We start from the raw sequence: 65,868 nt of genomic DNA on the forward strand, positions 1-65,868 counted from the left end.
CAGGGGTGAAGGGGGGAGGGGGAGAGAGGTGGGAAGGAGATGGGGGGGGGAGGTGGGGGGGGAGGGAGGGGAGGGAGGGGGAGGGGCAGTCAGGAAGGACCGCACAGGCCCTGAAAGGGCCCTGGCTTTTTTTTTTCCTCTAATGTAATGTATTTATTTATTTGGCTGCATGGGGTCTTAGTTGCAGCGCACAGGATCATTAGTTGTGGCCATGTGGGATCTAGTTTCCTGGCCAGGGAATGAACCCAGGCCCCCTGTAATTAGCCACTAGACCGCCAAGGAAATCCCAGATCTCGGCTTTTAATCTAAGAGATGGGAGCCCTCGAAGGGATGTATGGAGGGGAGTGAGGTGATGAGATTTGTGTCTTGCAAGCTGGCTACCCTGTGAAAAACAAACATGCTAGAGGCCACCTCAGCAACCCAGGCAAGATGTGATGGTGGCTCGGGCCGGGAGAAAAAGTGATGAGACTCAGAGAGGGTGAGAAGTGGGGAGGTCCTTTGGTGGGCCGATGTAGGGTGGGAAAGACAGAGAAGTGTCACATGACCCCAAAGGCTTTGTCGTCAGCCAAGAGGTCTAGGGAGGAAGAGCAGGATCCCAGTTTGGATGCGAGAGTCTCAGATGTCTGTTAGACGGTGAGTGGAGATGCTGAAAATGCAGCTGGGGGGTTAAGCCTCGAGTCCTGGGAGAAGGTCTGACCACTCCCTTCAGATCCTTGAGCGGCTGCGCAGTGGAGTGACAGCTCTTCACTGAGGCTCCCCCAGGACTGAAAAGGGCCAATGAGGGGGAGAGAGTCAAAGTGAAGAAGGCTCTGATTCAACGCCAGGACTTCCGAACCAGGCTGTCGGAGACTGAATGAGCGGCCTCATCCAGGCTGTTTTACAATAATGGCTGAGATCAGGGCTGAGAGTTGGAAAACAGACTGACCCATGGGGAGAGAGGTTCTGTACTAACAGATAAAACACCACCACAGAATTCCCTTGGGCCAAGCAGCTTTGTAAAGAGGGGTCCGGTCTCCTAAGGATAAGGGCGCTCACTCACCACAGTCACTCCCTGTGGGCCATGACCTCCCCCCGGGCCCAGCCACTAGGAGCTGAACTGAAAGATGGGCAGACCCGAATATCTAAACATCCAGAAATTAACCCTGAATATTCACTGGAGGGACTGATGCTGAAATTGAAGCTCCAGTACTTTGGCCACCTAATACAAAGAGCTGACTTATTAGAAAAGACCTTGATGCTGGGAAAGATTAAAGGCAGGAGAAGGGGACGACAGAGGATGAGATGGTTGGATGGCATCACCAACTCAATGGACATGAGTTTGAGTAAGCTCCAGGAGATGGTGAAGGACAAGGAAGCCTGGCGTGCTGCAGTCCATGGGGTCACAAAGAGTCAGACACGACTGAGCAACTGAACAACACCTAGGCTTCCATCAGTACCAGGAAGCAGTCTTTTTCCTCTCTCTGTACCAAGAACTATTTAAGGCCTTAGCAGGACACACAAGACACACTCACACATATACACACTTACAGACATGTACAGTCACACACACCCTCAGAGCTGGTTAGGATTAAGTGTGCAATAGTAACAACATGAGCTTCCTGGGTGGCGCAGTGGTAAAGAATCTGCCTGCCAATTCAGGAGACTCAAGAGATGAAGGTTCGAACCCTGGGTCAGGAAGATCCCCTGGAGAAGGATATGGCAACCCACTCCAGTATTCTTGCCTGGAGAATCCTATGAACAGAGGAGCCTGGTGGGCTGCAGTCCATGGGGTCGCAAAGAGTCAGACATGACTGAGCATGTGTGCACAAGTAACAACATAGCTCATGTCTGTGCCTGCCGCTACTTACACGTGTAGATATTGCCTCACTGAATCCTCACAGGAAGTTGGTACTATTACTGTTCCTATTCTACAGAAGAGGAAACTTAAGTCACAGGAGAGGGAAGAACCTCAGTCAAAATCATACAGCTTGTAAGTGGCCAAGCTGGGATGTAACCCCAGGAAACTGAGCCCCAATCCCAACCTTCTCTTTCTCAAGGTGAGTTTTCAGTCTTGCTCGCCTTCCCCTTTCATTCTCACACAGACCTCTCCTCCCCTGATGGTCTAGAGCAGGCACCTCAGAAGCAATGCTGAAATACTGACCAGGGACTTGGCCAAGGCACAGAGCTGCACCCTCCTGCTGGGGCCAGGGGAGGGGTGGTGGTTGGACCCAGAGGGCATGGAACCTGGGGCGAGGGAGGTCAAGCCAGGGAACCCAGGCCCCTCGTGAGACCCTGCGGAGGGGCCAGAGGGCACTCAGGGTCACTGGGCAGGGCCGTCCTGTGCCCTGCGTGTCAGGAAGGAGGGGGCGCCTTCCTTCCCTTTGCGATGTGAAAGCAGGCAATGGTGGTGACAAAGGAGTGCCCTTGGTGCTGAGAAGCCAGAGGTCTAATGAGGTCCCTGGCTGCTTCCCTGAGGGCAGCGGAGGGGCCAGGAAGAGGCATGAGGGAAAGGCAGCTATGCTGGCCAAGCCGTCAGAGCAGGACCTTGTTGCTGTTGTTCATTCGCTCAGTTGTGTCCGACTCTTTGCCACCCCATGAACAGGCTTCCCTGTCCTTCACCATCTCCTGGAGTTTGCTCAAACTCATGTCCATTGAGTCAGTGATGCCATCCAACCATCACATCCTCTGTCACCCCCTTCTCCTCTTGCCCTCGATCAGAACCTTAGCTTTCCCGATCTTCACCCAGGGCATCGCAGAGGGCCTCAGGAAGTGGGCAGAGCCCAATCCTTATGGCACAGCTGGTTTCCTGCCCTATTGCAAGGCCGGCCCTCTGGCCACACTTGGTTTCCAAAGCATGATGCCTTTCAGCATGGCAGCTGGGCCACAGTCCCAGTGAGAGGGACAAAGAACAGCTCAGGAACAGCAGCCTCCTCCAACCATGGAAAGCAGAGGAGAGGCCTTGCTGACCCCGCAACCAGAACGCAGAGCCCTTCCTAGGTCACTCGTCTTCCTCTTTTCAGTCTAGTCATCCAATCAGCCCTGTCAAGACAGAGTGCTCTGTCTCATCTCCTTGTTTTAGTTACTTGTGTCTTCCTCTTTATTTAGAGTAAGAATATTTCAGGAATCCTGGCCTTCGCCCCTTAGAATGACAGATGAGATCCAAAGAAAACCTCACCATAGGGAATTCAGTTGGCCTCTGACTCACAGTGCGATGTGGAAGGGGTCACACAGATAGAAATTTACAAGACTGTGGTTCCATGTTGACCTCCAGCCTCAAGTGCTCCCCTCTTCACTAAATAAGCACATTCCTCAGTAAGGATCCTGGGCAAAGCACGTAGCACATTATTACAGCTTTTCTTTGATCATCCGTGCATCCATTCAGCAGGGATCACTGAGCAGCAACCACGTGCCCAAAACGCCATGCTGGGGGCAAGTGTGCAGCCGTGAACTGTGCAAACGCTGTACCCGCTGCCACCAAACAGCCTCCAGTTGAAGGCCCCACCCTCCACCTGCCAGAAAGAGCAAGCCAAGGAGGATAGTGTGAGAAAGAGTAGACCTCTCGGGAGCTTTTGTTTTCCTGCTTTTGATGGCAACGTGGCTCTATTTTCTGATAGAGACAGAGAACTAGGCTTTCCTACCAGAAAACAATAGGACACAGGCAATAATAAGCCTGCCTGGGAATCAAGGTAGCGACGTGGACAGAAGCAGAAAAGGAGACCGCCCCATTCAAAGAGGGCAGCCTCCACTCCACATCACTGTCTCCGCAAGGGGAAGCCAGCCCAGAGTCCCTGAGACACCTATTTCTAGGACAAGCCAGAACCCTTGTCTTTTGGTGAATTCTACCAATTCTAAATATCTGTTCTAACTGTTTAAAAAAAGTATTTAACTTGAATAAAGTAAGTCTGGCAGCCTCCGTTGATTGAGGCAACATTTTTGTAAAGCTGATCTAGGGAAGAATGAGCTATAATCGGCTGATTATAAGCAGCCCTTATAAAGCTGACCTTTTGTGTTGTGACCACAGAAATTAACCCTCAATAGCTCAGAAACCAGGGTCAAACTAAGTCAAGATCTAAATCCCAAGTCAAAACAGAGATGTCTGTCTCAGACACTGGATGTCTGGTTGCCATGACCGTCTATTTCTGCCCGACAGCTTTTCTTATAAATTTCTAGGAGAATTAAAGGGACAGTGTCGAGAATGCAGTTTCATTTCTAACCTCTGGAATGAGATTGCAGCTGACTGGAACATTTTTTACAAGGCCTGATGAGAAAACAGAGAGAGAAGACTCTTAACTGTGAGTGAGGGCGTGCTGTTGATAAACACCTTCTGGGCTGTCCAGGGGACTGGCTGATTTTGATCTTTTATCTTCAGCAGCTAAAATATATGAACGTCAGGAGGGTCTCCGAAGTGCAAGAAGGCCTTTGATGGAGTGGCTGGTGCCTGGGTGTGCGCCTTAACTGCTCCCAGGGCTCGGCTGGGACAGAACCCCCTCTTCATGGGCTCTCACGGTCCTCCCACTCCTTCCTGTCCCCGTGGCTTACAGGCCTCAGGAGCAAGCAGGGGTTCGACCTGGATAGCTAACCCTTAATGCAGCTTCTACATCATAACAGGTGATGCATTTAGGTTGTACATCAAAATAAGGCTGGAAAGGCTCCTTTAAAACAGAAGAGGCTCCCAGAGACAGAGATACAAACCCCAAAGCTTTCCCACAGCTCAGCCTTGGCCGCAAAGGCAACATCCTCCATGGTTACTGCCTCCAAAAAGCAGTTGAGATAGCCTACGTGAAAGAACGTGCAGACAGGCCTGTAAAGTGATGGAGAGAGCGCAAGTCAACTGTGGGGCGAGCTCCCAGGATCTCCTTCCTAACTGTCTGGCGAGTGGCCGCAAGAACCCTCCTGCACCAGAGTCACTTTAATCACACCGCCTTCCAGGTCACCACCCAACACAAGATGCTCAATATGGGTGTTGAAGCCCGCCACCCTGGCTCTGTCTTGACCTTTCCTGCCTTGTCACCCCTGCCAGGGCAGGTCCAGTTGGTTACTCCCCACCTTCCCAACCTTTAAACCATCAAGCGATCCACCAGGCCTTTCCCCTTCTCCTCGGATCTCACAATCAGTTCTTTTCCGGATTTACATTTTATGAAGCTGCCCGTCACAGGCTGGGTTCTCTGGAAATAGAGGGTAAGATGTAAACTGTTGAGAGGCAACCGGGCTGAGATGTGTCTTTGGGACCAACCCCTGAGAAAGGACCGGCAGGGATACAGGAGAGACTAAGGGGGACAGTGCCGTGGAGCAGGCTTGGCAACCCTGACCCAACTGGAGGAAGCGGGGTGGGGGGCAGAGGGGCCTATGATGTCTCAGAGGTGTCCTGCCTGGACTCGCTTGGACTTTTATACCCCCGCCTTGTTTCATCACCAGATGCAGGCAGCCCCAAGAAGAGAGTGGCTTCTGGAAGGTGGCCCCCAGCAGCTGAGGTAGACCTTAAAGGAGCTGGGGGCTGGGGGCTGGAGGGCTGGCTGCTGACCAGCTACTCCACAGCTGGGCAGCTAGTCCTTCTTGGAAAAGAGGTCTGGGCAGCACATCTCTATATGTTCCTCACCCCGCCCCCAGGTGAATCCTATGGGAACCCAGTAATCCAGGGGCTCTAGCAACCCTGGGGGTGCACAAATATGGCCCGTTATTGATATCAACCTGGGTTCTTGGGGTCTTTATTTTTTGATTTATTTACTATATTTGGTTGGTTGCCCTGGGTCTCCGGGGCTGCATGTGGGCTTTCCCGAGGTTTGGCAAGTGAGGGCTACTCTCCAGGTGCACTGCGAGAGCTGCTCCATGCGGTGGTTCCTCCTTTTGGGGAGCAGGCTCTGGAGCACAGACTCAGTAGTTGTGGCCCACAGGCTTAGCTGCCTCTCGGCATGCGGAATCTTTCCGGACCAGGGATGGAACCTGCGCCCCATGCATTGGCAGGCGATTCCTTAACCACTGGAAGTCTTGGATTCTTTAATCAATAGCAGTTGATGAGGCCAGACGAGAAATTCAGGCAAGGCTTTACTGGGACTTGTGCTGCAGCTAGTACTAGGGAGCCAAAGCAAGCAACAGGTGCCCTGGCAGCCCCCGAGACCGGGGCAGGTTGGTCCCTTAAATGGGGTGAGGGTGGGAGCCGATCAGTGGGACTGGTTGGAGGGGTGACTTGCATGGTCTGCCTACCCCCCTGGTCTGCCTACCCCGGCATCTCACAAGTGGAAGGTTTTAGCCTTCCGTTCTCTCACTGTTCATCGTTTGCCCCAACTGCACACGCTCGCAGTTATTTTTAGGCCCTTATGGTTTTTTTGGTATTCTGTATGAGGAGACGTTTTTCCAAGTACAAGCACTGCAGTAACAGGTCCCAGGTCCATTCCTGTCTCACTAGGAATGTCTTTGCATATCACACCCCTCATCTCAGGCATCATGTTGCACGTATGCTAGAGAGCTAGCCTCATGATCTCGGCTGGCTGGTTCCCTAGAAGAGAGCTTCCCAATCAGATATCTGGGGAAAGACAGGCAAAGAAATTTCTCTCTAAAGTCCTTAGAGCAGACAGGAAGATTTCAGGTCTGATACCTGCAGCTTATCCCATTGTGCAGAGTAATTACTAACATTTTTTAAATTTGGGGATGCCCTGCTCTAGAGACATCTATTCTTGGCCCTTCATTCAGTCGCCGGTCATTTACTTTGGGGACCTTTTATTATTCATCAGGCACTGAGCCAACTGTTGGAGAGAGAGTAGGGAACAGGCCACACAAGGTCACTGTCATTGAAACACTTAGGGTCTAGTGGAAAATAAAGGCTGAACAAGTAAATATGGAAACAGAACCACAAATAGAAATAGGGTAAGTGCTCTACGAGAGAATAACAGGGTGGGAGGGTCGGGAAGGAACAGTAAGAGAGGTCAGAGAGACTGGCCAGCCCTGGGAGCCCTGGAGCGGAAAGTGGACGTGAAGTCGCTCAGTCGTGTCTGACTCTCTGCAACCCCGTGGACTGTAGTCCACCAGGCTCCTCCGTCCAGGGGGTTCTGCAGGGAAGGATACTGGAGTGGGTTGCCATTTCCTTCTCCAAGGGATCTTCCCGACCCAGGGATTGAACCCGGCTCTCCCACATTGCAGGCAGATGCTCTACCCTCTGAGCCACCAGAAGGCTCTACCCTCAAAGCCCCCCTGGGGTGGGGTCCGTGTTTAATTCTCAGTGCAAGGGAAAGCAATCGGGGGACTGTGAAGCTGTGGATGTCCTGACGCGGTTTATATTTTCCCAAGAACACTCCTGGCAGAGAATGACTAGGGCAGCAGCACCAGTGACAGGAAAGCCGGTTGAGAGCGTGGAGCAATAACCAGACTCGCGGCGGCGCGGTTAGCTGCGAGCAGTCACGGCGGGTCGGAGGAGAGGAAGGATCCGAAATAGATTGGCAAACAAGAATCAGCCCTTCCTGGGGCTTCCCTGGGGGTCCAGTGGTTCAGACCCCGTGCTTCCAATGCAGGAGCTGGGGGTTCGATCCCTGGTTGGGAAACGAAGATCCTACATGCCATGTGGCTCAGCCAAAGATAAGAATAAAATTATTTTTTTAAAGAAATATTTTTTAAAAAGAACTAATCCTTCCCACCCTCAAGAAGTTTGCATTCTGTTGGCAAGACAGATGTAGAAACTGTTTAATGTAGCAAAATCATTACTTTCATGGAAATAGAGAAGGTATAGAGGAATATGGAGGTATATGGAGCCTAGGGTGGAACATGGAAGACCCCCTGGGCAGATGTAGGTGCTCGCAGTTGTTAAATCTGGGGAGTAAAAATAAGTGTTTGCTGAGTAAACTGATTTTGCCAAGGGGGTGGTGCTTCCAGCAGAGGCTGCAGCCTGGGGAACGTGCCTGGCAGATGTCCAACCATAGGGACCTTGGCAGACGTCCAGCCACGGACCAAGGCGCCACTCACAGTATCCAGACCACCCTGCCTGCACCTTTTCCACTGTGCTTGTCACTCTGTGTATGGAAATCTGTTTCTGACTGTCTGTTTTTCTCCCCAGTTTGAAACTCCTGGGAGACAAGTCTGTGTTCTGATTATTGTAGCAATAGTATTTCTTAATGAATAAGCAAGTCTTCCAATAATGGCGCCACTAAACACCAATCACTCCCTCACTTTGCAGCCCTCCTGGTTGACTTCGTGTCATTTCAAAGGTGATGCCTTCAGCTGTGGTCTCTCTCCAACCAGCTCCCAGAGGGTAAACCCTCTGTCTCCTCTCTCTGTGCCTTTTCATGGGCCACCAGGTACTGATCTACACTCTCCAAGGGCCATCCCAAGACCACTGAATGAAATGAGTGCACGATCTGCGGTAGGTCATCACTGACTAACGGGTTTTTATTCCTTCCTCAGTTGCCAGGATGATGCAGTACTGACTGCCTGCTGCAGAAGGCTCCATGTGCTAAATGCCTCCCAGCATGTCTGCTGAAAATCTTGAGCCATCAGGAACACCACCTCCTCACCCTTCCACAACTTTCCACCACGACACACAGACCTTCTCCTTGACGAAGAAGGTACTAAGGCAGATGAGCAGAATTTAACAGAAGGCCTTTTACTTCCTGAAGAGGATGAGACTCCAGAGAAAGAGCAGTACCTGGAGGAGGAGGCAAATTACCTGAAAGGAGACAATTATCAGTTTGAACAGGATTATCCGTTTGAACAGGATTATTGGGGCCATAAGGATCTGCCGAAGAAAGAGCTCCTGGAAGGGAAAATGTTTCTGTATAAGAAGTTTCTGGAAGCAGGTGAGTATCTGGGGAGGACATCCCATAGGTTGTGGTTCTAGCTCATCACAAGGCCCAGGAAAAAAAAGAACAGGCTTGAGTTAAAGCCAGAGCACAAATGATCAGTCCTACTCACCATGCTGACAGCCTCATGAGTCACTTTTGACCAACCTACTGCAGATTTCAGTAGCTGTGCCCCCAAGCCCTGAGCCTACCAAGCAGACAGGGAGACCTGATGACCCAACGAGAAGCCTCTGTTCCTAAAAAGCAAAACCAGAAAAACAGAACACACCCCCTGATTTGTATCTTTTCCTTTCCTGTTGCACAAGTAACACATGTGCATGGTGGACATTTGAGAAACTGTATACAAGTAAAAAGAAAAAAGCAAAAGCAAAAATCAGTATTATTCAGGGTCTTCCCCAGTGGTCCACTGGCTAAGATTCCACACCTCCACTGCAGGGGCCATGGGTTCAATCCCTGGTTGGAGACCTAAGAGGCCACATGCTGTGTAGCCAAAAAAAAAAAAAAATTCTTAGTTCCCTGACCAGGGGCTGAACCCACACCCCTGGCAGTGCAAGCACCAAATCCTGACCACTGGACCGCCAGGGACTTCCCCAAACCATATTTTTAATTGGTTTCCTATTACTAATCATTTATTGCTTTTGTTTTCTGTTACCTTTTAAAACAGCATGTTGATAAATATCCTTATAGCTAAATTTTATTAATGAGCTCTAATTACTTTCTAGAACACATTTCCATAATGTGTCACCAAGTCAGGAAAGACTAGGACGCTTCCCTGGGTGCCCACTCAGACCCTGGAAGGCATCACCTTATCCTGCTGGTGGGCATTTAACTTTGGAGTGATTTCTCTTATCCTAAGGCTCACATTTTCCCTGTACCGTTTCTGCAGTTGGCAGAAACTCTTCCTTAAAAAGCTGGCAGCTCTTCCTTAAGTTGGGTTTTATCATTTGGCAGTGGCCTCCTTGTGCTATTGCTCCAAGTGGGTAACATGCATTTATTCACAGGCCACGCAGTGTCTCCCTCCCCTTGATGTTATGACTGCATGGCCATATACAACCAGAAACAGAAAGTTGAAAATCCAGGTCATCTGCATCACTTAAATGCTGACCTAGAAACAGAACTATTTTCTGGAACAAGCAACCATCTCAGGCAGCTTGAATCTTTAAATCCCAATCTGACTGTGCACAACCCACATTCTAAAAGCTGGGTGGTTTCGGCAGCCACACAGGTGTTCCACCTTCACATCCTACCCATCAAATCATGACAGATGTATCATCCTATCAATACACTTGTACTGCCCTCAGCAGTTCGGTTAGTACATTGGAGAGGTCGTTCCTCTTGCGGGGAGATTTTCTCTTCTGTGTGTCTGCACCACTGAGCTCCCTCTCAGGATCCTAACAGCCCTGTTCTTCAAGTACCAAGGGTAATTCTAATACTGAAAAACAGCATTCAAGCCATTTCTTTTGCACAGTATGAATCAAGCATTCTTCACATGTCCCCGCTCTGTGTCGGACCTTCGTAAATATATTACCCACCAGAGTAGGACAAATAGAATGCTGTCGAGTGAATGGAACTGTGTGTAAAGCAAAAGCTTTGAAAATAAATGCCCTGCTAGCAAATATTGGCGAGGCACTGAAAAAAGAAACCAAAACTGTAGGAGAATACGACAATGCCTTTAAAGGCACATGCAAGCATATCTTAGTCTATGAAAACTCAGGGTACCGAGCCCGACTGTACAAACCAGATTAAATTAAAGGGGTTTACAAGAGGGTCTTTAATTTTCAAAAGAATTTACATCACGATTTCTTTATGCAGAATTTCTCCCCAAGACCTTAAAGATGTAACTGTTTATCCTTTGTTTTGAACCTCAGTGTCCAACAAGAGTGCTTTCCTGACCCATAACAGATGTTCAGTAAATGCAAACTGGATCAAGTTCAATTTCATTCATTTCACAAAGCCAGGTGTATATATAGACACACACATACACAAACACATTTTTTTCTTGCTTTTTTTGGTTTTCATTTTGACTTTTGATTTTTATGGTGGGGTATAGTTGATTTACAATGTTGTGTTAGTTTCAGGCGTACTGCAACATGGATCAGCTATACGTACACGTATGTTCACTCTTTTTTAGATTCTTTTCCATATAGGCCATTACAGAGTTTTGAGTTCACTGTGCTATCCAGTAGGTCCTTATTAATTAACTACTTTATATATAGTAGTTTGTATATGTCAATCCCAATCACTCATTTATTTTTAAAAACAGCATTGTGAATTCATCAGTGTCTATAAAATGAACCCACAATGGCAAATAGGCTTCCATATCACAGGCTAATGGATGAATTATTAGAGGTCAGAAGGAGAGAGTGCCATGAGCCACTAGTGATGTCTGCTGCAGCATCAGGAGAGGAGGAGGGAGCCTGATGCCATTTATTGATTTGCTGGCAGATGTGGACCTGTCACAAAGAGCACTTCTTTCTTCCTCTCTCAAGAGCTTGACTGCATAGGTGTGAACACCAGTTCTCTCCCATTTATCTCGCATGAGTTTGGGCAAGTCACTTAACTGCTCTTAGTTTTCTTAGCTGTAAATTAGGGATAACACTGAAAGTTGCTCAGTCGTGTCTGACTCTTTGTGAACCCACAGACTGTAGCCCACCAGGCTCCTCTGTCCATGGGATTCTCCAGGCAAGAATACTGGAGTAGGTAGCCTATCCCTTCTCCAGGGGATCTTCCCAACTCAGGCCTCCCGCATTGTAGATGGATTCTTTACCATCTGAGCTACCAGGAAAGCCCAAGAACACTGCAGTGGGTAGCCTATCCCTTCTCCAGGGGACCTTCGCGACCCAGGGATTCAACCAGGGTCTCCTGCATTGCAGGCAGATTCTTTACCAGCTGAGCTACCAGGAAGGCCCATAGGGATAACACTAGACCTACATTATGTGAAGATTAAAGGGGTTAAATTATGTAAAGCATTATGAGCTATGCCAGGCATATAGCATTTTAAGCATATGACCTAGGTAAGTATTAGCTACTATTATAATATATTATCATTCCCTTTACCACTGACTTGTGATGGGTAGGTAACATCCCCTGGCCACATTGCTCTCTTTTGTAAAACGGACATAACAGGAAGACAAGAGAAGACGCAATGAACTAGGGTGTGGGAGGAATCTGTCCCCACCCAACTACTCTGCAGGCAGGTCAGTTTCACAGACTCTCATTGCCCTGGACCAATCAGTGCAGTGTCAGACCAACGACCCCATCCCCTCTCTTCTTTAAAGGGATGATTTTCTCCATGGTTTGTGAGAAAATCCAATAAAACTGGATGAGCAAAACTGAATATCAACGCAGCATCAACTGTTGCTGAATAATCAATAGTCACGTGTGACGGATCTCCCCGGATTTGAACTGGGAGGCTCCAAATCATTTTTGTGAAGCATGGGTGTGAACCTGGGGGTGCCATAGTTAGAAGATCCAGCACAAGGGTGGGCCTTGGACCTTGGGCATGTCGATTAGCTCTTCCAGGTTTCACTTTTGCCATGTGAAAAAATACCCTGTGACTGTGGCAGTGTTCTTTCATTTTCACTCTGAAAATGCTTTGAAAGCACTCCCACACCACACAATCGTCAGGTGTAAAAAGGCATGTCTGATCTCACAAGGTGCAGGAAGGTTCTAGAAGGAAGAAATACAATCTACATTTCTGACATGCTGTCATAGAACAGGAAACCACCCCACAACATGGTCCCTTTTGTTTATTCAGAACCTAAGACCTTCCTATGATATTCTCCTCTGTCCACGGCATTCGCCAGGCCAGAATACTGGAGTGGTTTGCCACGCCCTCCCCCAGGGGATCTTCCCGACCCTGGGATGGACCCCGAGTGTCTCACATCTCCTGCATCAGCGGGCGGGTTCTTTACCACTAGCGCCACCGGGGAAGACCTTCCTAAAGATGAACTCTGCTCTGTGACAAATGCTGCTGTAGAGATGTCACAGTATATTGATTCATAATGTGTCTACTTAATGACATTTTGAGACACACAATCCACAGGATTTGATTTTCTTACCTCTTGCTAGCTCCTCTTGGGCGGCTCTGAATGCTGTTTGACTTAAATGCTATAATTTGGTTGCTGTTTCCAGGTGAGAGTTGGCATCCCAGGGACCATTTCTAAATGGGGAACCTAGCAATTCTGTGTATTTAAAAAGAAAGGCTTGAGATATACTGATAAGGCAGAGACAGGGGAGACAGACAACTTGTCAAGCAGCAAAGTTCACAAATAAGCCAGGGCTTCCCAATCCGGGTGCCTTGAGTCAGCCACTACTGGGGAGAGATGCTGGGTCCCCAGTTCTCCCAGCCTCCACGCTGCTCCCATACAAACAGCATCATTTTCTATGCCTGTCTTGTCCTGAAGGTTAGGAATACAGTCCAGTGACATAGGGTGTCTAGTGTACATTTCAGTCTTTATTTCCATCAAGTCTTCACTCTTTACCTCCCGCCTCTCTTTACAAATGAGGATCCTGGAGTCTGAGAGAGGGTATGTGACTTCTCCAAGGCCATGGAAAATAACTAAGAGTCGGGAGATGCTCCCAAGCCTTCTCTTTCTCTTCTAATCTCTTCTCTTCTTCTCCTTTCTCCCCTCCTTTCATCCTTTGTTTCTGCTTTTTCATAAATCATATGCATATTTTAATAGGAGAGGAGTAACATAAAATGAAGCAAAATCTACTTCTGTCCATTTTCTCGTGGAAAATGTGAAAAGTAGAAAGACATCCCCCCACCTACCAACATCCGAATATAAATAAGGCTGATTCACATTTTAGCAGTTTTATTCTGTCCCTGCTGCTCTCATTTCTCGCGTGCTTGCTGGTCGTGGTGGCCCTTGTTTTGTCTTGATTTTAACCATTTCAAATACGCTGTATATACAAGCCTGTGTTTTACTTTTGTTACTTAGTGCTGTGACCTTCACCTTTGGCCATATTGCTTAATGTTTGTAGCCATCATTTTATTTTTTAGTATTGATGTATTATTGTTATTTGTTTTGGCTGTGGCAGGTCTTGATTGCGTCACGTGGGATCTTCCACTGTGGCAGGCAGTCTTCTCCAGCTACGCGGGCGGGGTGGGATCTTAGCCTCCCAACCAGGGATCAAACTCACACCCCCTGCACCAGAAGGGGGCCTCTACCTGCTGGACCACCAGGGAAGTCCCTGTAGATATCATTCTAATAGCCAAGTAATATTCCTCGGTAGTAGTCTATCTCATGGGTGAGCTATGGATAAGTGTTGAACATTTAAGTTTCTCATTCAAATTTTCTGATTCTCGTTTCCTTACACTTCCACTGCGCCATCCTCTATTCCTAGAACCGATGCTCTATTTTATCCCAATTGTACCTGAAATGCTTGATGTCATATCATTCAAACCCAACAGTCAGGTGATTAAATGACACAAGTATAATTTGTAAAGTGAAATACCATTTTTTACATATTTATGTCCTCTGAACCTCAGCCCTCTTTCCTGCATAGAAAAAAATATCCTTCATCCTGTGGCAGAGGGGGGACTCTATGATAACCCAAAAGATTAACAAAGCAAACTTGAATGTCCCAAATCCACAATTCCATGAAAATTATCTTCTTGAGCTCTAATTTTATAAAAATTTTAACCTCGTAATTTCTAAAGGAAACAGAGAGAACAACAACAACAAAAAAAGCAAAAATAGAAAAATTCTGTAAATCAGGGCTTCTCCACCTCAAACCCAGCATCACATAATTAATGACAGGTTTTTTAACAGAAAGAAAGTTTCCTTTTTTTTCCCCTAACATTGTCTTTCTTTTATTTTTTCCAACAGACTTCAAGGCTCATTCTTCACAAACCCTGCCTGGTCTTAGAGCAAGGTAAAAGTTTTTTGGGGTTTTTTGGGGTTTTTTTCCCGATAAATCAGGGTGAAAATTCATGCTGAGGGCTGATGCTTCGTAGCCTTTGCAGTCCCAAAGACTGGGAGCAGGGGTGAGAATGGGTAGGGGTGCAGGGAGCAAGACCTCTGAGAAGGAGGGGTTTGGGGGTGGTCTCCTAGAAGTCACACACAAAGGACCTCCCAATACTATTCCCCTTTGCCATTCAAGCCACTCACAAGCTGAGAGATGAGCCCCAGGATCCAGAGCCCTGGGCACCCAGAACTATGGAAAGAGCAGGGCCAGCTGAGTCTAGAAAGGAGGTTAGCATGGGGAAAGACGGCCAAGGGCCCTGGGCATCACTTGTAGTGAAGAGGTATGTGAACGCTGCAAGGAAATTGCCATCTTCCTCGCTCAGGCATATTCCAAGCTCCAAATGATCAGGCAGTGAGTATTCGTGGAACTCCTGCCACAGGGCTTGACCCACGCTAGAGGTCACTGCAAGAGCCGTGGACAGAAGCCTCTGTGTGCTCTGCTCTGTAGACACCCCTGCGGGGCAGGGGACACACGAGCTCTGGTTCACAGTCTTTGTCCCCTACATCCGCCCCAAAGGATGACTGGGGGAAGGCGGTCACTGACTTCCAGCGGGGAAGTGGGTTGACACTAGATACAAAGAAAGCACAAGGCTGGCTGGGTTACACTGAGAAGCAGGAATGAAACCTGCTCTAGCGTGCAGGGAAGACATAGGCTATAACTACTTGAGGACCCGGGGCTCCGTACAGGGGCACCCCCTCCACCTGGTGAGGTCGGCTCCCCACTCCCATCCTCCCACCAGCCCCTCTGTATCATGCTTCATGCTTTCAGAGGCTCAGCATCTGCCAGGACCACCCCACTACGCCAATCCACAGAGGGAGTGCTTTCCGGAATCCCCTCCACTTCAGTCACTGACACTCACAGAAGCAAGCAACTTGACGCTGAAGGGGCCTGACAGTGAAGTGACCGGTCAGGCTGTGATGGAGAACAGGACCCCAGAGCCAGGCTACCTGGGCGTGAATCTCAGCTGCTCCACCCAGCCAGCTGTGTGTTGCAGGGCAGCGCTTTATCTTCTGCCTTGGTGTTCCCATCTGTAAAATGGGGACAGAAAGAGTTTCTGCTTCCCCAGGGCTGTGTGTATCTGTGTGTGTGTGTGTGTGTGTGCACGCACACACTCAGTTGTGTCCAAATCTTTGTGACCTCACAGACTGCAGCATGCCAGGGATCCTTTGTCCAGGGGAATTTCCTAGGCAAGAATACTAGAGTGGGTTGCCATTTCCTCCTCCAGGGGATCTTCCCCACCCAAGGATCGAACCTGAGTCCCTTGGGTCTACCTGCATTGGTAGGCAGATTCTTTACCATTGTGCAACCAGGGGTGGGGCTGTGGTGAGGACTAAACAAATACTACAACATTCAGAAAACTAAGATCATCGCATCCGGTCCCATCACTTCATGGCAAATAGATGGAGAAGCAGAGTCAGACTTTATTCTTCTGGGCTCCAAAATCACTGCAGATGGTGAATGCAGCCTTGAAATTAAAAGATGCTTACTCCTTGGAAGGAAAGTTATGACCAACCTAGACAGCATATTGAAAAGCAGAGACATTACTTTGCCAACAAAGGTCCTTCTAGTCAAGGCTATGGTTTTTCCAGTGGTCATGTATGGATGAGAGAGTTGGACTGTGAAGAAAGCTGAGCGCCGAAGAATTGATGCTTTTGAACTGCGCTATTGGAGAAGACTCTTGAGAGTCCCTTGGACTGCAAGGAGATCCAACCAGTCCATCCTAAAGGAGATCAGTCCTGAACATTCATTGGAAGGACTGATGCTGTAGCTGACACTCCAATACTTTGACCACCTGATGCGAAGAGCTGACTCATTGGAAAAGACCCTGATGCTGGGAAAGATTGAAGGCAGGAAGAGAAGGGGACGACAGAGGATGAGATGGCTGGATGGCATCACCAACTCAATGGACATGGGTTTGGGGGGAATCCGGGAGTTGGTGATGGACAGGGAGGCCTGGTGTGCTGCAGTTCATGGGGTCTCAAAGAGTCGGACACGACTGAGCAACGGCACTGAACTGAACTCATGAGGGTGCAGTGGAGCCGGGGTTACCACCCGGGGTATGTGCAGTAAGGGCTCTGGGTCACTGTTAGCCTTCATTCTGCTCCCCAAGAGCTGCCACGTAGAAAACTTAACACATGTAGAACGAGGAGCAAGATGCCCAATCAGCTTTGTTCCCAACACAGGCACCCGTCCAGTCTTTCAGCCGTATTGCTGCTGAGTGTGCTTCTGTCCCCGGGCCCGGCGGGGAGCCCCAGGCCTCCCCTGGGTCTGCCCCCAGGCAGTTCAGTTTGGCTCCCCAGGGTCCAAGGCTGAGCCTGGGGTGCTCAGAGAGGCCCCGGATTTTCCTCACCCAAGGCTGCTGAGAGACTGAAATCTCCACAAATCCTTTTGGGCAAGAAGTGTCCCACGGGTATGTGTTTGCTAAGGTCAGCGGGGAGGGGGCACAGACTCAGGTCAAGTGTTTCCTGGGTTCCTCGTGAGCAGGAAAGCACCCGTCCCTAGCCCACGCACTTCTGCACACCTGCCGTGAAGGTGCCCGGGCACACACCAGGGCCCGTCCCCGCTTGTGAGGCAGCTGCAGGAACAGACATGGAATCTAGGACCAGGGGCCCCGTCCTGCATCCCTGCATTGCTGATAAAGCAGGGCGCTGGTGTTTGGCAACGCAGTCTAGTTTCCCAGGTGCTGAGGTCATAGCAGAGCCCTGGCAGGCACCCCAGGGGACCCTGCATCGTCCCAGCCCTGGGCAGGCGTGGCAGGGAGGGCAAGTGTACATGAGAATGAGCATGACCAGAGCGGCCCTCTGTGACCTCAAGCACAATCCTGGCGCCTGTCAGCCGGCCGCTTTGACTTCTCAAGGTCTGTCCACAGGGACTTGTATTATCTTCTTGAATCCCAGCAACATCCCACCAGCAGGATAAGACACTGAGCTCAGAGGAGTCCCCTGATGCGGCCTCGAGGCCCGGAGCAGGGCAAGACTTGACATCTGCCAGAAAAGCTCGCCCTTCTCCACTAGTTCTTGACCCTTGTGGTCACTTGACTGAAATCCACGCATCTTGCCACTTGCCCCGGGGCCCCTGCCCAGTAGCGCACCCTGAGAACACAGCCACTCTGCCCGGGCCCGCCGGCCAGCACAGACCCACCCCCAGGCCCTGGGAGGTGGCACAAATCTGCCCGTAATGCCCACAGACGCTGAAGGGAGAACGGCGTTCCCGTGGAGCGTTCCTGCATCAGGGAACTCTGAGCCCCACAGGGAACCAGCCCATCTCCTGAAGGGCCGTTGAACTTCTTACTTGGCCTCTAAAAACAACATTGCCTCTAAGAGCCAGCACTGCCCACTCCCATTTTGTCCTCACCTATGGAGGTGTGGTGCAGGGGGGAAGTATGATTATCTAATAGGTGTGGAACATTGGGATATGGGCGTCTTTTTGAATTACGGTTTTCACCATTTGGTTACCATGCGGAAAGCTGCTCTGTAACACAAGGAGCCCAGCCTGGCACTCTGTGACAGTCTAGCGGGAGGGGTTGGGTGGGGTTGGGGGGTAGTTCAAGAGGGAGGTGATATATGTATACTTCTGGCTGAGTCACGATGTTGGACAGCAGAAACCAACAGAGCATAGTAAAGCAATTATCCTCCAATTTATAAAAAAAAATGGTGTGGAAACCAAGGCATGGAGAATTCAAGGGGCTTACCCAAGGTTACTCCACTCTACTCAAAAGAGCCAAGACGCCAACTCGGACCAGCCGACTCCAAAGTCTACTTCCTTCCTACTGTCCATAGTCACTGCCCGCCTTATCAGCTGGGCATTTCCCTCATGCCTGCCTCTGCCAACGGGGCCAGTCGACCTGACATGACAGCAGGGTCAAAAGCCCCTCTCATCCCTCTGACGTGGTTTCCTGCCTACTTAACAGAGATTCCTGAGGAAGGGCACAGTGCAGGGCAAGGTGCTGGGGCCCCTTTTCGATCCCGAGCTCCCAGGTAGCAGGGTCTGCGCCTCACACCCGAGGGCCTGTCCTCGGGCCCTGCAAAACCTTCCCTGAAAATGGTGCTGTGTGCAGTGGGTGACTGGCAGGCACAGACCCCAGTGCTTGACTTGAAGCGCTGTTCTGCTCTGCCTGAGGCAGCAAGGGCGACTGGAATGAGCAGGGTGGTGAGCCGGCAGGGGCAGAGAATGTTCTGGAAGGCTGGACTGTCCATTACGGAAGCCTGGCCCACTGGCCTTTGAAGGCGTCTGCAGATCCTTTCCCTCTAAGTGAGGCAGGAGCTGGCACCCAGAATGGCCCACGGGGCTATTTTCCATTCCCCTGTGATGGTCCTGGGATGGGCGGAAGTCTGCGCGGGCCGGGGAGCAGCTGCCACCACCCCAACCTCCCTGCAGGCAGCAGCCGTGGGGCTTCTAACCCGGCCCCTGCCTGGAGGTGGACCGTCTGTGGCTGGCATCCCTCGGGTAACCATCTTCTTCACTGTCCCTCCTCCCACCCCCTTAACCTGCCAGCAGCAGGCCTCTTCTCGAGGACACAATGCCATCCTCATCGTTTGTGACGCATGAGGGAGAGTTTCTGACCTCCCAGGACCAGAGTACGCAGACGGAGTGGATTTATGAAAGCAAGATGGGTATGGGACCCCACTCCCCACATCCACCTCGAGGCCAGTCTCCAGGGGTGCTGGGGAGACATGGCCTCGCGGGTGTCCCATGGAGGTGGAGCATCGAGGCTAGAGCATTGCCCGTCAGACTGATGATGCATACAGCTTCCTGGGCCATCCTGTCCCTGTGACCCCCTCTTCCCTTCATCCTAGACCCCCCTCAGAGAAAGAGCATCAGCAGAGTGCTATATACCTTCTCCCATCTCCCCCTGTCCCTTCATTAGTTTTCCTGTTCTTGTTCCACATGAACACAGGCCCTATTTCCCGTGGGGACACAGGCCATTTCCTTCCCAGATTACAGGCCGGTGCCCTGGGGACAGAGCCCATCTCTAAATAATCACGTGGTGAGAGGACTGGGACCCACCCCAGAATCTCTATCTGAGCGTGCGGTCAAAGCCAGCCCTGGTTCAGAACGAGCCAAGACCATCCATAGCGGGAATTTGTGTGGCCACAGTTAGGAGACACTCAAGAGATTTTGGCGAGATTGCACTGAGGATCCTAATTCTCAGCCCAGTTAAGCCCAAAGGCCCTTTGCCCTAGGATCCTGGGAATGCACCCCGGAACGGCATCTTCTCTCACCAGGATTAATAATGTAAACCCAACCTTAGTGAGACTGACCCATCACAGGTTCACACATTAGTTTCACACCTGTAGTCATGGCAGCAGTGAGTTGGATTCCCCACCGGCACCTCACTTCCCCGCCCCCACCCGTGCCTGCTCGATTTTGTAGCTCAGATGTGGCTTACATGAAATTAGGAGCCAGAAACCCTATGAGGGAGAAGGGGCAGCGGAGGCAAGCCCACACGAGCCAGGAGTTCCAGGGTGCTGGCTGCCAGCACACGATGGGGAGGACTTTACAGGCTAAGTTGGTGCATGTGGGGGTTGTGTCAGGGGGTTTGTGCTCCGATGGAGCCCCGAAAACTGGAACCATTTCAGAGTCAGTAAGCGTGATGGCTGGGGAAAAAAATCTGAGCACTTATCTAAATATTCATAAGCAGGATTCTGGAAGTCATTTCCTGGGTAATCGCCTGTAAAGTGCCAACGCTAAGCCTGAAAGGAGGTGGGATAGGGAAAGGAGACAGAGGGAGGCTGAGGCGGGGGAGGGGCACCAGGGCCTGTTCACTCCACGGGGCACCTTCCTTCAGAGAGGGGCCCTCTGGAAATCAGTGTCTCATTTGCCACGTTCATTCACGATCCTTTTGGTCTCCAGGCTTAATTATAGAGCCAGTCACGTCTGGATCTAATTTAGGTTTTAAGTGCTCTGTGCATTTGGACTGTAGGGGCATGTTTTCCAGCCAAGTCTCTTTCCACTACTGAGTTCCTTTTTGATGACACCGTATGACGTGTGGGATCTTAGTTTCCCCAACCAGGGATGGAACTGGGGTGCCCCCTGCAGTGAAGTGTGGCGTCTTAACCACTGGACCACCAGGAAAGTCCCCAACGTGTGTTCAGTGTTTAGCACAAGTCTGGCCACCCACAGCAATACCTACTGATCAGATCCTGTGATGCTGGTGGCTTGGACCGAAGGCGTGGAGTGTTGAGCCTCTAAGCCAGGGTCAAGGTCACACCCCAGGCTCCTGCAGAGACATGGGGGTGGTGGCTACAGCCGAGATTGGAACACAAAGAAAAGTCAGCAATTTCCTAAAATGTATGAAGGTTTTTCTTCTCCCTTCTGCCCATGGTTTACAATCAGTCTTTTGGAGAGTGTTAAAATAATAACTGGACAGATTTTACTGGCAATAGCTACATGATTGTGTCTGGCCAGTGGAATGGAGCAAAGAGACTCATTAAGAGACTTCTCTGGAAGAGTGAAGAGTGAAAAGGAAGTGATGGGGAGTGGGGTGCAAGGGGAACCCCAGAAGTATGGAGCTCCAAACAGGAGGTCAGATCTAGTTAGGAGAAGGCGGAGGAAAGTGACACAGGGAAGATGCTCCGTGTGTGATGGGGACGTGCCCCTGCCATGAAGAAAAGCCAGGCCCCCTGCAGCTGGAGGACAGGATACTAAGGGTTCCTGAGCATGGCAGATGCAAAAAAGAATCTGATTGGCCGAGGGCAAAAGCCGCCCATCCACTAGTAGGAGAAACACAACTGAGGCTAAAGCAACTCAAAGTGCTGGTTTTGTGGGAGGCAGAGGGTCCCCAGGGGTGAGCGGAGGTGAGTGTTGGTGGTGATGGTGCTCAGGGTCCAGGACTGGGCATCCCCAGCACCCGCTGCCTGTAAAGATGCAGATTCCCAGGCTTTCTTAACACAATCCCTGCCTGCATCCTTAACAAGATCCCCAGAGGATTCTCAGCACAAGAGTGCTGGAGAACCAGCAAAGCTCTAGGGTAGAATGGATTTCATCAGTGATAGATTCCTATTTTTAAAGCCTCTTTTTTTATTATGGGACTAAGCCATGAAATTAAAAGACGCTTACTCTTTGGAAGAAAAGTTATGACCAACCTAGATAGTATATTCAAAAGCAGAGACATTACTTTGCCGACTAAGGTCCGTCTAGTCAAAGCTATGGTTTTTCCAGTGGTCATGTATGGATGTGAGAGTTGGACTGTGAAGAAGGCTGAGCGCGAAGAATTGATGTGTTTGAACTGTGGTGTTGGAGAAGACTCTTGAGAGTCCCTTGGACTGCAAGGAGATCCAATCAGTCCATTCTGAAGGAGATCAGCCCTGGGATTTCTTTGGAAGGAATGATGCTAAAGCTGAAACTCCAGTACTTTGGCCACCTCATGTGAAGAGTTGACTCATTGGAAAAGACTTTGATGCTGGGAGGGATTAGGGGCAGGAGGAGAAGGGGACGACCGAGGATGAGATGGCTGGATGGCATCACTGACTTGATGAACGCGAGTCTGAGTGAACTCCGTGAGTTGGTGATGGACAGGGAGGCCTGGTGTGCTGCGATTCATGGGGTCGCAAAGAGTCGGACACAACTGAGCGACTCAACTGAACTGAACTGATTGAACCCCATACTCTCCATGGAGTTGAAACTCACCATTCAAAAAACTAAGGTCATGGCATCCAGTCCCATCACTTCATGGCAAATAGATGGGGAGACAATGGAAATAGTGTCAGATTTTATTTTCTTGGGCTCCAAAATCACTGCAGACAGTGACTACAGCCTGAAATTAAAAGACACTTGCTCCTTGGAAGGAAAGCTGTGACAAACCTAGACAGCATATTAAAAAGCAGAGACATCATTTTCCCAACATAGGTCTGTATAGTCAAAGCTATGGTTTTTCCAGTAGTCATGTATGGACGTGAGATCTGGACCATAAAGAAGGCTGAGCACTGAAGAACTGATGCTTTCAAATTGTGGTGTTGGAGAAGACTCTTGAGAATCCGCTGGACAGCAAGAAGATCAAACCAGTCAATCCTATAGGAAACCAACCCTGGATATTCTTGGGAAGGACTGATGCTGAAGCTGAAGCTCCAGTCCTTTGGCCAACTCATGAGAAGAGCTGACTCATTGGAAAAGACTTTGATGCTGGGAAAGACTCAAGAAGGAGAAGGGGGCAGCAGAGGATGAGATCGTTGGATGGCATCACTGACTCAGTGGACATGAATCTGAGCAACCTCTGGGAGATAGTGGAGGACAGAGGAGCCTGGCAATGCTACAGTCCCAGGGTTGCAGAGTCGGATAGGACTTAGTGACTGAACAACAAATTCAACCCCAGGCACCAGAAACACCTTTTTACACGGACTCTATAAACAGCACTTTGAAACAAACATGGAGGTATAACACCCAGATAAATAAATCCTTGAAACCTGTTACTACAGAGAGTGGCAGGTCTGACACTCAAGGAATGCTAAAGGCACCAGAAATGCCTCGTGGCTTGGGCGACGAAGCAGGCTGGAGGAGGGCCGGAACGACTATTTATGGCCCCAGGCGTCTACACCACCAAGCACAGAGCAGGGTCATAAACAAAGTATACCAGAAATTCTAACACAGAGCATTATATCCCCGCTGGTAGAAATCCTCAAAACTTGCTGCCCACACACACACACACAATAAGCACCTATAAATATTTGTTACATGCTTGTGAAACTGCTGTTGAGTCCTCATCAGACTCCCGATCAGATATGATGATGAGAGGGTGCACCCTTTCCTCAAGAGACAGTCTTGGTAGGCAAGGAGCCGTATGCAGACATTCGTACACGTGGAGAACAGTCTATGATCAAGGTGGGCCAAATACTGAGAGCAAAATGACCAGGAGGAGCCAGCGCAGGATCAGTAAGAACCGATCAAGGACTTCCCTGGAGGTCCAGTGGTTACTAATCTGCCTGCCAATGCAGGGGACACAGGTTCCATCCCTGGTCGGAAGACAGCACATGCTGAGGAGCAATGAAGTCCGTGAGCCACAGCTACTGAAGCCTGCCCGCCCAGAGCCCGTGCTCTGCAACAAGAGAAGCCACCGCCACGAGCAGCCCACACGCGGCCCACGCCAGCTGAGACTAGAGCAAAGCCGTGCAGCAACAAAGACGCCGTGAGGCCACAAATAAACAAATACTTTATGAAAAAAAACAGATCGAGTGATGCTGGCTCTTATGTCACTTTGTGACAAGGTCATTAAGTCAGGGGCTGTGGTAAAGCAGGAGGCCTGAGTTCCAAAACATGTTTCATTTTCAGAGCCTTCCTGATGTTCCTATAGACAAGATAGACAAACACGAGGTGGGAGCATCATGATCACGACGGCATGGCCGCTGTGGAATAAGCATCCGAAGAATCTGTTTAAGGATCGAGTCCACCCGTTTTCCAGTTGGGGGCCACGGTGCTCCGTCCAGCACACTATTTTATCATAGACTCATAGATGTAGGGGGAATACTGATACCTGCACACGACTGGAAGCGGTTGAGTCATGATGATAATGTGATCAGATTCTGAAAGGTCTTGACAGCCAGAAACCCTGGATCAGGACTGGCTAAATAAAATAGAATGCTCATTTAGATTAGGCCCTGCTTGTAGGCCCACAAATACAGAAAGGAGGACAAGGGGGGAAAGCCCTGTCTGCTCTAGATGACTTACTCAACCACAGGCTCCATAAGTCAACAGCATGACTGATGTGACGGCCAGAAGCTTCATATAAGCAGAAACAACTACAAGGGTTTGGAGAGGGAGATGAGCCCTGCTGCAGCCTGCACCCCAAGAGCAGCCCAGGGCAGTGTTCACTTAGAAGGATTCCACCCTCCATGGGGACCAGAAGTGGACTAGCTGACACTCAGAGGAGAAGCTGGCATGAGGCCGGCCTGGAGGTAACATCGCCACGGACAACTGCTGAAGCAAACGAGGCCATTAAGTCTGGAAGACACGTGAGTCTGAGACAGAATAAGTGCCTTCGAATATCTGATGAGCTGCCACACAAAACGAGAAAACGAGACCTGGCCTCCCCATCTGCACAGAAGGGCTGGAACAAGGCAGCTTGAGGAAAATTGGTTAAGAAAAGGAAACGGGTCCCAACGGCCGGAGCCATGCACGGTAGAATGTGTGTTCTTAGTAATCAGAGAACTACTTCCCTGGTGGCTCAGAGGTTAAAGCGTCTGCCTACAATGCGGGAGACCCGGGTTCAATCCCTGGGTCGGGAAGATCCTCTGGAGAAGGAAATGGCAACCCACTCCAGTATTCTTGGAGAATCCCCTGGACGGAGGAGCCTGGTGGGCTACAGTCCATGGGGTCTCAGAGAGTCAGACACAACTGAGCGATTTCACTTTTCAGTAGTCAGAGAGCTCTCTGTCTACGGAGCGCTCAGTCTTAGCTGCCGGGCTGGCAGCATGGATCCTGCCCTCGTCAGGGAGGCTTTGCATCCATAGATAAGATCCATGTCCACAGACAGGGCTCAAATCCTAATGCTCCCATGAGCAGGGAAGCAGAGATGGGTGCAGCTCGCCTCTGCTTTCCTATCATGGGCCTGCTCCTCCCTGCTATTAGGAATGGAATGTAGTGTGTGTGTGTGTGCATATGCAGAGGAGGAAGAAGGGCAGGTAGGGGTCAGGGGAGCAAAAAGGAGCAGGGATCACAAAATTCTAGAAAACATTGGCTCAGATGGTAATGAATCCGCCTGCAATGCAGGAGACCTGGGTTCAATCCCTGGGTCAGGAAGATCCCCTGGAGAAGGGAATGGCAACCCGCTCCAGAATTCTTGCCTGGGAAATCCCATGGACAGAGGAGCCTAGCAGGCTACAGTTCATGGGATTGCAGAGTCAGATATGACCGAGCAACTAACACTTTCACTTTCAACCAAGAACTTTAGGAAAGTTCTCAAAAACTATAGTAGCCTCTCGTGGCATAACTCATCTGTACTAGCCAGGCCCCAGGGCCTCCCCACTGGCCCTCATTCTGCTCCTCTCTGGGAGCTCTTGATCACAGAACACAAGAGACACCCACTTCCTACAGTGACACCGTTATAAGGTGTACCCCGTTATAAGCCCACACGGCCTGGAAGCCACTTGGCTCTGTGGTTCCTATAGAAGGAGGAATACCCTTCAGGTCTCCCCAGCCATCCCCTCTGTCCTGGGGACCCTAACTGACCAGACAAGAAGAGGGCCTGCATTTCCCAGCCACTGTTTACTGCAGCCCCAGAGTTAAGTCAGCAAAGCTAAGAGGAAGATATGGGCAGAGGAAGCACCCAGTATATACCAGCAGTGGCCTCCAACCCAAGTTTTCTCCTCCGTGGATCAACTTTGGGTGCTAAGAAAGAACCTCAGACCCTAACTGTCCAATATGAACCCACTGAAAAGTATAAGGTTAAAACTGTCAATGGCCATCATCTTCTGCCATTTAACAGTGCTTTCAAAATCAAGAGCGCCACGAGAGGAAGAATCAACAATGACGCTGGCCACCTTCAAGTCTGAGTCACAAGGTATCATTTCAACTTTATAATTTTACAATGATTTTAAATGACTCATGGAAGCTTCAGGTCCATCTGTGAGATGGTGAGAAGCACGGAATTAGCATGCCTCAGGCCAAAGAGAGTCCTCATGTAATCATTTTAGACTAGGGCAGCCTTCATTAAGGTCAGTGGGCCAAAGCCTTATTTCTAGAACTTGAAGTCAAGGCTCAGGGAAGAAACTTCACCAAAGGGTAAAATGCTTTTAATTGTGAGTTAAAATTGAGTTTTGAAAGGGGAGGGAATACTATTCACCACTAGAGTTAGGAAGATAATGGATTACCCATTTTCAATGTGTTCCACAACAACTACTGTGTATGAAATTATATTTATTGTACACCTACCGTGTTCTCAGCAGTGGTACGTCCATCTTCATATGGACAAAGCTATCCTACCCTCTCAGAACGTAAACTCGAGTGGAAAAGACGAACCGTGAGCCAAAGGAGGGGACTGGACGTGTGCTGAGCATAAGCTACCGCTCCACCTGCTGGAGATCACGGGAGCCTCTTATCCTACCAAACGCAGTCTCCGCCCCGGTCTCTCCAGACTCTTAAGGGTGAAGAGTTCACCATTCCACCTCCTATTAATCATTTTTCCTATTTGCTTTCAGCCTTTGTTCCCAGTGAAGAACCCCAAATGGCAGAAAATGGTGAGTCCCACATAACCTAACCAAAGATCCCTGCTCCCTGCACAGTGTCTGGGAATGGTGCCTCCCAAGTGGGCGGGTGCCTTGCTGGTCTGGCCAGTGCTGAGTCCTAGAGAGAATCGAGGGAAGTGCTGGGCACACAGTCCACGAGCCCGGAGGTGCTTCCCTGTCCTTAACTGAAGAGGGGAGACAGAAACAGAAAGAGGGTCTTGGGAGTGAGAAAGAATGGCCTGGGAACAGCCCAGAAGTCCATCTCTCTACTCAAGGTCTGTACAGGGACACCCGCATTTCAAGAGGGGCCAGGCAGTCAATGACTAGCTTCTCTGAAGTCTGGGCAGCAGGGCTTAACTGGGATGCATGGGTCCCTCCAGACAGACTCATTCCATGGCACCTTGGCAGGGAATGAATAAGAGCCCCTCAGATGGTACCCTTAGAGCGTGATTCAGTTTTTACTAAAGGAGGGGACAGCTGAATCCTCTGAGGGAGAAGGACAGGGGAGGAGGTTGGGTTTTGGTGGCAGAATCCCAACTTGTACACATCGCTCCACCAAAATCCTACAACTAACCAGACCTAGTCTATGGTTTGGAGGCAGGTGTGGCAACCCACTCCAGTGTTCCAGCCTGGAGAATCCCATGGACAGAGGAGCCTGGCGGGCTACAGTCCATGCGATTGCAGAGTGGGACACAACTGAAGCAACTTAGCACACACACATCCTTTTATTGAATAAAAACAACGGAGGGAGGGTGAACTGCTGGGATGGGGGCAGGGAGGCGCAGGGTTACCCGCACAGGAGGCTTATCAAACAAACTCTTTCTCACTCTAGAATCTTCTCGATCTTATTCCATTTCCAGAGAGGAGAGCCAGGGCAGGCTAGTGCTGCTCAGACTTTCCTGTGCGGAGCATTCACCCAGGCCTTGTGTTAAAACACAGACCCTGAGTCCAGGGGCCCGAGGGTCCGCGTTTCTCACGAGCTCCCGGCAGCAGCTCCTACAGGCAGGGTGGCGGAGCGGGCAACAGGCCCGAGTTTCACCCCTGTGCCCACTTCTCCAAGCCGGCCTGGGGGCAGTCGCCTACTGCTTCTCTCCTCCGTGTCCTGGTTTAGAACGCGGGGATCTGCCCTATGCGGCAAACACACAGGACTCCAACATCCACCCCAAATTCAGAAGGCGTCCTTCTGTCAGGAGAAAACAGCTGCTAGAGGAGAGCCATTGGCTGGGAGGAGAGGAGTTAAGACCTGCTGGTAATCAGTCCGGGAGAGACGTCCCACTCCAGGGAGTGCTATGTGCCCGGCTTCGTCGCGTTGGCGCTGGTCCCCTGAGCCGCCCTGAAGATGAGCTCCATGGTCCCCGCTACACGGACGAGGGGCCCAGGGTGCAAAGGGCTGAGTGACCCACTGGGAAGGCCCTGGGTTACAGGGCCACCACTCGGGAACCTGGCCTGACACCTCCCCCGCCTCCCCAGTCCTCCCATAGGAGAGGGAAGATAATCCCACTAGAACAAAGGTAGACTTAGACAGAAATCCCCAAAGGGAAAGTTAATTAGGACTAAAGCTCTTCCTTCTCCTCCTGCCACAGTTAAAGCTGCGTTACTGAGGATTTACTAGGCTTGTCTTGACACGTAGACCGGCCGGTTGATGCTAATAAGGTTAATGATTTCAAGGAAACAAATGCCTCTGAACACGGCTGCTCCCAACTCTGGCCTGCCAAGTCCCCTTCCTCCCTTGACAAACACCTACTTCTGTTCCCCCCCCCCTCAAATTAAGTGTCTATTATTCAATAAAGCCTATTAAAAGACGGCACTGACAAATCACAGGGAGCTGCTGAGCTAGCAGGGTCAGAGGCAGGCTCCTCTCCTCCATGGCTGGCAGGCACATCCTCAGAGAACCTTGCTCAGGGGCTCTGCACCTGGCCTCCCCAGACTCGCGCTCTGCCAGCTCCACTACTCCTGAGGGCTTGCCTGAGTTCCCGTGGGTTCTCAGCAGGTTTTCTCAACAAGAAGAAACTTCTCCAGGCCACAGCCCAGGAGGACAGTCTGGGGACACAGTGTTCTGGAAGGGAGCCGAAAGGGCCCCTGCCTTTGCCAGTTGTGAGCCCCTCAGTGCAGAGGGTGTGTGCTTGGAAGGACTTGGCGGGAAAGAACTACCAGTGTGGGGGCGAGGGGGCACTCTGGCCACACAGGGACCCCTGCAATGAGGCAGGTTTCCACAAGGAAGAAGCCGAGGCTGGGGTGGGAGGTCTGCAAGCAGAGAGGCCCCGGGCCTGATGTCAGGACACGCAGATCCAGCTGGGTGGAGCTCACCATCCCTCCAGGGGCCCAGAGGAGTCAGCGTTTCCATTACTGAACCAAAGTCCAGAGGCAGTGCAGAGATATCATGTATGGAGATGACAAAGAACGCCCCTCTCCACCCCCAGAGACCCATGAGACAGACTCAGTCAGCCCAGCATCACCCCCGGTAGATGTGCAGGGCTTTCTGAATGGCCCAGAGAGGAGGGGCTGGTGTCATCCTGGAGCCGAGACAGAGGCCACCATAATTTCCCCGGGGTTCCAATCATCACGTACGAGCCCTGTCCCCCCGGCTCCAGCTCAGGATCCACACCTTTCCCGGAGCAGGGAATCTAGGCCCAAGTTGTAATTATCCGTTCCTCCCTTCAATTCGCACCCCATCCACACTGGAGGTCTCCAGCCCCTCTCCTGGCCCATCGTCACCAGGCTGTGGTTGACCTTGAGAACAAAGGCATCTGCCATCTCCCAGAGACTTGTTTTCTGTTTTTTTTTAAGCTCACTGGCTTGGGGATTCATCTCTTAACGCTTTAATTAGCAATTACGAACCATCTGCAATTCTGGAAATGGGCAATTTTTGACAAAACTGACAGGAGATAGGAATATTTCTCAGGATTTCCAAGAGAAAATCACACTCCGTCAGAATAAATCTCTCTGGGAATAAGATCTAAATTCCTCTCCAGGGCCTACTAGGTCCTCCGAGAGCTGGCCTTGGCCCTCCCAGCTCACCTCACTCTCACTCCCCTCCACACATACTGCGCCTCCTGCAGTTTGTCAGATACCTCAACAGGCTCCCACTGCCTCCCACCTTAGGGGCTTTGCACCTCCTCTGCCCGCCCCGCGCCCCCCCCGCCAGGGATGGTCCTCCCCAGCCATCTGCCTGCTCACTCCCTTGCTTCGTGCAGGACTCACTCAAATGTCACTTTGTCAGATGCACCTTCCCTGACCACCAGAAACACACACTTTCCTAAATCTGCCACTGAGGTGCCCTTTCATTCCTGTTTTACTAATGTCTCCAAGTCAAATTTTAAGTGGTTTGATGAATGTGAAGTCTTATTGATGACCTATGCATTTGTAGTTAGAAGGTCAAGTGTAAATGCTGTAAATCTGTCTCTCTTTTCCTTTCTGTTTGTTTGTCGTTTCGGCTCCTCTTCCAAATGCCTCTCCTTTGGCTGTGCCTTCCACCACTGAAAGCCATGGAGTCTGATAACAAAGAGAGCTTTTGGGATCGTGTATTAAAAGACCCCATCGGCACACTGGAAGGGGATGAGGTCTTCGAGGATGAAGTAAGTTGGTTAAAAACTGGGAACGCTGGCTCTGAATGTTGAGGTAGGGTGGCCTGGGGGCCAGCTGGACACTGCGTCTTGAGCCCTGGGAGTCACAGCATTGCTCTGCTGTTATCACAGCCCAAGAAAGCTTCTCTTAAAACAGGCTGAAGTGTAAATGACACGCGTTAATCCAAAGAGGGTCAAAAGAAAGCCAAGGATGACACCACAAGGCCCTGCATTCAGTAACATGAATAAAACCCCCTCAAGATTGCTTTTGAAGGCAGCAAAGTTAAAAACAAAACACACAAGCTACCCAGATACTTATTAATAGATCAGAGCAAATCGCTCTTTGTGGAAACCTTGGGTAAAAATGAAGTTAGATCCTGGCAACATGGACTAGATGTAATTTTCCCACTAAGCAATGGTGGCTCAGACGGTAAAGAATCTGCCGACAATTCGGGAGACCTGGGTCCGATCCCTGGGTCAGGAAGATCCCCCGGAGAAGAGAATGGCAACCTGCTCCAGTATTGTTGCCTGGAGAATTCCATGGACAGAGGAGCCTGGTGGGCTACAGTCTATGAGATTGCAAAGAGTCAGACACGACCGACCAACTTACACACATATACACAGCACTTAAAATTCTAGGCATTATATATAAAGCAAACACAAGGAGCTTTTAAAAGACAGAGAAAAGAAGGCAGACTGTCAGGGGACCATGAGATCCAAGGAACAACATGGTGGTGAGTTTCTGAGTTTTCTGTTTGCTTCACATCCTCCTGAAAAGACCATAGTCAGAAACCCCAACAAGCATAGACCAAAGCCCCCCAAAAAGCCTACCATCTCCAACTGAAGGACCAGGCATGGAGCAGCCCAGAAGATGGAAACTTCAGACAACAGCGTCCTCAGTGCAAACCCCGCAACAAAGAGCAATGGAGCATATCCCACAAATCTGAGTCCTGCTCCCACACTTTTCAAAGCAGCACAGAACCAGCCCTGGAAGTTTAATGGCGGTCCTTTCCCAGCTGTATCCAATAACTAGAGACACCATGCTGCTGCTGCTGCTGCTGCTGCTGCTGCTAAGTCGCTTCAGTCATGTTCAACTCTGTGCAACCCCATAGATGGCAGCCCACCAGGCTCCCCCGTCCTTGGGATTCTCCAGGCAAGAACACTGGAGTGGGTTGCCAATTCCTTCTCCAGTGCATGAAAGTGAACGTGAAGTTGTGTCTGATTCTTTGCAACCCCATGGACTGCAGCCTACCAGGCTCCTCTGTCCATGGGATTTTCCAGGCAAGAGTACTGGAATGGGGTGCAATTGCCTTCTCCAAGAGACACCATGAGAAGTTCCAAAAACTTGAATAAGTCTTACATCTACAGAAAGTTTTGTACTGTCTTTACTGCACAAATGTTTTGTCTGCCAGTGCAGCTTGCTGGCTATAATTTCCTGTGTCAACTTACCTCCAAGGCTTCCAACACCTGTTTACTCAGGTTATATATCCTTTCCACTACAGCTGAGAAATTTTCTCAGGATTGTAGGTACTAGCTACAATCACAAAAGTGAGAGCTTGTGTCTCTGAAACTCAAAATTAAGCAGATACATTTTCCTGAACTTAAAAAGGGGGGCGGAAATAACCGAGGCATTTAGTTTTTGCTCGTATTTTAAATTGAAAAACATTCTCTGATTTCAGTTCTTATTTAGCCCTAAATTCCTTATTTTCCAGACATGCTCCTATACACTTATATTAATAAGAAGCAAAAGTGGTTTTGCTCAGCCATGCCTGACTCTTTGCAACCCCATGGACTATAGCCCACCAGGCTCCTCTGTCCATGGGGATTCTCCAGGCAAGAATACTGGAGGGGGCTGCCATGCCCTCCTCCAGGGGATCTTCCCGATCCAGGAATTGAACCCAGGTGTCCCACATTATAGCAGATTCTTTACCAGCTGAGCCGCCAGGGAAGCCCGTATTAATAAGAAAAAACCTACTGGATTTTCAAATACTGAACTACCATGTCAGACGGTGGAGAAGGGATTACGTGAACTTAGATTCACGGCACTGAATATACTAAGATAGGAAAGTAAACTCAGGCATTTTAGAGAGATTTTTTTTTAGCAAGAATTGAAATAGAAAGGAATTGTTTTAATTAGAAACAAATTTTTCAAAAACCTTCAGTGCACCTGTCAACTGAGGTTCTGTGTGTCTGGTGTGGCTGCAGCCGTAAGCCAGGGGACACCTCCCATGGAGCCATGTGAGGTTCTGGATGAGATAGGATGCTGGGAGGATTCTGGGTGACATGCAGCCTGTGTACGTGAGCCCCAGTCACAAACATCTTGCCTTGCCATCTCAGGGACTTGGCTCAGGTGACAAAGTATGGCACGGGTGGAGGGGGTGGGGGCACGACCCCCTGCTGTCTATACCACCTGGCCTCCAAAGATCAGTCACTTAGGTGAGTGATGGGGCAGCACTTGTGGCCCACCTACAGTATAACCTGAAAAGCACCAGTTCTCCAAGAAATCCCATAGGCGGCAGATGTGCCCAAGCACAGAGCAGGACAGGAGGAATGGAGTCAATGGCACACGAGACCTGCGGCTGAAAGACTTGTCTGTGTGGACTTCCAAGGCCTTTGGGAGGCGGGGCACCGGAAACCACTGAGGTACCCACGGGAGAGACGTAGCTGAGGTCCTTTGACTTGGAGGCACCCATCAACCTAGAGCGTGGTTATTCTGACGGTGGCAACTGACAGATCTCACATGCCTCGGGGCAACCCAGCCCAAGCGCCACAACTACCGAGCTGCAACAGTTGAGCCCACGCTCTACAAGAAAAGCCACCACATTGAGAAGCCTGCACACAGCAATTAGGGAGTAGCCCCTGCTCGCAGAAACTAGAGAAAGCCCTCAGGCAGCAACAAAGACCCAGCACAGCCGAAAATAAAACACAAATTTTTTAAAAAAAAGGACTCGTGAAAGACCGGCCTGGACAACTGGGTCATTGCTCCAGCTCAAGGGAGGAATGGTCCACAATAAAGAATTTAGAGGCAGAAATTTTGGGACCACAAGCCTTCACCTCAATCTGCCCTGAAGCACTGATACATTCTGGTGTGAAAAGATAAACTGAGGCCTATTAAAAATCTGAAGAGTTTATTTGAGCCTGTATGTGGCTCAGACAGTAAAGAGTCTGTCTAAAATGCGGGAAACCCGAGTTCGATCCCTGGGTCGGGAAGATCCCCTGGAGAAGGAAATGGCAATCCCCTCCAGTACTATTGCCTGGAAAATCCCACGGACAGAGGAGCCTGGTAGGCTACAGTCCATGGGGTCGCAAAGAGTCGGACTTGACTGAGCAACTTCACTTTCACTTTCATGATTAAAATCAGGCAGTACCACCAGACCGGAAGTGGCTAAGAGCCCTCAGCCAACAGGAGCTGAAGAGAGACAGAAAAGGCAGAAGCAGAGCAAGGAAATTATTGACTGACTGGCTTAGAGCTTAAAGCTGCTTGTGAGTGGTTGTCCTTGGATTTTGATCTCTTAGGCTTGAGGCATTTACAGCCTTAGGTTTTTGTTTGCTTACTCGGGGCACCATGGCCTCAGAGCATCCTCAGTCTGATGGCCTCTGTGTTTAATTAATTGAACACCAGCAATGAGAAGAGGTGCAGCTGGGAATCAAGCAAGTCAGTCCTGAGACACCCCAGCTTTTCCCCAACCTGGAAAAACCAGCCAGCTGCAAGCTCCAATCTTGTATCTGCCCCAGGCCACATGCGACTTTGGATATGTGGGTCGCCCGCTTCCTTTTGTTGTTGTTTAGTTGCTAAGCCATGTCTGCCTCTTTTGCAACCCCATGAACTGTAGACCGCCACGGTCCTCTGTCCATGGAATTTTCCAGGCAAGAATGCTGGAGTGGGTTGCCACTTCCTTCTCCAGGGGAACTTCCCAACCCAGGGGTCGAACTCACATCTCCTGCATTGGCAGGTGGATTCTTTACCACTGAGCCACTAGGGAAGCTGCCCCTCTGCCCCCATTGCTTACTTTAAGAGGCTTATAAGTGAATGGCAGACTGTACATTATCAGATGCAGAACAACCTCCATAACAACCTCAACCTGTAGTGAGCAGGGTGATGAGACAACCTGCAGTTCTTCTGGACAGCAAGTCACACTTCACCTTCTACCAAAAGGGAGCTGAAAAAAGAAACTCTTATGAAGACCAGCTTATGGGTCAGTCCTGCTTAACCTCACAGACTTGAGATAGAATGAACAAATCTACAAAATTAATTGAAAGGTAGCTTTCAGTGTCATTACTTCGGAAGAATTCTTAAAGACTGATATCATCTACTACAAGAACGTGCTAGGTACTACCCTGGTTTCCTGAAGACTCGTATCCTTCACAGTTATTTGAAAGTGAAGTGAAAGTGAAGTCGCTCAGTCGTGTCCAACTCTTCGCGACCCGTGGACTATAGCCCACCAAGCTCCTCCGTCCATGGGATTCTCCAGGCAAGAATACTGGAGTGGGTTGCCATTTCCTTCTCCAGGGGATGTTCCCGACCCAGGGATCGAACCCAGGTCTCCCACATTGCAGGCAGACGCTTTAACCTCTGCACCACCAGGGAAGCCCTTACGATAAATAACCAACCACTGAGAGCTTGGTCATTCCAGGAACTAAAAAAGCCTTATGTTCTCAAGCCATGGATGCAATTTTATGTTCTAGAGCCTTCTCTACATATGGAAGAAGGAGGTAATTTTATGCTCTCAAAAGATTTCTTGGTATGCTACTATTAAAAACAAATTCTTAAGGGAACTGGGGAAAGAGAAGAGGGTGTGACCATTCTGGAGACAATCTTCAGAACAACTCTTGCTAGGCATCCTACTGTTCCCAGTCTTTTTCCAATAACACAGTGAAACCTCATCTGGCACATTAGGGAATCAGATCTCAGGCTATTTCATTCTGTTGTCCCCTTGCAGGTTTCCTCTTGGATTGATCTCCTGATCATTATGTAGTGTCCTTCCTTATCTCTTGTAATCTTTATTTTAAGGTCTATTTTGTCTGATCTGAGGGTTGCTACTGCAGCTTTAGTTTCCCATTTGCATGGAATATATTTTTCCATCCTCTCACTTTCAGTCTATATGTGTCTTTAGGTCTGAAGTGGGTTTCTTGTAGACAGCATATATATGGGTCTTGTTTTTGTATCCATTCAGCCAGTCTGTCAGAGAAGGCAATGGCAACCCACTCCAGTACTCTTGCCTGGAAAATCCCATGGACGGAGGAGCCTGGTAGGCTGCAGTCCACAGGGTCACTAGGAGTCGGACACGACTGAGTGACTTCACTTTCACTTTTCACTTTCATGCACTGGAGAAGGAAATGGCAACCCACTCCAGTGTTCTTGCCTGGAGAATCCCAGGGACGGGGGAGCCCCGTGGGCTGCCATCTACGGGGTCGCATAGAGTCGGACATGATTGAAGCAACTTAACAGCAGCAGCAGCCAGTCTGTGTCTTTTGGTTGGAGCATTTAATCCATTTACATTTAAAGTAATTATTGATATATATGTTCCTATTGCCATTTTCTTAATTGTTTGGGGTTGATTTTGGGGGGGTCCAAAGTCACTGCAGATGGTGACTGCAGCCATGAAACTAAAAGACGCTTACTCCTTGGAAGGAAAGTTATGACCAACCTAGACAGCATATTGAAAAGCAGAGACATTACTTTGCCAACAAAGGTCCATCTAGTCAAGGCTATGGTTTTTCCAGTAGTTATGTATGGATGTGAGAGTTGGACTATAAAGAGGGCTGAGTGCCAAAGAATTGATGCTTTTGAACTGTGGTATTGGAGAAGACTCTTGAGAGTCCCTTGGACTGCAAGGAGATCCAACCAGTCCATCCTAAAGGAGATCAGTCCTGGGTGTTCATTGGAAGGACTGATGCTGAGGCTGAAACTCCAGTACTTTGACCACCTGATGCAGAGCTGACTCATTTGAAAAGACCCTGATGCTGGGAAAGATTGGGGGCAGGAGGAGAAGGGGATGACGGAGGATGAGATGGCTGGATGGCATCACTGACTCGATGGACATGAGTTCGGGTGGACTCCAGGAGTTAGTGATGGACAGGGAGGCCTGGTGTGCTGTGGTTCATAGGGTCGCAAAGAGTCAGACACGACTGAGCGACTGAACTGATTTTGTACATCTTTTTCCTTCTCTTGTATTTCTCAACTATATAAGTCCCTTTAACAATTGTTGTAAAGCTGGTTTAGAGATACTGAATTCTCTTAACTTTCGCTTGTCTGAAATGCTTTTTATTTCTCCATCAGTTCTGAATGAGATCCTTGTCAGGTACAATAATCTTGGTTGTAGATGTTTCCCTTTCAGTACTTTAAATATATTCTGCCATTCCCTTCTGGCCTGCAGTTTCTGCTGAGAGATAACGTATGGGGTTTCCCTTGTATGTTACTTGTTGCTTTTCCCTTGCTGCTTTTAATATTCTTTCTTTGTGTTTAGTCTTTGTTAGTTCACTTGGTATGTGTCCTGGCGTGTTTCTCCTTGGGTTTATCCTGTATGGGACTCTTTGTGGCTCTTGGACTTGTTTGACTATTTCCTTTTCCATGTTGGGGGAATTTTCAACTATAATCTCTTCAAAAATGTTCTCATACCCTTTCTTTTTCTCTTCTTCTTCTGGGACCCCTATAAGTTGAATGTTGGTGCATTTGATATTGTCCAAGAGGTCTCTGAGACTATCCCCAGTTCTTTTCATTCTTTTTCTTTATTCTGCTCTTCAGAAGTTATTTCCACCATTTTATCTTCCAGCTCACTGATTCATTCTTCTGCTTCAGATATTCTGTTATTGATTCCTTCCAAAATATTTTTAATTTCAGTGTTGTTTGTCTCTGTATGTTTATTCTTTAACTCTTCTAGGTCTTTGATAATTGATTCTTGCATTTTCTCCATTTTGTTTTCAAGGTTCTTTTTTTACCATCTTTACTATCATTATTCTGAATTCTTTTTCAGGTAGTTTTCCTATTTCCTCTTCATTTATTTGGACTTCTGTGTTTCTAATTTGTTCCTTCATTTGTGTAGTATTTCTCTGCCTTTTCATTATTTTTTTTTTAACTTATTGTGCTTGAGGTCTCCTTTTCCCAGACTTCAAGGTTGTTTCCTTTGTGTGAGTTCTCACTATTTGATAGGGTTAGTTCTCCCCACTCCAGTGTTCTTGCCTGGAGAATCCCAGGGATGGTGGAGCCTGGCGGGCTGCCGTCTATGGGGTCGCACAGAGTCGGACACGACTGAAGCGACTTAGCAGCAGCAGCGGGCTTAGTTCTCTGGTGGTCTGGGGTCTTGGAGTCAGGGCTCCCACCCCAAAGGCTCAGGGCTTGATCTCTGGCCAGGAACGAAGATTCCACAAGTGGTTTGTTATGGCGTTAATACCCTAAACCAAGAAACCAAAGATGAACCCCAGACAAATGGCAGTCACAAAATCAGGCAAATAATAATTAAAATAATGGAATATACACACATATATATACATCCATGAGCAAAGTCAAAGCAGTCCAACAAAAATAAAATACAGTAGATTGACCCGGCGAACAAAGGAAATCAAAAATTATATTTACTAGTTAAAAACAAAACTAACTAAAGCACAGACTGGAAAACAAAACAAAAGCAAGGTGCCAAGTGGGGAATAAAGCAATGAAAACAAAACTAACAAGTATTTTGAGAGGAAAAGAAAGCAAGAATAGATATGCAACGTTAAATAGCGATAGCGGTGGATGAAGATTTATATACATTAAAGATTAACTCTTTTGCAGGATTCAGCCCCCTCCTATCAGTCAGTGTTCAGGACCGTGCTCAAAGAAATGGCTGTTCGCGACGAACTGGAGGAGGATATTACCATTCCCCTGACTGGTCATCTGGAGGGTGAAACCAGAAGGAAACTGGGAATTCTGTAAGTGACAAGAGGGATGGAACTGGTGGTCACTGGGAAGATACTGGTCACTGGGTGGAGGCAGACCAAAGCTAGCGGCAGAGAAATGTATTAACTGGGCCAAGAGAGCACGAGGAAGACCAGGGTCCAGAAGCTCCCTTGTGTCAAAGAGCTGGCACAAGCCAGACACAGGACAAGGGTAAGATTAGGGGCCAGGGGACAGGATGATCCAGCGGCCAAAACTCAAAGGCAAAGAAATCTAAGAACAGGGGATGTGCAAGATAGCATCAAAGGTGAGCAGGGACACAGGCTGGAAATCCCAGGCAAGAAAAAGTCTTGAAGGGACTGTGAACTTGTGCAGAAGTCTGGGAGGCAAGGCTCAGACCCCTGAGCCTTTGACGAGAGGGACAGTGGAGGGATCAAGCTCATGGGCATCTCCCCAAGAAATTCCTTAGCTTCATCCTAGGCTAGCCATTGCTTCTCCATACTCCTCGAGGGGGATAAGCCCGAAGCGTCACTGACCTGGGATTCATGGCAGGGGCTTGGGGAGCGATAAAGTTATTGCAGATGGCTGCTGGCACCAAATCTTTCTAGTTGGCATGACCCCAGTCACAAAATGTTCCAGAACCCCATCTCTACATCCAGCCTGTGGCACAAGGAAGCCAGGATTTTCACTTATCCAGCTGTCAGAAGCCTTGTTGAACAAGGTACATGGTCAGGCATCTGAGACACTCTCTGGCAGCGGCTCCGAGGAACAGGCTGTGGGGCATGGGGTACCATGCATAACCTCCTTGCTGAAAGAAGACTCCCAAAAATCAGGGGGAGACTGACTGTCAGCAACTTCTGCTTTGGTCTCAATAGAGTCCGGGGGCCAGAGACCCCTAAGGCTTCTCTAGGAAAAGGGAAGGCTAAATACACAATGCAAAATACAAAGAACACCCAAGTTTTCAGATCCTCATAAAATAAGAAAAAAAAAAAATCCCAAATAACACCGTTGCAGGTTATCCTACATTCTAGGTTACATTTTCTCCCCTTCTTTCTCGTTTAAGCCCATAACTAAGGCTCATTCTAACCTAACTACACCCAGTGAATGCACCTACTGTGTGCTGGTCTATACTAGCTTTGCTGGTCTTACTAGCCTTGCTAGTAAGGATTCCATTAGCTTGCAAAGCCGAGCAAAGAACCAAGGAAAGAACCTTCCCCAAAGGGCACTGGGTGCCTCTGGAGGGATCCCCTCACTGGAATCTAACTCTTGCATGAACTTGGCATGCTGCTGTCGGCCTGGACAGGCTTCACCCCACCCTCTTCCTCCTTGTTCTTTCACAAGTGATGGCAGGCGAGGTAACTGCTTCAATTCCATTCACAGTGCTTGCAAATAAAACAAGGAACCCTTGGCATCGTGAGGAGCTCATTCTCAACTTGCAAATAGCTTCTAAAGTACAGACACTAAACCTCCTTTCCACCAGGCAAAACAGTCCAGCCCTTTCCAGCAGACGGTATTTGCTTCCTGAGGTTGCTCAGGGTTAAATTATTATACTCTCTTCGAGGACTCTGAAGCAAGAACTTAAAATCTGCCGTGTCAAAGGCCCTCTGCTCAGAGCCAATTAAGCCTTGGAAGCTCCCTCCTTCCGGCAGATTCCCTTTCCAAAGGTCTCTGATCTGAGGACCAGGAAAGGCTGCTGTCTCCGGAGACCACCCTTATTTGGCAGGAAAACAGTCCCAGCCACTGAAATGCCAGGATGACTCGCTTTGTATATTGACATGAAAGGAGGGTTGAAGGCTTGATCATTTTGAAGAGCTGTGCCTTAATGTGGCTTTCATGGTGAGTCATTTTTGAGTGAGTTTATTTGAAATTTTCCTACTCAGTGCAAAGGAGTTTCAGGTGGCTGTGTCCCGTTCACAAATAATACTGTTTCTCTAAGCTATTTCCGAATAAGACTTTACTGAAATGTGCTCAAGCCACAGAACAAACAGCCTGCATGAGCTGAACTCATAGAGTCAGCTTTGGCTGGCTTTGGATCTCCCAACCCTGGCTTCATTCCCAAGAGGAACCCCACTGAATTCATTTGGAAAGATCTGGGGTCAGCCCCCAGGTGCCCAGGTTGAAGGACAGGAGGGACACACAGCACCAAGTGCTGGTCCTTTATTCCTGAGTACAGACTGGAAGAAAGCCGGTTGCAAAGGCAGAGCCATCCAGCCAAGTCTCCACCTAGGAAACGATGGAGCCGGCCCGAGCTCTGTCTGTCCCGTAGCATGACATGTAAACGCGAATTCGGTCTCAGCTTTTAAAGACGATCCACCTTCCTTTCAGGTTGAAGAAAAATTTTGAAAAATACAAGGAGACGATCCTCTGGATTATGAGGAAACGTGAAAGTAAGAGCTCCTCTCCCCATTTTCCATCCGATCACCTGGATCCCCTGGGTGCTTCTCCTTCCACCATCCCCTGTGTCGCCCCAGGAGGCAGAAATGCTTGTTCCCTCACTTGAGCATCCATTGGGCCAGTGAAGTCTCTGCTGCCTGGGATTAAAATACTGAGCAAGCCAAACACGGTCTGGGACTCGGGGCTTATCCTTTGATTGTGATGAGGGTGGCAGGGAGGGCAGGAGGCGAAGATAAACAGGAAAGCAGGGAATTTGCATATAAAATAGTTAATGCTTTGGCACGAAGGGGATACTATGGGACCACACAAGAAGGCATCTAACCTGTATTGGGGGAGGTTCTAAGTCATTAACAGAAAGTTTAAGAAAGAAATAGCCCCTTACCAGATACTAGAGGCATCCTAAAGGAAATCAGTCCTGAAGATTTATTGGAAGGACTGATGCTGAAGCTGACACTCCAATACTTTGGCCACCTGATGCGAAGAGCTGACTCATCTGAAAACACCCGGATGCTGGGAAAGATTGAAGGCACCCACAGAGGATGAGATGGTTGGATGGCATCACCAACTTAATGGACATGGGTTTGAGTAAACTCTGGGAGTTGGTGATGGACAGGGAGGCCTGGCGTGCTGTGGTCCATGGGGGTCACAAAGAGTCGGACGCAACTGAACTGAACCAAAAGGCATTGGAGTTCCAGCTGTTAAGACTTGCCAATCATGGACTTTGCCAGCTTTGAGGGTCTAATCAAAAAGTCTGAGCCAAGAGCCTAAGCTACCAGGCTACTTAATTCAGAAACTCCAAACCACCAGCTGGAACATCTTTCAGATGACCAGATCCCACTGACATAGAACTGGCAATGACAGCCACAGCTGACACGCCTCATCCATCACGGTGCTCTTTCTTGCTGAGCCAGGACAAAGCCCCAGGTTCCCTCTCAAGAAGTGCTCCCATCCCCATACCAGTAAGTATATGCCCCTGACCTAAGTCCTATAGAGTGACTGCTGTGGGCAGCCCCTTGTCTCTGAACCCTCCGATTTCCAAGCCAAGGATAGCTTCGCAGGCATGTGAGCTGTGCAGGTACACAGGCCCCCACACTTAGGACCCTGTGCTTGCTTTTAATGCTCGGCGGCCACTGTCTTGAAATCCTTCCTTAGTTTATTTTGGTTGACTAACATGCAGGGTTCTAGCTCCCCGACCAGGGATCAAAACCATGCACCCTGCACTGGGGGGGCAGCGTCTTAACCACTGGACCACCAGGGAAGTCCCTGAGATCTTGAATAATTTTGAAACAAGGATACCTGCATTTTGAAATTACATAGCCTCTCCTGTGGGTGAAAAGAAGTGGGAGATACTACACAGCTCACGTCATGAGCCACCAGACCCCAAAGCTCCCCGCGTGAAGGACACAGGTCTGCGACCCGTCTCCGGGCAGCAGCCTCCAAGCAGCATCACTTCAGAGGAACCTGACGGGTCTCTGCAGCCAGCCTAACCCCACTTTAAGGAAACTGAGGCTCAGAAAGGCAGCCTAACACCTCCCCCTATTAAAGACAGAGCTGGTTATACAGCACAAACCAGAAAACCCGTGATTCTAGCCTTCTGACAGGGGAAAAGAGTGCGCACATCCGTGTCCCTTGTTACCGTGACCATTTCAGGCGTGCTCTCTGTCCCTTTCTGGCTGACCCTCACGAAGAGCAGCCGGGCTCACATCCGCCTCCCACGGACAAATCGCCTCCACTCTGGAAGGAAGATCTGGAGGAGGGCTCCTCCGAGGGAGACTGAGGCCCGCGTCCAAACCTCTCACAAAGCACTTTCATCGATCATCGACTCTGCCCCCGCCCACCTCTCTCCTCATCTCCCTGAGGACAAGCTCCTCTCTGAGCTCTAAGTAGCAGCCTCCTCCCGTTCCTCAGGGGCACACAGCCATGTTCTCCTCTCCCCAAGCCCCACCCCACACCTCTCCAACGTCACCAACACCAACCTTAGACACCTTCATTGCCCCAGTGTCCCTGACTCCCATCCTCTCCTTTCTCAGTCCTTTCTTCACATTCTTTCCAGCAAAATCTTTTCAAAACACTTCCATGGCCCTCCACTACCTCCAGGAAAATTCCACATTTTCCCCACGTGGCTTCAAAGGCCCTTGCTCTTGTCCATTCCAGACACACTGGCTTTTCTGTTATTCATCACATGAGCAGGCCTCCCTGCCACAGGGCCTTTGAACGTGCGGTCCTCTAGCTACAGCACTCTGCACACCAATATCCTTGTGACTTGCTCCCTCACTTTATTCAGGTCTCTGCTTAAAAGTCACCTTCTCAGAAACTGTTTCTTTGGCTACCCTTTACAAACCAGTGTGCACACACATGCACAATCATTTTCCATTCTTCTCATCTGCTTGCTGTTTCTTCGGGGCACATCTAGCCACCAGCAGGTGAAGTTTTCACCTGTTCACTTGGGTAGCGTCCATCTCCCCTATGAGTACGAGCAGCAGGCACCGTGCCAGCCCCGGTACCTGGGACAGCTTTTGGCACAGGTGAACACAATGGATATTTCCTGAGTGAGTGAGTAAAGGAATGACCTAGCCCTGCCTATCTCTCCAGAGTGACCCGTTATTACTAAGCTAGTCTTCAACCACGCAGCGTTTATGCTAGGAATTCCACCTGGCAAACTAGAGACAATTTCCACCCTGTGCACAACCTCCAGGCCTGGACAGGGTCCCTGTGAGCTCTGATGGCACCTTGCCCTCTGTGTTGGCAACCTCAGAGTTCCTGGGGTGAAATTCTAAATCAGCTGCTGTAAGATAGCATCACCGACTCCACGGACACGAGTCTGAGTAAACTCCGGGAGACAGTGAAGGACAGGGCGTGCTGCAGTCCATGAGGTCGCAAAGAGTTGGACACGACTGAGCAACTGAACAACAACAAGAAGCAGAGGGCAAGGAAAGACCTGAGAGGCAGTCGCCTCCACACTGTAGGCGGCAGGTTTAAAAAGCAAGAGAACTACTTGCAAGAGAACTTACACCCGACGTGCGCCTGGCTCCGGCGGCGCAAGACTTGTAGATTTCCACCTCCACCGGCCAGACTCTTACAGTTTAAATGGAGGCCTTACCTGGCTTCAGGGATGCATCCATCCAGGTGGGCTCAACAACATAGTGCCCACGAGGCTACATCCTTGCAAAGGGTTCCCAGTGTGGGAACCGTGGGCAGGAGGTACATTACAAGGACCAGGAAGGGGTTGGGGAGACTTCCATGCCCCGTCCAGCTCCCGGGTCAACAAGCTGTCACGTCGTCTCCGACACCTCCTCCAACGCTGTGCTGGCCCCAGTGGTGGGACAGCCAAGCTCTCTAACTGACCTCCCCCAAATCTAGTTGCGGAGGGAGCGGCCCCCTTGCGGGGAAGAGCATCCTGGCTGATAGCGACTGCGCGCCTCCCACTGCGGCGCCCCCTGGTGACCAACCCCTGGGAAGAGTCCTTGCTGCTGCTGCTGCTGCTAAGTCACTTCAGTCGTGTCCGACTCTGTGCGACCCCATAGACGGCAGCCCACCAGGCTCCCCCGTCCCTGGGATTCTCCAGGCAAGAACACTGGAGTGGGTTGCCATTTCCTTCTCCAGTGCATGAAAATGAAAAGTGAAAGTGAAGTCGCTCAGTCACGTCCGACTCTTCGCGACCCCATGGACTGCAGCCCACCAGGCTTCTCCACCCGTGGGACTCTCCAGGCAAGAGTACTGGAGTGGGGGGTGGGGGGCACCATTGCTAGTAGCTTACTCCAAAATTCAATAGTTATAAAAATGAACCGGAATGAAGATGAAAAAGAAACTGGCTAGTGCTGTGAAAACTAAGTGGAATGCTTTTGAGAAGACTCAATAAGAAAGTAGCTTTACAAATACTGCTTAGAACTAGGCATGCACCAAACACACAAAAGGCTGGGGGATATACATTTTTTTTTTCAAGTCCAATCCTGCACTCAGACTATGTAGAAATTGCCAGAGTTGAAAGTGATAGATAATAAATTATGAATGGGGTTTGAGCAAACGTGATCACAGAGCCCTGCACTTAAAATTGGTATGTTAGCTACCATGTACAAAATAGCTAGCTAGTGGGAGCCTGCTGATACAGCACAGCAAGCTCAGCTCAGGGCTCTGTGATGACCTAGAGTGGTGGGATGGTGGTGTGGGAGGGAGGCTCAACAGGGAGGGGATATATGTATGTGTATAGCTGAGTCACTTTGTTGTACAGCAGAAACTAACACAACATTGGAAAGCAATGTCCTCCAATTAAAAATAAAAATTTTAAAATACTGTTAGTATACATTTGTGTTTTAAGTTAAAATAGCATGCTTAAGGTATGTTTCCTTTTTATTTTAATGACTTCCACTTTAGCCTGTTTTTTGAAATTACCAGACTCAGCAGCCTCACTTGTTCCTGGCACGTGGCTGGTGCGTCACCCCTCGCATCCCCAAGTCTGGACTGGATGGTGTTCACCGTGGGGTCGGGCATCTGACACTGAGCTGGCACCTCACAGGCCCTTAATAATTGTGTGTGGGATGAAAGAATGAATGGGAAAAAATGAGAGAGCTTGGGGAATTATGGCAGATATCCCAACTTCTCAAACTCTCTTTGGGTTCCTTCAGAGAAATAGATCTAAGTTTTCTTTCTCTTTTCTACCAAAGCCATAGTTAGCCAAAGGACGGCAGAGAGCGTGTTCACATTTCACTTCTGTAATATACCACCACAAGATGAGGAGGAGGAGGTGGAGCCAGAGAAAGAAGTCAAAAAAGCTCGTCGTGTTGTTCGCCGTACGAAGACGTTGGAACTAGATACAGACTGGATCAACAGCAAGATTAAGGTAATTGTGGCAGTGCCCTGGTGTTTGCTTTTTGTCCAGGGGTTTTTTTGTTTGTTTGGCGGTGGGGGTGGGGATTTACTGGATTTAGAAAAGGCAGAGGAACCAGAGATCAAATTGCCAACATCCACTGGATCATCAAAAAAGCAAAAGAGTTCCAGAAAAACATCTACTTCTGCTTTATTGACTATGCCACAGGCTTTGACTGTGTGGATCACAATAAACTGTGGAAAATTCTGAAAGAGATGGGAATACCAGACCACCTTACCTGCCTCCTGAGAAATCTGTATGCAGGTCAAGAAGCAACAGTTAGAATCAGACATAGAACAACAGACTGGTGCCAAATTGGGAAAGGAGTATGTCAAAGATGTATATTGTCACTCTGCTTATTTAACTTATATGCAGAGTACATCATGCGAAATGCCGGGCTTGATGAAACACAAGCTGGAGTCAAGATTGCCGGGAGAAACATCAATAACCTCAGATATGCAGATGACACCACCCTTATGGCAGAAAGTGAAGAACTAAAGAGCCTCTTGATGAAAGTGAAAGAGGAGAGCGAGAAAGTTGGCTTAAAGCTCAACATTCAGAAAACGAAGATCATGGCATCCGGTCCCATCACTTCATGGCAAATAGATGGGAAAACGGTGAAAACAGTGACAGACTTTATTTTCTTGGGCTCCAAAATCTGCATAGATGGTGACTGCAGCCATGAGATTAAAAGATGCTTGCTCCTTGGAAGAAAAGTTATGACCAACCTAGACAGCATATTAAAAAGCAGAGACATTACTTTACTGACAAAGGTCCATCTAGTCAAAGCTATGGTTTTCCCAGTGGTCATGTATGGATGTGAGAGTTGGACTATAAAGAGGGCTGAGTGCCAAAGAATTGATGCTTTTGAACTGTGGTATTGGAGAAGACTCTTGAGAGTCCCTTGGACTGCGAGGAGATCCAACCAGTCCATCCTAAAGGAGATCAGTCCTGAATATTCATTGGAAGAACTGATGCTGAAGCTGAAACTCCAATACTTTGACCACCTGATGAGAAGAAATGACTCATTTGAAAAGACCCTGATACTGGGAAAGATTAAAGGCAGGAAGAGAAGGGGATGACAGAGAATGAGATGGTTGGATGGCATCACTGATTCAATGGACATGAGTTTGCATAAGCTCCGGGAGGTGGTGATAGACACGGCAGTCTGGCGTGCTGCAGTCCATGGGATCACAAAGAGTCGGACACGACTGAGCAACTGAACTGAACTGGAGGTGGAGGGGCTGGGGATGGTTCAGGTGGGACATCTACACATGCCCTCAGAGAGCTGTCAGGACCAATACACAATGTGAACACAAACAAGACAAATATGTCCCATATACAGGAGGCACAGCTGAGTGTGTGGTTTATCACACATTGGCCAGGAGTTTAACTGGGGTCATTGTCATTGAAACACTTCTCTTTGCAGGGCCTACAGTAAGCAACTGGGTGGGATTGGGAGTAGAGGAAAGGAAATCTATAATATGTAGGTCCCTCCCTCAACAAATTTAAAATCTATATCAAAAATCAGTTGCATGGTGAATGTGTGTGTGAACTGTGGTACATCCATACAATGGAATATTAGTGCTGAAAAGAAATGAACTATCAAGCCATGAAAAGACATGGAGGAAACTTAAATGTGTATCGCTAAGTCTAGGAAGCCAGTCCAAAAAGGCTACATGTTGTATGATTCCAATTAAATGACAGTATGGAAAGGTCAAAACTACGGCGGCAGTGAAGAGACCCAGTGGTCGGCAGGTATTTGGGAAGAAGGATGAACAGGAGGAGCACAGAGGGTTTTTAGGGCCATGCATACATTCTGTATTGTAGCAGTGGATATATGTCATTATTATTGCTGTTTAGTCACTAAGCCACGTCTGGCCCTTTGAGACCCCATGGACTGTAGCCTGCCAGGCTCCTCTGTCCATGGAATTCTCCAGGCAAGAATACTGGAGTGGGTTGCCATTTCCCTCTCCAGGGGATCTTTCCAACATAGGGATTGAACCTATGTCTCCTGCATTGCAGGTGGATTCTTTACAGCTGAGCCACCAGGGAAAACCATATGTTATTATATATTTGTATAAACCCGCAGAATGTAGAATACCAGGAGTGAACCCCAGTGTAAACTATGGACTCTGGGTAATGGTGATATGCAGTGTAGATTCTTTGTATAAATGTACACCATGTGTGGGATGTTGATAGTGGGGGGAGGCTGTGCATATGTGTGGGGGTGCAGAGAGTTTATGGGAAATCTCTGTATTTTCTACTCAATTTTGCTGTGACCTGCTCTAAAAAATATAGCCTATCTGTAAAAGCCAACCACATGGTATATTTATAAAGATGGACACTATAAAGCCATGAGTGAAAACTAGTCTCAATTAGTCACATGAGCTAGTAAGGCCCAGAGTTCAAAAAAAAAAAAAGGCAGTGAAGGGGGAAGTAGGACGCTGTGATGGACTCTCTGCTTTCTGTAAATATATACTGAGAACGTACAATGCCCCAGGCCCTCTTCTAGGTGCTGGAGCTACAAGGTGAACAACGCCTTGGGAGCCATGGAACTTACGTTTTAGTTGAGCACACAGTCAACGTGACGGAGGACGACATGGTTGGATGGCAATCACCGACTCAATGGACATGAGTTTGGGTAAACTCCAGGAGTTATTGATGGACAGGGAGGCCTGGCGTGCTGCGGTCCATGGGGTCAACAAAGAGTCGGACACGACTGAGTGACTGAACTGAACAGTCAACGCACAAAATTCTGCTCAGTGCCAAGGCAGGTATTATTAGGTATTGCCGCAGGAAGGCAAGCAGGATGAGGGGCTCCAGAGTTGCTGGGCTGAAAAGGAGTAACTGTCATGCTTTTGGTGCAGTCGCAGAAGTGCCATTTGAGCCTAGGCAGGCACGGAAAGAGGGAGTGAGCCGCTAGAGACCTGGAGGAGGAGCGTCCTAGGCAGAGCTAAGACATGCAAAGGCCCTGAGGCCCTTAGCCTCAAGGACGGCGGTGAGCAAGTGAGAAAGGGATGGGAAATGAGCTCAGTGTCTGGGTCAGGGAGAGCCTTGTGGGTCATGGTTTTATCCAAAAGATGCTGTGGAGCCACTGGAGGGGCCAGAGCAGGGGGAACATCCTCTGGCTTAAGCTCTAGAAGAATCTTTCTGGCTGCTCTATGAAGAACAGGCTTAAGGGGGCAAGAGTGAAGGCAGAAAGTTCAGCTGGAAGCCAGGCATTAATGCAGGGGAGAGACGACGGGCATCTCTACTAGGCTGGTGGCGGAGGTGGGGAGAAGCTGTCTGGCTGGGCATATGTTTTAAGTAGTCCTGACTAATAACACAACTTCTGTGCTTAAGACCATCATGTATGTTTTTCTGGGCCTCACTCTCTTGACTTGTAAAGTGAAGATAATAAGACCATACTTATCCCACAAAATTGTTGGAAAAACGTAAGTCTACATTTTATGCAGAGGTGCTTTAAACCTGCATGATGTTACATAAATGGTAGTTCCTAGTAGTCTCGTGTGTTCTCCAACTTACTAAGCGATAATACAGCTTTTTCTCAGTTGCTCAGGCCAGAATTCTTAGATTCATCCTGTTCGCTTTGTGTGATATATTTCCCAGTGAGGGAAAGTGGAACGACTCTCTCTCTGTGTCAGGGATTTTTCTTTGCCCGTGGCTTCTTGTTTTTAGGAAAATGTCATTCCATGACAAGTGAATTTGATGAGAAGAAAGTGTATCGAGAAATTCTGGCTTCGGGTGGCTTTTGAAAGTAAGACCTAAAATATAAAATCCTCCCCCGTGAGCAAAATCTAGAAGCCTCTTACCAGTTCCCGGGAAGAAACCAACCATAGATGTCCTTATAAAGTGCTTTCTTTAGGGTAAAAAAAAGAGAGAGAGAGCAGTGGTTTGTAGAGTAAATGTGCAAGGTGGCTGGGAGCTTAATGGCTGGAGGTGCGTTTCTAAGGATGAGCCTGCTGGCTGGGGGGTGGCAGGGACAGACTGTGGGAGCCTGGCTCCTCTTTCATTGGATAGCCTTGTGTAGCTCACTTAGTCATGTCTGACTCTTTGCAACCCCATGGACTGTAGCCCGCCAGGCTCCTCTGTTCATGGGATTTTCCTGGCAAGAATACTGGAGCGGGTTGCCGTTTCTTATTCCAGGGGATCTTCCCCATCCTAGGGATCAGGCCGGCGTCTCCTGCGTCCCTTGCACTGGCAGGCCGATTCTTTCCCACTAGTGCCATCTAGTGGAACGCCTCTCTTAAGCGGGGGAAATGATAGCGCCTCCTCAAGGGTCACTGTGCTGTGGAAGTCACGTGCTGAGCGCAAACGCTGGATGTAGGGACAGAGTCAGTTACAGGATCTTCGTCACCACCTGGTGGAGCGGTCCCTGGGCACTGAAGGCCACGCCCTGCGGAGTCCACAGCAGCTCCTCATCAACCAGCCGCACCTTTTTCTTTCATTGTCTCAGATTTTGGCACTCTGCAGTGAGCTCTCTTGAGTGAAGGATTCTTCCGTCATTAAAAGTAAGAGCTTGAAAACCACTGATCTGACACCTAGTTAGAGTAACGCAGGGTAAAACATGACCGGGAAAGGCATCCTGCTACAAACACCTGGGAAATTCAAATAAAATGTTTTATAAAAAAGTCCTTTTAAATGTACAGTATTTAAATGCAGAAGTATATATGTACAGTATTTAAACCTAGAGTATATAAGAGTATATTGGAGAAGGAAATGGCGATCCACTCCAGTATTCTTGAACAGAGGAGCCTGGCCGGCTACAGTCCATGGGGTAGCAGAGTCGGTCATGATTGAGCACACATACACACGTAGAAGGGTACATGAGAACGTAAGGGAGGTAATACAGAAACAGAAGCTGGAAAATAAGACTAGCGAGAGTGAGTGGGGTACGGGAAGCAGGAGAAAAGGCTTGCCTTTCAGTGTCTGACGGGGACTCGAGGCCCCTGGAGGACACGCATCCTTCTCAGGCACAAGTGAAGTAGCTGTAGTAAGTGGCGACACATGTAACCACAAAACACTTAGCAAACACTAAAGAGCTGATACCAGGGCCTCCCTGGCGGTCCTGTGGCTGAGACTCCTTCCCACTGCCAATGCAGGGGGCCAGGGTTCCATCCCTGGTCAGGGAACTGGATCCAACATGCCGCAAGTGAGACCCAGCACAGCCAAAGATGGAGGTGTGGGTGGGAAGCTGATATCATATGGACTCTGCTGCCTTACCCATGCGGATTTTTTGTAGTATTTCTATATAAACTTTTGGCTGTGTCGGTTTGCAGGCCTAATTGCCCTGAGTCACGTGGAATCCTAGTTCCCCGACCAGGGATTGAACCTGCCTCCCCTGCATTGGAAGGTGGGTTCTTAACCACTAGACCACCATCACCTGCATTGGAAGGTGGGTTCTTAACCTCTGGACCACCTGGGAAGTCCCAACCCTGTGGATTTTAATTGGTAATATTAACAACATAGCCAAAAGCAACTCATATGTTTGCAAACTCAAAAATACACCTGTAAATAACCTGTGTGTCAAAGAGGAAAGCATACTGGAAATTTTAAAATACTCAGAATGAAATGAAAGGTGAGTATCTACACTTGAAGGAAAGAGCTAAAATTTTGAGAGAAATGTTATAGTTTTAAATGCCTGTCTTAAAGAAGAGGAGGAGGAAGAGGGTCGTGAAGAAGCAGCGAGATGGAAATCAATGAGCTCAATGTTCAATTCAAGGAATTAGAAGAAAACTACATAGTCTAATATAGAAAACCCAGAGAAAGCAGCCGTATGTAGAAAATAATGCTGGGAACAAAAATTGATGCACTGGGAAACAAAAAAATGTTAGAATGAGCAAACCAAAAGGCTGGGTCTTTGAAAAAATGAGTAAAATAAGCAAATCTCCAGGCAAATGATCCAGAAAAAAACAAAAAAGAAAACATATATATGATAAAGAATGAAGACAAGGGCGTGACTAAGAGACGCGCATGTGTGCACACTCAGTTGTGTCCGATTCTTTGCAACTCCATGGACTGTAGCCTTTTAGGCTCCTCTGTCCATGGGATTCTCCAGGAGAGAATACTGGAGTGGGCTGCCAATTCCTCCTCCAGGGGATCTTCTCGACCCAGGGATCAAACCCACGTCTCCTACAGCTCCTGCATAGGCAGGCGGATTCTTTACCACTGAGCCACCTGGGAATGCCAACTTAGAGACAGTAGAGAGTTTTTGAAAATATTATATCACAAAATTTTATGACAATAAATTTGAAAGTTTGCATAAAATAATTTCCTAGAAAACTAGAATTCACTAAAACTGAGTCAAACAGAGATACAATACCTGAATATACTAATGTTATCAGTGAAACTGTGCCTCCCTAGATATGTTTAAATCCTAAACCCCACTGACTCAGATTATGACATTGTTTGGAAAGTTGGTAATTAGTTCAGATGAGGTCATACTGGAGTGGGGTGGGCCCCTAACTCAGTATGACTGGCATCCTTATGAAGGACAGTGAAGAGTGTGACTCAGGGAAGATGGAGCCAGATGTCGGAACCCTGCACAGACAAACCAAGATGAGTAAGGACGGCAGGTCATCACTAAAGCTAGGAGAGAGCGTGGAATCGATTCTTCCTCCCAGCCTCTAGAAAGTACTGACCCTTCTGACCCCTTGATTTTAGACTTCTGGCCTCCACGGCTGTGAAAGAATAAATTTCTACAATTTAAAATTGCCCAGTACTATGCTGTGGTAGCCCTGTGAAATTAATACAACTGATAATCATTAGATTGAAATGATAGTTTAAAATCTGCACACACAAACACAGAGTGGTCCATTTCAGCTTCCTCAGCACGGAGACAGGTAAACCAAGCCCCTGCGAAGGTTCCCTTCTGGAATCCCCCACAAGTTGGGTGGTGATGGGTCGGGGAGTGAAGGGTGGGTGGCGTGCAGGAATCAGAGAGTAAGTAGATCCGTGTCAAACCTTCTGGTGACAACACAGGCTTCTCTCTTCTCCCTAGGTACTTCAAGGTGATGGAAAAATAACTTTCTACCCCAATGAGATTATCTTCCAAATTCTCTTTCCTGATGGATCAGGCCAGATATAGTATCCACTGGAACACAGGGACGCATACGATGCCGGGAAAGTCTGTCTTTCGGGGCCGGGGCATGGGTTTTACTGGGGCCTGCGTTGCTCTGCAGGGCTCTCTGCTTTCTGCAGGGGACCCCAAGGGACTACTTGTGCCTTAACCATCTCCCAGTTACCCATCAGGACACCTGGCTATGCTCATCCTCAGTATAAAAGAGGGCAAGTTCACGTACATCATTCTGGAAGACAGTGCAAAAACGTGCATCCGGGCCCTTATCAACAACTCTGGCCATGCCACCTTCCATGACGAAAATGGAGACATCTGGTAAGCCTGGGGCGTGAGTCCCAAACACCCCTCCCTGCGGAGAAGCACTGTGATTAAGGTTCTGAGTCCCAGTCTGCAAAGCCGTCCTCTTTCTGGGTAAGCCTCTCTTTCTCTCTCTCATTCACTTAGAATTCATCCGTCCAACCCACACATGGGGAGCTGGGTGTCGTGATGAGCCTGTAAGACGGGTCCCTGACCTCAGATGGTGCCCCAGCCTTTTTGCACCATTGCTTCCCCTCCAGGACATAGCAATCACAGGCTCAAAAGCTGGAGTAAGCTTTGGGTTTCGTCTCCTCTCACTTAAGAATCAAACTTGACTAGAATGACCTTAGAAAGACCCAGTGCCCCCTCTGTTCCAGGTGCACGGAGAGAAAGGTATGCACTGGAGATACATGTATTGTATTTTAAAAACATAACTTCTAAAAATGTCATTGTAGCTAACTTGGCTGTTATGTTCCTGCTTCTGGTAATGGTAGGGAACCTCATCTTACCCATTCAAGGTAACTCAGTCACTTTAGAACTTTTCTCCATCTCTTTGGTGTAAGAACTCTGTCTTTTCAGGATTTCTCCCTTGCCTTCTGTTCTAGTGGTCACAAAGTGGAGAATGAATATTCTCTTGAGCCAACTTTATACTTCTGGATAGTTAAGGCCAAATTTTAATTCCAAAGATATATTTTCACCCTCCAGGCTTTGGTTTTTAGGAATATTTTCCCTGTTATGAGGTTTTCAACACCATTTGCTAGTTGACTACTTTGTTCTCAGGTGTATCTGCTCTTCCTGGAGGGCCATTTGTATAGAAATTGATGTCTGTAATATTACAAAGCTACAGTAATTAAAATGGTGTGGTCCTGGCACAAAAGCAGACATATGGATCATTGGGACTGAACAGAGAGCCCAGAAATAAACCCACACACCTACCATGAATTAATCTTCAACAAGGGAGGCAAGACTATACAATGGAGAAACGACAGTCTAGTCAGCAAGTGGTGTTGGAAAAGCTGGACAGCCTCATATAAATCAACAAAGTTAGAACACACCATCACACCATATACAAAAATAAACTCGAAATGGCTTAAAGACCTAAATATAAGACATGACACCACGAAATTCCTGGAAGAGAACATAGGCAATACCTTCTCTGATATAAATCATCACAATATTTTCTTAGATCAGTCTCCCAAGGAAAAAGAAATTAAAGCAAAACTTAACAAATGGGGCCTAATAAAACTTGAAAGCTTTTACACAGCAAAGGAAACCATAAGCAAAATGAAAAGACGACCCATGGACTGGGAGAAAATATTTGCAAATGATGCAACCAACAAGAGTTTAGTTTCCAAAATATACAAACAACTCATGTAATTTAATATTAAAAAGACCAAACAACCTAACAAAAAAAAAGTCTTTAAGACTTAAACAGACATTTCAAAGAAAGACCTACAGAAGGATCATAGGCACATGAAAAGATGCTCAACATCACTTATTATGAGAGAAATGCAAATCAAAAGTACAGTGAGATATCACCTCACATCAGCCAGAATAGCCATCATTAAAAAGTCTACAAATAATAAATGCTGGAGAGGGTATGGAGAAAAGTGGACCCTCCTACATTGTCGGTGGGGATATAAATTGGTGCAGCCACGATGGAAAGCAGTATGGAGGTTCCCCAAAAAACTAAAAAGAGAGCTACCATATGATTCAGCAGCCCCACTCCTGGTCATATATCCAGAAAAGGTGAAAAATCTGATCCAAAAAAGAAGTCCATCCACAGATGAATGGATAAAGAAGATGTAGTGTGTGTGTGTGTGTGTGTGTGTGTATGTAGATATATACATTGGGTATTACTCAACCATAGAAGAAAATGAAATAATGCCATTTGCAGCAACACGGATGGACCTAGAGAGTATCAGACTAAGTGAGTCAGAGAAAGACAAATATTATATATCACTTATATGTGGATTCTAAAAAATAATACAAATGAATTTATGTCCAAAACAGACTATGTTTGTCACAGACAGAGAACAAACTTATGGTTACCAAAGGGGAAAGGGTGGGAGGAGGACAGATTAAGAATATTGTATTAACAGATACACACTGCTATATATAACATAAACAACAAGGATGTACTGTATAGCCCAAGGAACTATATTTAATATCTCATAATAACCTATGATGGAAAAGAATCTGTATATAAAACCGAGTCACTTTGCTATATATATACCTGAAACTAACCCAATATTTTTAAAAATTTATGTGTTTTAATTGGAGGCTAATTACTTTGCAATATTGTAGTGGGTTTTGCCATACATTGACATGAATCAGCCACGGGTTTACATGTGTAAACCCTCCCATCCCATCCCTCTGGGTCATCCCAGTGCACCAGCCCTGAGCACCCTGTCTCATGCATCGAACTTGGACTGGCGATCTGTTTCACATATGCTAATATACATGTTTCAATGCTATTCTCTCAGATCATCCCATCCTTGCCTTCTCCCACAGAGTCCAAAAGACTGTTCTATACATCTGTGTCTCTTTTGCTGTCTCACATATAGGGTCATCAATACTATCTTTCTAAATTCCATATATATGCATTAGTAATTCCATATATATGCATTAATATACTGTATTGGTGTTTTTCTTTCTGGCTTACTTCACTCCGTATAATAGGCTCTAGTTTCATCTACCTCATTAGAACTCATTCAAATGTATTCTTTTTAATGGCTGAGTAATACTCCATTGTGTGTATGTACCACAGCTTCCTTATCCATTCATCTGCTGATGGACATCTAGGTTGCTTCCATGTCTGGCTATTATAAACAGTGCTGCGATGAACACTGGGGTACACATGTCACTTTCAATTCTGGTTTCCTCAGTGTAACACAAATGTTTTAAATCAACGGTATGTCAACAAGAAAAGTGTTTTTAAAAGAAATTTGATGTCTAAAAGTGACAAGAAAGTACTGTATACAAGAAGCAGCAAGCAATGGGGGCAAGAAACTTTATCTCCAACAGTATCTGCTACACACAGTAGGGGCTCTTCTCCTAAATGTCGTTAACTTTAGGAAACAGAAGAGACCGTGAGGAAAATCTGCTTTTATTTTCTTGATAAGGAAACTTCAGTTCAGTCGCTCAGTCGTGTCCGACTCCTTGCAACCCCATGAATTGCAGCACGCCAGGCCTCCCTGTCCATCACCAACTCCCGGAGTTCACTCAGACTCACATCCATCGAGTCAGTGATGCCATCCAGCCATCTCATCCTCTGTTGTCCCCTTCTCCTCCTGCCCCCAATCCCTCCCAGCATCAGAGTCTTTTCCATGAGTCAACTCTTCACATGAGGTGGCCAAAGTATTGGAGTTTCAGCCTTAGCATCAGTCCTTCCAAAGAACACCCAGGACTGCTCTCCTTTAGGATGGACTGGTTAGATCTCCTTGTAGTCCAAGGGACTCTCAAGAGTCTTCTCCAACACCATAGTTCAAAAGCATCAATTCTTTGACACTCAGCTTTCTTCACAGTCCAACTTTCACATCTATACATGATCACTGGAAAAACCATAGCCTTGACCAGACAGACCTTTGTTGGCAAAGTAATATCTCTGCTTTTTAGTGTGCTATGTAGGTCGGTCATAACTTTCCTTCCAAGGAGTAAGTGTCTTTTAATTTCATGGCTGCAATCACCATCTGCAGTGATTTTGGAGCCCCAAAATAAAGTCTGACACTGTTTCCCCATCTATTTCCCATGAATACCAGACCACCTGACCTGCCTCTTGAGAAACATATATGCAGGTCAGGAAGCCACAGTTAGAACTGGACATGGAACAACAGACTGGTTCCAAATAGGAAAAGGAGTATGTCAAGGCTGTATATTGTCACCCTGCTTATTTAACTTATATGCAGAATACATCATGAGAAATACTGGGCTGGAAGAAGCACAAGCTGTAATTAAGATTGCCAGGAGAAATATCAATAACCTCAGATATGCAGATGACACCACCTTTATGCAGAAAGTGAAGAGGAACTAAAAAGCCTCTTGATGAAAGTGAAAGAGGAGGGTGAAAAAGTTGGCTTAAAGCTCAACATTCAGAAAACGAAGATCATGGCATCCAGTCCCATCACTTCATGGCAAATAGATGGGGAAACAGTGGAAACAGTGTCAGACTTTATTTTTTTAACTTAGGTGCAGAAAAAATGATGAGTCGTTTGCCCCAAGTCGTACATAAAGTCCCAGGAAAGAGGTTTTATGGAATTTTTGACTCGGCTTAAACTAAAGCATTATTTTCAATGATCAAATAAAGTTTGCAAGAGAAACCACATCTTACGGCAGCACACCCAAACCCAAGGGAAGGGTGGTGCTGAGAGCTGGGGGAAGGCTGTTCCCTGCCCCCACCTCAAGATTCCGATTCTGTCCGTCTGGGGTGGGGCTCGAGATGGGCCGTCTTTGTACAGGTGCTTCATCCTCACAAATACCCTATGAGCAACATACTGTTATTATCTGCATTTTACCACTGAAGCTGAGGCACAGAGAGTTTAATTAACTGGCCCAAAGTCACACAGCTTGCAAGTGACCAAGTCAGGCTATGAACCTAGAAAGTCTGACTCCAGAGTCCAGGTTGTTTTGTCTTTTGTTTTTTTAATTGGAGGATAATTGCTTTACAAAAGTCTAGGTTTTTTAAAATTCATTACATGCATCACATCTTCTCCTCTAGGTGAAGAGGGGTGTGGTCAACAGGCTGGGCTCAACAGTGAAGGGACTTAATAGTTTGTACTTGGCTCAATGGGCAGTGGGAAGCAACAGGAGGACCTAGTGTTGGGGGCTGACCAGAAGTCCTCCTTATTGAAGGTGACCGAGGCTGCCCTGAGCAGGTCTGAGCTGGTCTCTCCCTCTGAGCCGAACTTAAAGGCCCCTGGACAGCTCGGATGAGGCCTGGCAGGTGATCTGAGTGACCCAGGCTCCCCCAAAGCCCGCCTTCTCCTGACTAGCCCAGGGCTCAGATTCTCTCCCCTTCTGTGTTCAGTTCCCAAGAAAACCAGCATCGGTTCTCAGGACAGACCTGGTGGGATGTGAAAAGCAGAAGCTGAGGCAGACGGAGATATGATGGACTTGAAATGCCAGGAGAGGATGCTTGCAGGAGAACAGGGCTTGGGCTGGGAGAGGGAGGAACCCACCAGTCCACACTCACCCACAGCTGGTTACACGGGCACCAGGTGCCATTCGGGGACAGCATCCCCCCGGGAGCCACACGGATAGGAACCCTGCACTCCGGACTTCCAATTACGTTTCCATATTGGTGGGAAGGACGGATGATAAGCAAGAATGGCCGGTTCTCATTATTCAAGATAGTTCAGTTCTGTCGAGTCTCCAGGACATGAACTAGCAAACGCCGGGCTGTTGCTCCCAGGGGAAGGATGCCTGTATACACACGTCACATCGAGTCTCAAACGTGCGCTGGGCAGAATTTGAGTTGCGTGGTGTGCACGTTCCCAGCTGCTCTGCTTTCTTGATGCAGCTCTTACACAGGAATCAGGGGATGGAGCCGGGAAGGGAAGGGCAGGTGGTGCTGCGAAGTCCAGCCCTGGGGCTGGTGGGAACCAGGATCGGGCGTTTCTAGGATGTGAGCCTATCCATGTGTCTGTGCTGCTGCGGTGCTTGCCCAGTCATGTCAGACTCTTTTACGACCTCATGAATTGTAGCCCGCCAGGCTCCTCTGTCCATGGGATTCTCCAGGCAAGAATATTGGCGTGGGTTGCCATTTCCTCCTCCAGGGGATCTTCCCAACCCAGGGACTGAACCCGCGTCTGCTGTGTCTCCTGTATTGGCAGGCGGGTTCTTTACCACTGAGCCACCTGGGAAGTCCCCATAATGTGTATACACACACCTCTTTCCCTGGGGAGCAATGGTGTACTATTTGCTAACTCCGTGTCTGAGGCAGCTTTGTGGAATCTAATTACAGCAGATAATGAGAATTAATGTGTATTAGTAAATTATACGAAGAAACCTAACTAAGGGTGAATTGTCATATTGGTACCCAGAGGGGCTTGTCAAGAAGGGCTTCTTGGAGGAGGTGACATTTAAGCCTAGACTTAGAACCCACTGTACCACACAGGCTAGAAGGAACACTTTCTCCAGGGAGAGGAAACAGCATGGCAAAGCCTTGAGGAGATCAAAAGCACACATGACCTGAAACTGAAAGGAGCGACTGGGTGTAAGGGGCTAGAGGCAGGCTGGGGCTGAAGGGCTGCACCTTTTCTGGGTTCTGGGGGCGGGGCCAGGCTGGAGAGGGGGAAGGGCAGGCCTGCATCGCTGGGGGAAGCCACGCCCCACCCCCTCCCACCCCGGGCCCAGAGCCGCAGCTGTCTGATGCCTTCTTGGTCTAGGTTGAGCCTGAGCCAAAACCTGGGCTACTACTTCGCCAAAGATGAATACCAGAAGGCCTGGAACTGGTGGGATCTCAGCCTCCACGTGCACGCGCCCCCCATCCAGCCCATCTCCCTGAAAATCAACCAGTACGTCGAGGTGCAAATCAGGAGCCAGGACAAAATCATCTTCCACTTCACCCACCACGAGAAGCACATTTGCTTGAACCTGGGCACCAAGTACAAGGTTTGGTCCCAACTCCCCACCTCGGTCTGCCCTGGGCCACTGCGGGCTGGGGGTGGTCCACGCCCTGGCCTCTGGGCTATGTTCTGCCTCAGCCCAGCCCCTAGGGAAACGAGGCCAGCTTCATGGACCGGCCGTGTGACCGTGTACAAAGGCAATCATTTCCTAGAGGACTGGGATGTGGGGGGTGGGAGGGAAGTGCAAGAGAGAGGGGACACTGACAGCCGATTCACGCTGTATGGCAGAAACCAACACGACACTGTAAAGCGACTATCTTCCCATTAAAAATAAATGTAAACAAAAGAGGCAATCAGCTGACATCCGAAGACCCTGAGATTCAGAGCGGAGGAGACTGACATCCTCATCCTGGACAGGCCCCAGGGGAGCCCCAGAGGGAGGTGGGGCTCATGGGCAGACATTGGCCCCCTGGCTGTGGCAGGGCTGTCCTCTGCTGCGCTAGGGAGTCCGTGGGGAGCACCAGACGCCCCCAGGAGGGCACAGCCTTTGGTTTGGGGTCAGGTTGGCATGTGGCCTCAGCCCAATCACCGTAGCCTGTGTGTCCAGAGGCACGGGTCAAGTGTCTTGGGGAAGCAGAAGAAACGTCACTGGTGGCGGGGCACTCAGGTTTGCCCTGGAGAGATTCGGTCCTGGAAGCGTCCAGGAAGACTCTGACCACAGGGTCCCAGTCCTGCTGTGGGGGGCACGTGGTGTCCGGGCCACATTAATCCTCACCCAGCCTTCTGTGAATTCCCCCAGTACATTACCCTGGAGGTGCTGAGCGAAATGAAAAAGAAATCAGTCCTGGAGATGGAAGTCAGTCCCATGGCTCAGAAGATCCAGATCCTTCTGGGGAAAATGAGTAGGATCCTGAGGCTACTGACCATCCCCGACTTGGAAAGCTTCACATGGTGCGTCAAGATCTTGCCAACAAGGCGGCACAGTTCCGAGCAGGGGCTCGATCCCACCAAGCTCAGGCCATTGCCCAGTTGTCCCAGAGGGGCTTCGGCAGGTGCTAAATGTCTGGGGGAGGTGGAGTTGTCAGATGCCCCAAGGAAACCCCCAAAGCCCTAGGCTTTGAGAGCTGGCTTGTAATTTGGTACCTATCACAGCTCCTTGGTTTGGTGGGGCTGAGTTCTGGGGGGGTGGAGGGGGGCAGAGACAGGGCTGACAGCGTCTGTGGCTGGGCACAGAAGACGTAAGCATGTGCCCTGAGGGTACCAGAGGCAAATTGTTTCAGAGAATACATGTCAACCCATGTCCCGCTGGCTTCTTCTGGTCATTTGAATGCAGAAGTTCTTTCTAGTCCTTGAGTTGAGTCAGGACACAGACTATCTCAAAGCCGTTGTTGACTGTGTGACCTTGGGCATGTAGTTTCCTGCCTCAGTTTCCTCACCTGTAAAATGGGTCTAGAAACAGTAGCCTCACAAATACCCCCTCTTCTGCCCCTGCCAAGGCAGAGGGACACTCGCTCAGTAAAGCAGCACCAGCCTGCAGCCAGTCCCCCAGCTCGGGGCGGGGAAGCCCGAAAGGACCCACAGTCAAAGCCTCTTCAATCTCTGGGCCCCTTTTGGGCACTGGTGACAGTCACCAACTCGAGTAGGTAAAGCAAAATGGGAAACGTGCGATCTGGGTGGAAGGTGCAGTGGGTCTCCAGTCCAGAAAGGACCGGTGTGTGGGAGGCCTCCAGAGCCAGGACTGGCATTCTCAGCTCAGCGACACCCGTCTTATTCCAAAGGCGTGCTTTCTAGGCATCTCAGTTAGTGTGGCTTTGTCTCCTGATCTTTCTCAAAGACCAGTGGTCTCCGATTGGCCTGGCTCGATTAGGTCACTCAAGGTTCAATCCAGTGTGGTAGGGCGGGTGGGGTTATGTCTGGTAACCATAGCTCCTAGTTGATGTCAAGCATGGGGAGGGGCAGTAGTTTCTAGAAAAGGGGGGTTCAGGAGCTGGGTGGTCCTGTACAGCATGCCTTTCCTACATCCGAGACACTGCAGACTTTCCAGAATGACCCCAACTGCAGCCTGAACCAAAAGCGTGTGGGAAACCCCTTCTTCCTGGCTCAGCCGAGCAACTAGCCAATCCCTGCTGTGAACAGACACACAAACCCTACTTTTGCAGCTGGTCTCTCCTGCCTCCAAATCTTCACCGAAGTCCCATCCTCACTCCAAACCCAGACAACAGTGCTCCTGGGGTGGGGCCGGGGTGGTCAGGCTGGTAGCAGCGGGCCCTACCGGTCACTTTCCCTCTGATTCTCACATCTTATTGGCACGTGGCATCACCAGCTAGTACTACAGTTACTCTGCTGCCAGACGGTGAGCCACGAGCGCTGCCAGTGACCGCTATGGGGAGCGAAGCGTCACGGGCCAACCTCCACATTTCCAGAGCTTGTTGGTTTACACCTTTGCTGGGTGTGGGCAGGGGCCCTTTCTCTTACCAGGCGCTGGAGACAGAAGCTCCAGGGTCGAGTCTCAGCAGCAAATAAACCCTCCAAGCCTGCCCACGTCTCAAAGCCCCGACGTTTCTCCCACATGTGCCTTGGAAGCCAATGGTCCAGGTGGGGGTCTTGGCACCACCACATGCCGGCTGTGCAACCTAGGCCAAGGCAGGGAGCCCCTCTGGGACTCCATTCCCTCCTCTGTAACAGGAGGGCAACCACAGAACAGAGCTCGCAGCTGGAGGATGAGAACAGATGGTGTTGGGGAAGCGTTCGGAGCGGGGCTTCCCAGCTGTGAGCGCTTAGGATCATCAGCCAGGGCCTCCCCTGGTCCTGCTCCTTCCAAGAAGCCTAAAAGCGTGACTCACCCCATTAATGCAGAGATTGTCAACAGGTGGCCTTGAAGAGGCATTGGGTTTGGTCAGCTCCCTGTTTTAAAATATTCTGACTTCTCTGGTGGTCCAGTGGCTAAGACTTCGCACTCCCGATGCAGGGGTCCCAGGTTCTATCTGTGGTCAGAGAACAAGATCCTGCATGCTGCTACTAAAGATCCTGTGTGCCACAACTGAGACCCAGCACAGCCCAACAGACAAATACTTCTTCAGAATCTTTAGGGACGTCCCTGGGTGGTCCAGTGGCTAGAACTCCAACTCCCAATGCTGGGGGTCCTGGGTTCAGTCCCTGGTCTGGGAACTGGGTCAAACATGCTGCAACTAAGACCCAGAACAGCCAAATAAATGTATAATAAATATTAAATATTTAGCCATTAAAATATCTCGTTGCCAGCACTTACTTAGATGCGATATTTCACAGAGAGTTTTTGCATTTCCAACTTTGCTTGCAGCTGTTGCTCTGTGTGAGTGTTATCATGGACCAGACAGAATAACCCAGCAGCCAGGGACTACTTCATAAGGAGGAGTGAGTCCCCTCACAGATGAAGGATGTAGTGAAAGCAGCCGGGTGACCGGGAACTAGAAAAACCCAGCCCCCACCCTCTGTGTTAGCTTGCTAGAGCTGCTGTAACAAAGGACCACACGCTGGGTGGCTTACACAGCAGAAACTGATCGGCTCAGTTCTGGAAGCCGGAAGTCCAAGATCAAGGGTGTGGAAAGAATGTGGCCCAGGTCCATCTCCCAGCTCCTAGGAGTTCCTTTGTCTCTGGCGTTCATATGGCGTTCTCCCTGTGTGCGCACCTCTGGATCAAATGCCCCCTTTCCACGGACGTCCCTGGGGGTCCACTGGTTAAGAATCGGCCTTGCAACACACAGGATGTAGGTTCGACCCCTGGTCTGGGAACTAAGATCCCACATGCCAAGGAGCAACTAATAAGCCTGTGAGCCACAACCAGAGAGCCTGCGGGCTGCAACTCAGAGCCGACATGGCCAAGTAAATGTTTGTTTAATTTCCCCTTTTTATAAGACACCAGTTATGCTGGGTGAGGGACCCGCCTCTTTACAGTGTCTTAGCCAACTACATCTGCAACAACGAGTTGGTTCACAGACACTTGCTGCTTGGATAGCAGGAGAACTCACCAGAGAGCACCTGTCCTCCCCCCAGCCCCACCCCACACCACTGCCAGGGCGGTGAAGGAGAGACCCCTTTCCCCTGTGCCTGCGGCACAGCATCAGCACACTACAGAGCCTCACTCTGCACCAGCTGGCGGTGGAGAAATGTTCTCTGGGCCCAGCTCCAGAATCTCAAAGCAGGGCCAAAAGGGGGTGGATTTGGAACTGAGAGGCACTCCATGGATACTGACAGAGGATCTTCCTTCTCCCTGCTGCAGCATTAATGAAGCACGGAGAATCACTCACACACACACACACACACACACACAGTCAGTCAGCTTGGCCAAGATCTCACACACACAGTCAGCTTGGCCAAGATCACACACATACACACAGTCAGCTTGGCCAAGACCACACACACACAGACACACACACACACACACACACAGAGTCAGCTTGGCCAAGATCACACACATACACACACAGTCAGCTTGGCCAAGATCACACACACACAAACACACAATCAGCTTGGCCAAGATGGAAGCAGCTGCAGTCAGGCCAAGGCCAGGACACTGCCAAGGCAGTGGACCAACACGTCCTGCTTTGGAAACGACAAAACCTCTGTACCTATAAAGCTTCCTCTTCTCATTCCTCAGGTCCTCCGGCGTCTGGTCTGTCCCCCATACCCGCGTTTCCTTCCAATAGAGCCCTTTCCTGCTCGTTAGACATGATGCCTTCTGATGCTTACACTCCAGGACCCTGATGGGTACAGGGCATGAGCAGTAAGGAGATGGGGCTGGACACAGATGCACAGGGGTCTGAACAGCCTGCGTGCCATCAGGAGTTGTACGCAAAGGGAAAAGAGAACATTAGTAAGCCTAGGTTCTTGTAGTAAAAATACCTCACTATTCCCAGCAAGGAATATTGAAAATGAGGGTCTTGACTCAGAGCAATGGCCTTGTAAATAGAGGGGAGGGAATAAAGGAGGGAGGAAGGAGGGGTAGAGGCAGGACTGGGTAGGAATGGGACGGGGAAGGGAAGGCTATGTGCCTTGGGTCCACGGGGATTCTTTCAACCGGTACTTAGCATCTACTGCAGGTTCTGGTCTAGGCACCAGGTACACAGCTGTCAACACAACAGACCAGCTTACAACCTGCTGTGCGCAAGACAGACAATAGCCAAACTAGCAAGACACCATTTGCTGGTATGAAAACAGGCGAGGGAACAGCCAAGTGCTGGAGACTGGGGGTTGCTGTGTCTGCCACAGGGTTCTGCAACTCCACCGCTCTCCACATTTTGAACTGGATAACTGTGTTGTAGGAGGCTGGCCTATGCATTATAAAATATTTGGCCATTCTAGTTGCTTCTCCAGCTATTAATAGAAACCAATAAAACCTCTACCCCTGTGCACACGTACACACCAGTCATGACAACCAAAAACGTCTTTAGATGTTGCCTAATGTGTTCTTGGTGGCAGGGGCAGGGGTCATCTTATTGAGAACTACTGTTGTAGATTGTGTTTGGGTTTTCTGTTTTGTTGTTTTATGCCCCAGCACTTCTGTCTTGGCAAATGTCCCACATACTTGAGAAGAATGTATTCTGCAACGGTTGGGTATTCTGAATTAAGCAATGAGGAAACACAGGGCCATCCAGACTCTGGTCCATTCTATAACCAACCTGGTGGTGGTGGAGTCACTAAGTCGTATCCAACTCTTGAGATATATTTATTAAAAAAAAAAAAGTCAATGCCAATGCCATGAAAACAAGCAGACAGAAACCTTAAGTATTTCTACATTAAAAGAGACTGGAGATGTAACAACCAAGTAACATGGAAGCACTTGGGTAAGAAAAAGCTATGAAACATTTTGGGTAACAATTGAGGGAAGTGAAATACGGACTACATAGTAGATACTACTGATTTTTTTAAGTGTGATATTGGTATTAGGGTTATGTAGGAGACTGTGCCTACTGTTTGGAGATGGATGCTTAAGTATTTAGGAGTAAAACGTCATGATGCCTGCAACTTACTTTCAAATAGTTCAGCAAATGAACGTGAAAGTCGCCCAGTCATGTCTGACTCTTTCCGACCTGACCCCATGGACTATAGAGTCCATGGAATTCTCCAGGCCAGAATACTGGAGTGGGTAGCCTTTCCCTTCTCCAGAGAATCTTCCCAACCCAGGGATCTTATCTGTAAACACTGAGATGAGACTATGCCTATCTGTAAACACTGAGGGCAGGAGGAGAAGGGGACGACAGAGGATGAGATGGTTGGATGGCATCACTGACTCAACGAACATGAGTTTGAGCAAGCTCCGGGAGATGGTGGACAGAGAAGCCTGGCGTGCTGCAGTTCCTGG

At 48.9% G+C, this 65,868-nt stretch overlaps 1 protein-coding gene across 1 annotated transcript; it reads left to right on the top strand.

Moving 5' to 3' along the window:
* On the top strand, positions 7,732 to 60,642 carry ERICH6B (glutamate rich 6B). The gene is made up of 10 exons (XM_018056313.1): positions 7,732 to 7,753; positions 8,508 to 8,759; positions 30,374 to 30,465; positions 38,225 to 38,361; positions 40,652 to 40,713; positions 45,448 to 45,557; positions 52,588 to 52,673; positions 52,828 to 52,980; positions 59,349 to 59,574; positions 60,328 to 60,642. The coding sequence occupies exons 1-10, from the start codon at positions 7,732 to 7,734 to the stop codon at positions 60,640 to 60,642; spliced, it is 1,455 nt and encodes a 484-aa protein (XP_017911802.1).

This window comes from Capra hircus, chromosome 12, assembly GCF_001704415.2.
Source record: "Capra hircus breed San Clemente chromosome 12, ASM170441v1, whole genome shotgun sequence".
NCBI classification, from domain to species: domain Eukaryota; kingdom Metazoa; phylum Chordata; class Mammalia; order Artiodactyla; family Bovidae; genus Capra; species Capra hircus.

Coding starts and splice junctions, on each gene's coding strand:
- ERICH6B (XM_018056313.1), top strand. CDS start 7,732: ATGGAAGACCCCCTGGGCAGAT. Junction 7,754..8,507: donor GGAAGACCCCCTGGGCAGAT/GTAGGTGCTCGC, acceptor CACGACACACAG/ACCTTCTCCTTGACGAAGAA. Junction 38,362..40,651: donor AGAAGGAAACTGGGAATTCT/GTAAGTGACAAG, acceptor CCTTCCTTTCAG/GTTGAAGAAAAATTTTGAAA.